Source organism: Rutidosis leptorrhynchoides, chromosome 7, assembly GCF_046630445.1.
Source record: "Rutidosis leptorrhynchoides isolate AG116_Rl617_1_P2 chromosome 7, CSIRO_AGI_Rlap_v1, whole genome shotgun sequence".
In the NCBI taxonomy this organism is placed as follows: domain Eukaryota; kingdom Viridiplantae; phylum Streptophyta; class Magnoliopsida; order Asterales; family Asteraceae; genus Rutidosis; species Rutidosis leptorrhynchoides.
Window position 1 is genome coordinate 223258529 of NC_092339.1, and position 72089 is coordinate 223330617.

A 72089-nucleotide genomic window follows, 5' to 3' on the forward strand; every position below is an offset into this window, starting at 1 on the left:
GGTCGTGCTTAAGGTTGCACCTTGGAAAGGCGTTGTTCGATTTGGTAAACGAGGGAAATTAAATCCAAGGTATATTGGACCATTCAAGATTATTGATCGTGTCGGACCAGTAGCTTACTGACTTGAGTTACCTCAACAACTCGCGGCTATACATAACACTTTCCACGTCTCAAATTTGAAGAAATGTTTTGCTAAAAAAGATCTCACTATTCTATTAGACGAAATCCAAATCAACGAAAAACTTCAATTCATCGAAGAACCCGTCGAAATAATGGATCGTGAGGTTAAAAGACTTAAACAAAACAAGATACCAATTGTTAAGGTTCGATGGAATGCTCGTAGAGGACCCGAGTTCACCTTGGAACGAGAAGATCAGATGAAGAAGAAATACCCGCACTTATTTCCAGAAGATACGTCAATACCTCCAACTGCTTAAAATTTCGGGATGAAATTTATTTAACGGGTAGGTACTGTAGTGACCCGAACTTTTCCATGTTTATATATATTAAATGAAATTGATATTTACATGATTAAGTGTTTCCAACATGTTAAGCAATCAGACTTTTTAAGACTTGATTAATTGAAGTAGGTTTCATATAGACAATTGACCACCCATGTTGACCGGTGATTCACGAACGTTAAAACTTGTAAAAACTATATGATGATATATATATGATTATATATATAGTTAATATGATATTATGATAAGTAAGTATCTCATTAGGTATTTTAACAATGAGTTATATACATAAAATTGTGTTTATTGAATTAAGAAACTCGAAACGATATATATAACGATTATCGTTATAACATCTTCCTAAATACATATGAATCATATTAAGATATTGATACACTATGTATAATCATGATAAATGATAAGTAAACATGTCATTATGTATATTAACAATGAACTACATATGTAAAAACAAGACTACTAACTTAAGGTTTTCGAAACGAGACATATATGTAACGATTATCGTTGTAACGACATTTAAATGTATATATATCATATTAAGATATAGTAATATATCATAATATCATGATAATATAATAATTTAACATCTCATTAGATATAATAAACATTGGGTTAACAACATTTAACAAGATCGTTAACTTAAAGGTTTCAAATCAACATTTACATGTAACAACTAACGATGACTTAACGACTCAGTTAAAATGTATATACATGTAGTGTTTTAATATGTGTTCATACACTTTTAAAAGACTTCAAGACACTTATCAAAATACTTCTACTTAACAAAAATTCTTACAGTTACATCCTCGTTCAGTTTCATCAACAATTCTACTCGTATGCACCCGTATTCATACTCGTACAATACACAGCTTTTAGATATATGTACTATTGGTATATGCACTCCAATGATCAGCTCTTAGCAGCCCATGTGAGTCACCTAACACATATGGGAACCATCATTTGGCAACTAGCATGAAATATCTCATAAAATTACAAAAATATGAGTAATCATTCATGACTTATTTACATGAAAACAAAATTACATATCCTTTATATCTAATCCATATACCAACGACCAAAAACACCTACAAACACTTTCATTCTTCAATTTTATTCATATAAGTGATCTCTCTCAAGTTCTATCTTCAAGTTCTAAGTGTTCTTCATAAATTCTATAAGTTCTAGTTTCATAAAATCAAGAATACTTCCAAGTTTGCTAGCTTACTTCCAATCTTGTAAAGTGATCATCCAACTTCAAGAAATATTTCTTGTTTACCAATAAGATATCTTTCTAATACAAGGTAATACTCATATTCAAACTTTGATTCAATTTCTATAACTATAACAATCTTATTTCGAGGGAAAATCTTATTTGAACTTGTTTTCGTGTCATGATTCTGCTTCAAGAACTTTCAAGCCATCCAAGGATCCTTTGAAGCTAGATCTATTTCTCTTATTTCCAGTAGTTTTATCCACAAAACCTGAGGTAGTAATGATGTTCATAACATCATTCAATTCATATATATAAAACTACCTTATTCGAAGGTTTAAACTTGAAATCACTAGAACATTGAAATGTCCCGTTCTTATTGATTAAAAACGTTCCATATTAATTGATTTTGTTGCGAGGTTTTGACCTCTATATGAGACGTTTTTCAAAGACTGCATTCATTTTTAAAACAAACCATAACCTTTATTTCATAAATAAAGGTTTAAAAAGCTTTACCTAGATTATCAAATAATGATAATCTAAAATATCCTGTTTACACACGACCATTACATAATGGTTTACCATACAAATATGTTACATCGAAATCAGTTTCTTGAATGCAGTTTTTACACAATATCATACAAACATGGACTCCAAATCTTGTCCTTATTTTAGTATGCAACATCGGAAGCTCTTAGTATTCACCTGAGAATAAACATGCTTTAAACGTCAACAAAAATGTTGGTGAGTTATAGGTTTAACCTATATGTATCAAATCGTAACAATAGACCACAAGATTTCATATTTCAATACACATCCCATACATAGAGATAAAAATCATTCATATGGTGAACACCTGGTAACCGACATTAACAAGATGCATATATATAAGAATATCCCCATCATTCCGGGACACCCTTCGGATATGATATAAATTTCGAAGTACTATAGCATCCGGTACTTTGGATGGGGTTTGTTAGGCCCAATATATCTATCTTTAGGATTCGCGTCAATTAGGGTGTCTGTTCCCTAATTCTTAGATTACCAGACTTAATAAAAAGGGGCATATTCGATTTCGATAATTCAACCATAGAATGTAGTTTCATGTACTTGTGTCTATTTTGTAAATCATTTATAAAACCTGCATGTATTCTCATCCCAAAAATATTAGATTTTAAAAGTGGGACTATAACTCACTTTCACAGATTTTTACTTCGTCGGGAAGTAAGACTTGGCCACTGGTTGATTCACGAACCTATAACAATATATACATATTTATCAAAGTATGTTTAAAATATATTTACAACACTTTTAATATATTTTGATGTTTTAAGTTTATTAAGTCAGCTGTCCTTGTTAGTAACCTACAACTAGTTGTCCACAGTTAGATGTACAGAAATAAATATATAAATATTATCTTGAATCAATCCACGACCCAGTGTATACGTATCTCAGTATTGATCACAACTCAAACTATATATATTTTGGAATCAACCTCAACCCTGTATAGCTAACTCCAACATTCACATATAGAGTGTCTATGGTTGTTCCGAAATATATATAGATGTGTCGACATGATAGGTCAAAACATTGTATACGTGTCTATGGTATCTCAAGATTACATAATATACAATACAAGTTGATTAAGTTATGGTTGGAATAGATTTGTTACCAATTTTCACGTAGCTAAAATGAGAAAAATTATCCAATCTTGTTTTACCCATAACTTCTTCATTTTAAATCCGTTTTGAGTGAATCAAATTGCTATGGTTTCACATTGAACGCTATTTTATGAATCTAAACAGAAAAGTATAGGTTTATAGTCGGAAAAATAAGTTACAAGTCATTTTTGTAAAGGTAGTCATTTCAGTCGAAAGAACGACGTCTAGATGACCATTTTAGAAAACATACTTCCACTTTGAGTTTAACCATAATTTTTGGATATAGTTTCATGTTCATAATAAAAATCATTTTCTCAGAATAAAAACTTTTAAATCAAAGTTTATCATAGTTTTTAATTAACTAACCCAAAACAGCCCGCGGTGTTACTACAACGGCGTAAATCCGGTTTTACGATGTTTTTCGTGTTTCCAGGTTTTAAATCATTAAGTTAGCATATCATATAGATATAGAACATGTGTGTAGTTAATTTTAAAAGTCAAGTTAGAAGGATTAACTTTTGTTTGCGAACAAGTTTAGAATTAACTAAACTATGTTCTAGTGATTACGAGTTTAAACCTTTGAATAAGATAGTTATATATATATGAATCGAATGATGTTATGAACATCATTACTACCTCAAGTTTAGTAGGTAAACCTACTTGAAGTGAAAAGAAATGATCTAGCTTCAAAGGATATTGGATGGCTTGAAAGTTCTTGAAGTAGGATCATGACACAAAAACAAGTTCAAGTAAGATTTTTACACGAATTAAGATAGTTTATAGTTATAGAAATTGAATCAAAGTTTGAATATGAATATTACCTTGAATAATAAAGATAACCTACTGTATATAACAAAGGTTTCTTGATCTTAGATAATTACTTGGAATGGATTAGAAAGCTTGGAAGTAAATTAGTAAACTTGAAGGGATTTTTGAAGTGTTCTTCCTATGATGATTATAGCTTGATTCTTAAAGTGATTTTTGATGAAGATGATGATTAAATACTGGAAAAATACATTCATAATAGTGTGTGTGTGTTGAGAGAGAATTAGAAAGAGAATTGGAAGTGAAATGGAGTGAATGATGAGTGGTAATTGGTGAGTGGTGAGTGGGGTTAAAAGGAGTTCTAGTTAGTTGACTAGCTCATGGTAGAAGTTAAAATTGATTAGTCATACATGACATAATCAAGAGTGGAATCCCATGCTAGTTCCTATTGGTATATACTCATAGTAAGTACGTTTTGAAGCTGTGTATAATACGGGTAAGAATACGACTAGAATTCTTGATGAAAGAAAAGAATGGAAAGTAACTGTAACCATTTTCGTTAAGTATGAGTGTTTTGATATATGTCTTGAAGTCTTCCAAAAGTATTTTAATACATCTAAATACACTACATGTATATACATTTTAACTGAGTCGTTAAGTCATCGTTAGTCGTTACATGTAAGTGTTGTTTTGAAACCTTTAAGTTAACGATCTCAATTAATGTTGTTAACCCATTGTTTATTATATCTAATGAGATGTTAAATTATTATATTATCATGATATTATGATATATTAATATATCTTAATATGATATATATACATTTAAATGTCGTTACAACGATAATCGTTACATATATGTCTTGTTTCGAAATCCTTAAGTTAGTAGTCTTGTTTATATGTATATAACTCATTGTTAATATACTTATGAAGATACTTACTTATCATAATCTCATGTTAACCATATGTATGTCCATATATATATATCGTCATGTCGTTTTTACAAGTTTTAACGTTCGTGAATCGCCGGTCAACTTGGGTGGTCCATTGTCTATATGAAACATATTTCAATTAATCAAGTCTTAACAAGTTTGATTGCTTAACATGTTGGAAATATTTAATCATGTAAATATCAATCTCAATTAATATATATAAACTTGGAAAAGTTCGGGTCACTACAGTACCTACCCGTTAAATAAATTTCGTCCCGAAATTTTAAGCTGTTGAAGGTGTTGACGAATCTTCTGGAAATAGATGCGGGTATTTCTTCTTCATCTGATCTTCACGCTCCCAGGTGAACTCGGGTCCTCTACGAGCATTCCATCGAACCTTAACAATTGGTATCTTGTTTTGCTTAAGTCTTTTAACCTCACGATCCATTATTTCGACGGGTTCTTCGATGAATTGGAGTTTTTCGTTGATTTGGATTTCATCTAACGGAATAGTGAGATCTTCTTTAGCAAAACATTTCTTCAAATTCGAGACGTGTAAAGTGTTATGTACAGCTGCGAGTTGTTGAGGTAACTCAAGTCTGTAAGCTACTGGTCCGACACGATCAATAATCTTGAATGGTCCAATATACCTTGGATTTAATTTCCCTCGTTTACCAAATCGAACAATGCCTTTCCAAGGTGCAACTTTAAGCATGACCATCTCTCCAATTTCAAATTCTATATCTTTTCTTTTAATGTCAGTGTAGCTCTTTTGTCGACTTTGGGCGGTTTTCAACCGTTGTTGAATTTGGATGATCTTCTCGGTAGTTTCTTGTATAATCTCCGGACCCGTAATCTGTCTATCCCCCACTTCACTCCAACAAATCGGAGACCTGCACTTTCTACCATAAAGTGCTTCAAACGGTGCCATCTCAATGCTTGAATGGTAGCTGTTGTTGTAGGAAAATTCGGCTAACGGTAGATGTCGATCCCAACTATTTCCGAAATCAATAACACATGCTCGTAGCATGTCTTCAAGCGTTTGTATCGTCCTTTCGCTCTGCCTATCAGTTTGTGGATGATAGGCAGTACTCATGTCTAGACGAGTTCCTAATGTTTGCTGTAATGTCTGCCAGAATCTTGAAATAAATCTGCCATCCCTATCAGAGATAATAGAGATTGGTATTCCATGTCTGGAGACGACTTCCTTCAAATACAGTCGTGCTAAATTCTCCATCTTGTCATCTTCTCTTATTGGCAGGAAGTGTGCTGCTTTGGTGAGACGATCAACTATTACCCAAATAGTATCAAAACCACTTGCAGTCCTTGGCAATTTAGTGATGAAATCCATGGTAATGTTTTCCCATTTCCATTCCGGGATTTCGGGTTATTGAAGTAGACCTGATGGTTTCTGATGCTCAGCTTTGACCTTAGAACACGTCAAACATTCTCCTACGTATTTAGCAACATCGGCTTTCATACCCGGCCACCAAAAATATTTCCTGAGATCCTTGTACATCTTCCCCGTTCCAGGATGTATTGAGTATCTGGTTTTATGAGCTTCTCTAAGTACCATTTCTCTCATATCTCCAAATTTTGGTACCCAAATCCTTTCAACCCTATACCGGGTTCCGTCTTCCCGAATATTAAGATGCTGCTCCGATCCTTTGGGTATTTCATCCTTTAAATTTCCTTCTTTTAAAACTCCTTGTTGCGCCTCCTTTATTGGAGTAGTAAGGTTATTATGAATCATTATATTCATAGATTTTACTCGAATGGGTTCTCTGTCCTTCCTGCTCAAGGCATCGGCTACCACATTTGCCTTCCCCGGGTGGTAACGAATCTCAAAGTCGTAATCATTCAACAATTCAATCCACCTACTCTGCCTCATATTCAGTTGTTTCTGTTTAAATATGTGTTGAAGACTTTTGTGGTCGGTATATATAATACTTTTGACCCCATATAAGTAGTGCCTCCAAGTCTTTAATGCAAAAACAACCGCGCCTAATTCCAAATCATGCGTCGTATAATTTTGCTCGTGAATCTTCAATTGTCTAGACGCATAAGCAATCACCTTCGTTCGTTGCATTAATACACAACCGAGACCTTGCTTTGATGCGTCACAATAAATCACAAAATCATCATTCCCTTCAGGCAATGACAATATAGGTGCCGTAGTTAGCTTTTTCTTCAATAACTGAAACGCTTTCTCTTGTTCAACCTTCCATTCAAATTTCTACCCTTTATGCGTTAATGCAGTCAAGGGTTTTGCTATTCTGGAAAAGTCTTGGATGAACCTTCTGTAGTAACCAGCTAGTCCTAAAAACTGGCGTATGTGTTTCGGAGTTTTCGGGGTTTCCCACTTTTCAACAGTTTCTATCTTTGCCGGATCCACCTTAATACCTTCTTTGTTCACTATGTGACCGAGGAATTGAACTTCTTTCAACCAAAATGCACACTTTGAAAACTCAGCGTACAATTCTTCCTTCCTCAATACTTCTAACACCTTTCTTAAATGTTCACCGTGTTCTTGGTCATTCTTTGAGTAAATAAGTATGTCATCAATGAAAACAATGACAAACTTGTCAAGGTATGGTCTACACACTCGGTTCATAAGGTCCATGAACACAGCTGGTGCATTAGTTAAACCAAACGACATGACCATAAACTCGTAATGACCGTAACGTGTTCTGAAAGCAGTCTTTGGAATATCATCTTCTTTCACCCGCATTTGATGATACCCGGAACGTAAGTCAATCTTTGAATAAACAGACGAGCCTTGTAGTTGATCAAATAAGTCGTCGATTCTCGGTAGTAGGTAGCGGTTCTTGATGGTAAGTTTGTTCAACTCTCGGTAGTCGATACACAACCTGAATGTACCATCTTTCTTCTTGACAAACAAAACAGGAGCTCCCCACGGTGATGTGCTTGGTCGAATGAAACCACGCTCTAAAAGTTCTTGTAATTGGCTTTGCAGTTCATTCATCTCGCTGGGTGCGAGTCTGTAAGGAGCACGAGCTATTGGTGCAGCTCCTGGTACAAGATCTATTTGAAATTCAACGGATCGCTGTGCGGGTAATCCCGGTAATTCTTTCGGAAATACATCGGGAAATTCTTTTGCAATGGGAACATCATTGATGCTCTTTTCTTCAGTTTGTACTTTCTCGACGTGTGCTAGAACAGCATAGCAACCTTTTCTTATTAGTTTTTGTGCCTTCAAATTACTAATAATATGTAGCTTCGTGTTGCCCTTTTCTCCGTACACCATTAAGGGTTTTCCTTTTTCTCGTATAATGCGAATTGCATTTTTGTAACAAACGATCTCTGCTTTCAGTTCTTTCAACCAGTCCATACCGATTATCACATCAAAACTCCCTAACTCTACTGGTATCAAATCAATCTTAAATGTTTCGCTAACCAGTTTAATTTCTCGATTCCGACTTATATTATCTGCTGAAATTAATTTACCGTTTGCTAATTCGAGTAAAAATTTACTATCCAAAGGCGTCAATGGACAACTTAATTTAGCACAAAAATCTCTACTCATATAGCTTCTATCCGCACCCGAATCAAATAAAACGTAAGCAGATTTATTGTCAATAAGAAACGTACCCGTAACAAGCTCCGGGTCTTCCTGTGCCTCTGCCGCATTAATATTGAAAACTCTTCCGCGGCCTTGTCCATTCCTGTTCTCCTGGTTCGGGCAATTTCTAATAATGTGGCCCGGTTTTCCACATTTATAACACACTACATTGGCATAACTTGCTCCGACACTACTTGCTCCGCCATTACTCGTTCCGACACCATTTGTTCCTTTCGTTCTATTAACCCCTGGTCCGTAGACCTCACACTTCACCGCGCTATGACCATTTCTTTTACACTTGTTGCAAAATTTGGTGCAGAACCCCGACTGATACTTTTCACACCTTTGGCATAGCTACTTCTGATTGTTGTTGTTGTTGAGGTTATTATTGTTGTTGGGATGATTGTTGTAGTTGCTGCTGTTGTTGTTGTTGTTGTTGTTGTTGGGCCGTTTGTTGTAGATGCGATTGATGTTGCGATTGTTGGGATAATTGTTGCGATTATTGTTGTGATTGCTGTTGTTGTTGTATTAGTGATTCTTATCACCGTTTTCCTCCCACTTTCTTTTGACTTGCTTCACATTGGCCTCTTCAGCAGTCTGTTCTTTAATTCTTTCTTCAATCTGGTTCACTAGTTTGTGAGCCATTCTACATGCCTGTTGTATGGAGGCGGGCTCGTGTGAACTTATATCTTCTTGGATTCTTTCTGGTAATCCTTTCACAAAAGCGTCGATCTTCTCTTCCTCATCTTCGAATGCTCCCGGACACAATAGGCACAATTCTGTGAATCGTCTTTCGTACGTGGTAATATCAAATCCTTGGGTTCGTAACCCTCTAAGTTCTGTCTTGAGCTTATTGACCTCGGGTCTGGGATGGTACTTCTCATTCATCAAGTGCTTGAATGCTGACCACGGTAGTACGTACGCATCATCTTGTCCCACTTGCTCTAGATAGGTATTCCACCATGTTAACGCAGAACCTGTGAAGGTATGCGTAGCGTACTTCACTTTGTCCTCTTCAGTACACTTACTTATGGTAAACACCGATTCGACCTTCTCGGTCCACCGTTTCAATCCGATCGGTCCTTCGGTTCCATCAAATTCCAAAGGTTTGCAGGCAGTGAATTCTTTGTAGGTGCATCCTACACGATTTCCTGTACTGCCAGATTCAAGGTTATTGTTGGTATGTAGCGCAGCCTGTACTGCGGCTATGTTTGAAGCTAGAAAAGTACGGAATTCCTCTTCATTCATATTCACAGTGTGTCGAGTAGTCGGTGCCATTTCCTTCAAAATAGTCAAATGGAACAAGTTAATCATACAGAATATTAAGAGTAGTTAATAGTATTTCGTAGTATAATATGAACTCATTTATAAAAGTTTTTTCTTCATATTAGCGTTTTATAAGTTTAAATTCGGGTAGTACCTACCCGTTAAGTTCATACTTAGTAGCTAATATACAATTCAACTACTACAATTCTATATGAAAAACTGATTGTAATAATATTTCGCTTTCAAACTTTTATACAATATTTTACAAACTTACAATACCGCTTATTTTACATAAAGCATGAAATATAGCACATAATAACTTTGATACAAGATAGTTGTGAAGATAATTCTAGCTAGTACACAAGTCGTTCAGCAAAGGCAATAAAGACACGTAATTCATACGTCCAGAAACAAGTCATGCATTCTGGTTTTACTAGGACTACTTCCCATCCTTGGTCTTGTGGAACATAACCGTTATGGCCGTTGATAAGACAGCGTGTTGTAACGTCGTCAAAGGGACGAGGGTTACGTAATGACCAACAGTCTCGTAATAACCTAAGAACCTCATTTCTTACCCCAATTACCGACTCCGTCACTTGTGGGAACGTTTTGTTTAATAGTTGTAGCCCGATGTTCTTGTTTTCACCTTGGTGAGAAGCGAACATTACTAACCCGTAAGCATAACATGCTTCTTTATGTTGCATGTTAGCCGCTTTTTCTAAATCACGAAGTCCTATATTCGGATATACTGAGTCAAAATAATTTCTTAACCCGTTGCGTAAAATAGCATTTGGGTTCCCCGCAATATATGCGTCAAAGTAAACACATCGTAACTTATGGATTTCCCAATGTGATATCCCCCATCTTTCGAACGAAAGCCTTTTATAAACCAAGGCATTCTTGGAATGTTCTTCGAATGTCTTACAAACTGATCTCGCCTTAAATAGTTGTGCCGAGGAATTCTGACCGACTCTAGACAAGATTTCATCAATCATGTCTACGGGTAGGTCTCTTAATATATTGGGTTGTCTATCCATTTTGTGTTTTTATACTGTAAAATAGACAAGAGTTAGATTCATAAAAAAATACTTATTAATACAAGCAATTTTTACATATATCATAAAGCATAAGCACACTATATTACATATATTACACCACACGAATACAACTATCTTATTCCGACTCGCTCGTTTCTTCTTGTTCGGTTTTGGTTCGTTTTGCCAAGTTTCTAGGGATATATGATGTTCCCCTAATACGAGCCGTCGTTGTCCACATTGGTTTAGAAAAACCTGGTGGTTTAGAGGTTCCTGGGTCATTGTTACAACTTAAGGACTTCGGGGGTTGACGATACATATAAAGTTCATCGGGGTTGGAATTAGATTTCTCTATTTTTATGCCCTTTCCCTTATTATTTTCTTTTGCCTTTTTAAATTCAGTTGGGGTAATTTCTATAACATCATCGGAATTCTCGTCGGAATCCGATTCATCGGAGAATTGGTAATCCTCCCAATATTTTGCTTCCTTGGCGGAAACACCATTGACCATAATTAACCTTGGTCGGTTGGTTGAGGATTCTCTTTTACTTAACCATTTTATTATTTCCCCCACCGGTTCTATTTCTTCTTCCGGTTCCGATTCTTCTTCCGGTTCCGATTCTTCTTCTGGTTCCTACTCTTCTTCCGGTTCCTCTTCGGGAACTTGTGAATCAGTCTACGAATCATTCCAATTTACATTTGACTCTTCATTATTATTAGGTGAGTCAATGGGACTTGTTCTAGAGGTAGACATCTATCACATAATATCAAACACGTTAAGAGATTAATATATCACATAATATTCATATGTTAAAAATATATAGTTTCCAACAAAAATGTTAAGCAATCATTTTTAAAGAAAACACGGTCGAAGTCCAGACTCACTAATGCATCCTAACAAACTCGATAAGACACACTAATGCAAATTTTATGGTTTTCTAAGACCAACGCTCTGATACCAACTGAAATGTCCCGTTCTTATTGATTAAAAACGTTCCATATTAATTGATTTCGTTGCGAGGTTTTGACCTCTATATGAGACGTTTTTCAAAGACTGCATTCATTTTTAAAACAAACCATAACCTTTATTTCACAAATAAAGGTTTAAAAAGCTTTACCTAGATTATCAAATAATGATAATCTAAAATATCCTGTTTACACACGACCATTACATAATGGTTTACCATACAAATATGTTACATCGAAATCAGTTTCTTGAATGCAGTTTTTACACAATATCATACAAACATGGACTCCAAATCTTGTCCTTATTTTAGTATGCAACAGCGGAAGCTCTTAGTATTCACCTGAGAATAAACATGCTTTAAACGTCAACAAAAATGTTGGTGAGTTATAGGTTTAACCTATATGTATCAAATCGTAACAATAGACCACAAGATTTCATATTTCAATACACATCCCATACATAGAGATAAAAATCATTCATATGGTGAACACCTGATAACCAACATTAACAAGATGCATATATATAAGAATATCCCCATCATTCCGGGACACCCTTCGGATATGATATAAATTTCGAAGTACTAAAGCATCCGGTACTTTGGATGGTGTTTGTTAGGCCCAATAGATCTATCTTTAGGATTCGCGTCAATTAGGGTGTCTGTTCCCTAATTCTTAGATTAACAGACTTAATAAAAAGGGGCATATTCGATTTCGATAATTCAACCATAGAATGTAGTTTCATGTACTTGTGTCTATTTTGTAAATCATTTATAAAACCTGCATGTATTCTCATTTACAACACTTTTAATATATTTTGATGTTTTAAGTTTATTAAGTCAGCTGTCCTCGTTAGTAACCTACAACTAGTTGTCCACAGTTAGATGTACAGAAATAAATCAATAAATATTATCTTGAATCAATCCACGACCCAGTGTATACGTATCTCAGTATTGATCACAACTTAAACTATATATATTTTGGAATCAACCTCAACCCTGTATAGCTAACTCCAACATTCACATATAGAGTGTCTATGGTTGTTCTGAAATATATATAGATGTGTCGACATGATAGGTCGAAACATTGTATACGTGTCTATGGTATCTCAAGATTACATAATATACAATACAAGTTGATTAAGTTATGGTTGGAATAGATTTGTTACCAATTTTCACGTAGCTAAAATGAGAAAAATTATCCAATCTTGTTTTACCCATAACTTCTTCATTTTAAATCCGTTTTGAGTGAATCAAATTGCTATGGTTTCATATTGAACTCTATTTTATGAATCTAAACAGAAAAGTATAGGTTTATAGTCGGAAAAATAAGTTACAAGTCATTTTTGTAAAGGTAGTCATTTCAGACGAAAGAACGACGTCTAGATGACCATTTTAGAAAACATACTTCCACTTTGAGTTTAACCATAATTTTTGGATATAGTTTCATGTTCATAATAAAAATCATTTTCTCAGAATAACGACTTTTAAATCAAAGTTTATCATAGTTTTTAATTAACTAACTCAAAACAGCCCGCGGTGTTACTACGACGGTGTAAATCCGGTTTTACGGTGTTTTTCGTGTTTCCAGGTTTTAAATCATTAAGTTAGCATATCATATAGATATAGAACATGTGTGTAGTTAATTTTAAAAGTCAAGTTATAAGAATTAACTTTTGTTTGCGAACAAGTTTAGAATTAACTAAACTATGTTCTAGTGATTACGAGTTTAAACCTTCGAATAAGATAGTTTTATATATATGAATCGAATGATGTTATGAACATCATTACTACCTCAAGTTTAGTAGGTAAACCTACTGGAAGTGAAAAGAAATGATCTAGCTTCAAAGGATCTTGGATGGCTTGAAAGTTCTTGAAGTAGGATCATGACATAAAAACAAGTTCAAGTAAGATTTTTACTCGAATTAAGATAGTTTATAGTTATAGAAATTGAATCAAAGTTTGAATATGAATATTACCTTGAATAAGAAAGATAACCTACTGTATATAACAAAGGTTTCTTGATATTAGATGATTACTTGGAATGGATTAGAAAGCTTGGAAGTAAATTAGTAAACTTGAAGGGATTTTTGAAGTGTTCTTGAAGTGTTCTTCCTATGATGATTATAGCTTGATTCTTGAAGTGATTTTTGATGAAGATGATGATTAACTACTGGAAAAATACATTCATAAAGTGTGTGTGTGTTGAGAGAGAATTAGAAAGAGAATTGGAAGTGAAATGAAGTGAATGATGAGTGGTAATTGGTGAGTGGTGAGTGGGGTTAAAAGGAGTTCTAGTTAGTTGACTAGCTCATGGTAGAAGTTAAAATTGATTAGTCATACATGACATAATCAAGAGTGAAATCCCATGCTAGTTCCTATTGGTATATACTCATAGTAAGTACGTTTTGAAGCTGTGTATAATACGAGTAAGAATACGACTAGAATTCTTGATGAAAGAAAAGAATGGAAAAGTAACTGTAACCATTTTCGTTAAGTATGAGTGTTTTGATATATGTCTTGAAGTCTTCCAAAAGTATTTTAATACATCTAAATACACTACATGTATATACATTTTAACTGAGTCGTTAAGTCATCGTTAGTCGTTACATGTAAGTGTTGTTTTGAAACCTTTAAGTTAACGATCTCAATTAATGTTGTTAACCCATTGTTTATTATATCTAATGAGATGTTAAATTATTATATTATCATGATATTATGATATATTAATATATCTTAATATGATACATTTAAATGTCGTTACAATGATAATCGTTACATATATGTCTCGTTTCGAAATCCTTAAGTTAGTAGTCTTGTTTATATGTATATAACTCATTGTTAATATACTTATGGAGATACTTACTTATCATAATCTCATGTTAACCATATGTATGTCCGTATATATATATCATCATGTCGTTTTTACAAGTTTTAATGTTCGTGAATCACCGGTCAACTTGGGTGGTCAATTGTCTATATGAAACATATTTCAATTAATCAAGTCTTAACAAGTTTGATTGCTTAACATGTTGGAAACATTTAATCATGTAAATATCAATCTCAATTAATATATATAAACATGGAAAAGTTCGGGTCACTACAAACATAGTTTAGTTAATTCTAAACTTGTTCGCAAACAAAAGTTAATCCTTCTAACTTGACGTTTAAAATCAACTAAACACATGTTCTATATCTATATGATATGCTAACTTAATGATTTGAAACCGGAAAACACGAAAAATACCGTAAAACCGGGTATACACCGTTGTAGTAACACCGCGGGCTGTTTTGGGTTAGTTAATTAAAAACTATGATAAACTTTGATTTAAAACTTATTCTTCTGGGAAAATAATTTTTCTTATGAACATGAAACTATATCCAAAAATCATGGTTAAACTCAAAGTGGAAGTATGTTTTTCAAAATGGTCATCTAGACGTCGTTCTTTCAACTGAAATGACTACCTTTACAAAAACGACCTGTAACCTGTAATTCTGACTATAAACTTATACTTTTTCTGTATAGATTCATAAACTTAAGTTCAATATGAAACCATAGCAATTGGATTCACTAAAAACGGATTTAAAACGAAGAAGTTATGGGTAAAACAAGATTGGTTATTTTTGCTTGTTGTAGCTACGTGAAAATTGATAACAAATCTATATTAATCATATCCTAGCTAACTTATATTTTATTATACATGTATTCTAATATATTATGTAATCTTGGGATACCATAGACACGTATGCAAATGTTTTGACATATCATATCGACCCATGTATATATATTATTTAAAACAACCATAGACACTCTATATGCAGTAATGTTGGAGTTAGCTATACAGGGTTGAGGTTGATTCCAAAAATATATATAGTTTGAGTTGTGATCTAGCCTGAGACGTGTATACACTGGGTCGTGGATTGATTCAAGATAATATATATCTATTTATTTCTGTACATCTAATTATGGACAACTAGTTGTAGGTTACTAACAAGGACAGCTGACTTAATAAACTTAAAACAGTAAAACGTATTAAAAATGTTGTAAATATATTTTGAACATAATTTGATATATATGTACATATTTGTTATAGGTTCGTGAATCGACCAGTGCCAAGTCTTACTTTCCGACGAAGTAAAAATCTATGAAAGTGAGTTATAGTCCCACTTTTAAAATCTAATATTTTGGGATGAGAATACATGCAGTTTTATAAATGTTTTACGAAATAGACACAAGTAAATGAAACTACATTATATGGGTGAATGATCGAAGCCCAATATGCCCCTTTTGCTTGGTAGCCTAAGAATTAGTAAACCGATCTACTAATTGACGCGAATCCTAAAGATAGATCTATTGGGCCTAACGAACCCCATCCAAAGTACCGGATGCTTTAGTACTTTGAATTCGTTTTTATCATGTCCGAAGGATTTCCCAGAATGATAGGGGATATTCTTATATGCATCTTGTTAATGTCGGTTACCAGGTGTTCACCATATGAATGATTTTTATCTCTATGTATGGGATGTATATTGAAATATGAAATCTTGTGGTCTATTATTATGATTTGATAATATATAGGTTAAACCTATAACTCACCAACATTTTTTTTGACGTTTTAAGCATGTTTATTCTCAGTTGATTATTAAGAGCTTCCGCTGTTGCATACTAAAATAAGGACAAGATTTGGAGTCCATGCTTGTATGATATTATGTAAAAACTGCATTCAAGAAACTTATTTTTGATGTAATATATTCTTATTGTAAACCATTATGTAATGGTCGTGTGTAAACGGTATATTTTAGATTATCATTATTTGATAATCTACGTAATGCTTTTTAAACCTTTATAGATAAAATAAAGGTTATGGTTGTTTTAAAAATGAATGCAGTCTTTGAAAAACGTCTCATATAGAGGTCAAAACCTCGCGATGAAATCAATTAATATGAAACGTTTATAATCAATATGAACGGGACATTTCATGATGATGTAGGGTGATCGACACAAGGGTGTGTGTTATTGAATGGGTCTCGGTTACAAGAGGTAAACGAAACATAAATAAATGGATTAAGATTGTTTGTGTTGGTGTTCGAGTTACAATGATAGATGAGTAGTGATATAAGTGTTCTTGAGTTGAATATGGGTGTCGAATATGAAGGTGTTTTGGTGACCTCCTTCGAAACAGCAAGAAGAAAGAAAGTGGTCATGGTTGCATTGGCCATCGAATGGTGAAACAGAAAATCGAATAGATGATAGTTTTTGTAGTAGGTATCCAGGATATATAATACATATATCTATCATCCATAATATTAATATTAATTAATAATAATAAATATTAAAATAATGAATCTCAATTCATTGAATCATGCGCAGAGTTATTATTCATTGTAGCAGCCTTAACTTTTAAATAATTCTATCGACAGTTTATTCCGATTGGTTATATCGTGTCCATTACTAAACAGCTAACGTATAAAAGTGTTCCTAAAAATCCTATATTTTTAGATTAAATGTATTTATTTATTTTGATCATTATGGTATAAAATTCAATCATTAATTTAATAAATAAAAATTACATCAACTGTCCCTCTCATTTATGGGTGAAATATAAAAAGTGTTAAAATTAATTAACTAGATGACAAAATTACGTTCGTCGTCCCTGAACTTGTATCCAACCTTCTCATCTCATCCTTAAACTTTTTTTTTGCTGACGTCGTCCCTGAACTTGTACTTTGTAACTTCGGTCGTCCCTCCATCTACATTCCGTCCAATCTTTCTGTTAAATTGAGTCATGTGCAACTCATGTGAGGCTATTTTTGTCTTTCTATCCTTATTTTCCCCTATCTTGATTTTTATTTTCAATATTGAAACAAACTAGTTTATTTCACAAAATCATAAATCCTAGAAACCCATTTCTCCACAAAATCCAGAAACCCATTTCCAAATTTCTGCAATAATCTATCATTTCCAATTGTAAATTACCATATTCATCTAATTTACTCACCTTCAACAGATTCAGAATATGTTTCATTCAACTCTCATTCAATATTAACTTCACCATCATCTTCATGATTGTATTTAGTTAGGAGTATCAACGAGATGAAATTTAATTAATTCTAGATTTGGAAATACGATGTTTGAACGACCAAGTTGGTTTCGAAACCCTCGATTCCGAATCCATGCTTCGATTTTTAATCGACGGTGATTTGGAGTTTTTCGGTGAATTAACCGGCGGTGGTTACGAATCAACAATAAATTTTATTTCAATCGTGTTCTTGATTTAGGTTTATTGATTAATTTTGAAGGAAGAAAGGGTTTTGGTCTCCAGATTCATTAGGATTTTGCTTGTGATTTATACCTTGAATCTTTATTCAAATTCAAATACCAATTAAAATAAAATCACAATTCATTCCCAATTTCAACCATAACCACCACCAAACTGTGTTGGATCTAAGTTTGTAACTGCACTGGAAGAAAGTCAAAACTCTCAATTCTCAGATCCTGTAAATCTGATTTTGTGTCATCCCAGATCTGATTACGAATGTGGGTTGATTGTGTTTGTGTTTGTTTTTTAGAGTATAATGCTTGATTCTTGTTGAGTTCATACCAATTTCGAACCAGTGAAAACAATAAACATGGATAGGTGGGTTTCGAACCATGGTGTGCTTTTTTTAAGTGGGTTGTGATGCAACATCTCGTTAACAGGTGAAGAAGAAGAAGAAGAGGTGGTGCACAATGATAAGTGTTCTTGTTAACAAGTTCGTATTTTAAATCGGGTCGAGTTTTGGTGGGTGGTTCGTATTTGAATGTAGGTTCTGATGCAACATCAAACATAAATAATCTTGTTAACAGGAAGAAGAAGAAGAAGAGATGGTGGACAAAGATAAATAAACGTTTGGATTTTAAGTTTTAGTTTGGATTTGGGTTTGAATACTAAGATTTATGATATTGTAATGAACTAATAAGAACTTATATGGAAAAGAAATTAGGGTTTGTGAAATATTGGGATGAAGATGAAGAAAAAGAAAGAAAGGATAAAAAGACAAAATTACCCTCACATGATTCGCACATGAGTAGGATTAACGGAAGAATTCAACGGAATGTAGACGGAGGGACGACCGGAGTTACAAAGTACAAGTTCAAGGACGACGTCAGAAGAAAAAAAAACTTTAAGGATAACCTGAGAAGACTGGATACAAGTTCATGGACGACGAGCGTAATTTCGTCTAACTAGATCCTAAATACATTTTTAGTAAGCCTAAAATTTATAGAACTCATTTTCGGATCACCGTTTATTTTAAAATTATATAAGTTTGAATTTAACTTGCTTAATATCAATCGAAACATCAAACGAGTATTACAATCATTTAATATTTATTTTTAATATACTTTATTTATATAGAGATATATTTTAAATAATAATTATTATAATATCCTATTTTTATTTTACTAATTTTTAATAACAACAACATATAATACTTCAAATTATAATTCGAATTATATATATATATATATACATACACACTTATCTATTTATAATTAATTATTCGTGAATCGTCGAGAGCAGTCGAAGGTCAACTGAATATATGAACATCGTTTCAAAATTTTCTAGACTCAATATTACATACTTTGAGTCAGAAATTCCCGGGTCGTCACATTTCTAGCGGAAGGTGACAGGCTTTCCCATAGATCATGTGGTAGGGTCTAGTTCCTAGAGGATTCTTGTAAGCAGACTGGAATGCCCACAAAGCATCATCTAGTTTCTCGGCCCATTTATTCCCATGATGGGCGATGATGCATTCTAGAATTCTTTTGAGTGCTCTGTTAGTGACTTCTTCCTGTCCGTTAGTCTGTGGATGATAGGCAGTGGACATCAAGTGGGTAATTCCGTATTGTTGCATCACCTTCATGATTTGGGTATTACAGAAGTGTGTGCCTCTATCACTTATTATAGCTTGGAGAGTGCCGAATCGGCAGAAGAGTCTCTTCAGGAAATTGGTGTGAAGGTATTTCGTATGCCCGACAGACATATTAAATTAATGTGGCTAATATGTTTTGATCCAAGTCGGGTCATACCCAATAACAAGCTTACCGACACCTTATTCGTATTTGATCTTATCGGTTGGTTCGTTGATCAAATTCCTGTCACTTGATATGTATATAAATTATGAAATAATTTATATAACTCGGATTTAATTATTTATTGGCTAAATAATTAATTAAGTTATGTTACATTTTATAAAATGGGTTTTATAAATAAAGTGTACATAACAAATAATATAGAAGTTTATAAAATATGTTTTATTTACAAAAACTATTTTATAAAGTGGGAATGACATTGGGAGTGCAAGGAAGCATGTCCTAGACACATTTAATTGGTCATTAAATGTGGTTGCTTCCCACCCTCCATATGCATAAGTACCTAGGCACTTTGGGTACTACTAAGGGCATGCAAATACACATATCAAGGATTGCAAACACTCTCTTTTCTCTCTTGCATATTGCTGGCCAAAATTTTGAGTGCAAAGAAAGGGGTTTCTTTTGTTTTGCAAGGTAATTTTCAAGTGTAGAAAATCCTAACCAAATATTACAAGGTGTTGGTGTCAAGTTTGGGGTATTACAACTTGAGGCTTCATCTTTTGTAGCTTGCATTCATCATCATCTTCCCTTTTACCTCCTAAATTGGAGAAGGTATAATCTCTTAACCCAGTTGTAGTTTGTAAGCATATTTCACAACTTGATCTGATTTGCGATTTGACTTTAATCGGTTAAAGTATAACATGTTTGTAATCGGTTTTACACGCTTCCGCAAACTTTATTTCATAAATGAGTTTTAATTCTTTTGAAACATGTTAAATCCCAACAATGGTATCTAGAGCCGAGGTTGTTGGAATATGCTTCGAAATGATTATTAAACCTACTTTATTTGCATTCTATGAACATGCATGAAAGTAGAATGCAAAGTTTTTCGGGTTTTGGGTGGTGTTGGATTTGGCCAAAAATTGGCAACTCAAAAATGGGTTTTGGGTTTTTTCATTTTGGTCATACTTGGTTGTATGATGATGTTCACAATCTAAGCCTTGACCTTGTGGTTGGTTGAATGTTTGGTTGATTTGTTATTATTCAATTGGTATGTAATAATAATTATTCATTTTGGTCATGTAATTTATTTTATATTTGGTATGTAAAATAGATTAGATTGTATTTTCATTTTCTAGAGAAAAATGTATTAGGATATAATTTTGTAATAAAATGAAGATACAAGATGGAGACAAGGAAGAACACAAAGAGGAAGCATTTGGATGCAAGATTTAGTGGGAGATTTTGGACTCTCCAAATTTGTTTTTGTCCCCATTGACCGGTGACATTTGTTTTCGGCTAAACAAATGTCTACCAAATTGGCTTGATTGTGAACATATTCTTTGCATGCGTGGTTGTTTATTGGTTGATTGTGGATTGTATGTTTGTATTCTACAAGTTTATCTTACACATTAACAACTCGCAAAGAATATATACTAAAATTTAATTGGTTAAATTTGAAATGACTAAAAGGATTAGTAGTAATAAAATTGGTTTTATTACATGACATGAAAATAAGTTTTTTCACATGTACCACACACTAAATGCATGTTAGTGTATGGTATAACAGTTTTCTTGAACTAGAATAAAGAAACCTTAAAAACCCTTTTACATGCAAAGGAAACAAGTTTAACGCCATCCTTTTGTGTGACACTTAGGCATATTAGGGAACTCATGATGGGATAAAGGTCACCTAACCGTTGTGATCAAACTAATGTGATTAAGGTGAATTTTGCATGCTTGTGGGATAAAGGTCACCTAACCACTTGTATGTTAAATTTACACGTCTACACAAGTAGGACGACCTGATTTGGGAATCATGAACTTAGGGTCACCGAAGCATGAGGAACAAATAGGCGTTAATGGGATAAATATGCCATGCAAAAGGGTTGCATGATCCCATACCTTAGAAGTTGCAAAGGGATTGCAATTGTCATATAAATGACTACCTAGCTAAATCAAATAATGGGATAAAGGTCACCTAACCAAAATTTGGTTTACCGTTGGATTCTAAAATTTAATAAATCAATTGAATATAAAAGGGTATTGATTATTAAATTAAAATTGATACTTAAACAACTTTGCTAAATTTTGTAAATGGCCGCCAATAACAACAACATTCCTAATGCACCAATCAACTTCAATAACCTGTCATTGAGGTCCTTACTCAAAAAGGAAAAACTCAACCATACAAATTTCATGGATTGGTATCGCAATCTAAGAATTGTCCTCAAGCTTGAGGACAGGAAGTATGTGTTGGAAGACCCCATTCCCGATCAACCCGAAGAGGATGATATCGAAGGTATGGCATAGTGGGAGAAATATTGTGCCAATTCGGTTCAAGTTTCTTGCCTTATGCTTGGGACCATGATCCCCGAACTCCAAAAGGATTTCGAGCATCATGGGGCATACGAGATGATCACTCAGTTGAAGGAGATGTTCCTTCAACAAGCTCATATTGAGCGCTTCGAAACAGTTCGAGAGCTTCATGATTGTCGAATGGACGACTCCCAATCTGTCTCATCCTATGTTCTTAAAATGAAAATCCTAATTGATCGATTGCACCGTCTAAACTGTAACATGTTTAATGAATTAGCCATGGACCTTATCCTCAACTCTTTGTCAAAAAGGTTTGACACATTCGTGTTGAATTACAACATGAATGGTTAGGATAAAAGCATTGGCAAATTGCATGCCATTCTTAGGATGGCCGAATTAGACATGGGTAAAAGGGCTTCACCCGTGCTTATGATCAATGAAGGTGGGTCCAAGGACGATTCCACTTCTAAGTCAAAGGTGGCTAAGAGGAAAGGACCCACCTACCAAGGCAAGGGCAAGGGAAAGGGGAAGATGGTTACCCCAACCAACAAAACCAAGAAGCAAAAGGTTGCTTTAAAAGGAAACCCCAAGGAAGATCCGTGCTTTGGTTGTATAAAATAGGTCACTGAAAAAGCAACTGCCTGATCTACCTGAAGGAGTTGAAAGAAAAGAGGGATGCAGGGCAAACCTCAGGTAATGCATACATGGTATACGTTGAGCTTAGTATTACTTCTTCTAATACATGGGTATAAGACACGGGATGTGGAACTTATATCTGCTATTCTTTGCAGGGGTTAAAAAGAAGTAAACTAGATGCGGGAACAACAAGTCTCTTTATGGGAAATGGTGCAAATGTGAACGTAGAAGCTCAAGGAGACTTTGTTTTGAAGCTACAAACTGGTTTGGAGCTTATTTTGAATGATGTTTTGTATGCTCCTGATTTGACTCGAAACATTATGTCAATATCCCGTTTAAGACAATGTGGTTTTGATCTTAATTTTATTAATGATGATATCCATGTTTCTTTAAATAATGTGTTCTATTTCAAGGCTTCGACTTTGAATGGTTGTATGAATTGGTTCATGATGAAACATCATATAATAGCTTGATGTTCCATGCAAACACCAAGAAACTCAAAAGAGATTTGAGTGATTCCTACTTATGGCATTGTCGCCTTGGTCACATAAACAAGAACCGAATTCGTACACTTCAAAAGAATGGTCTTTTGAAATCAAGTGAGTTAGACTCGTTTGATGTATGTGAGTCTTGTTTACAAGGCAAAATGACTAAAGCACCTTTCAAAGGGACTTATGAAAGGGCTAAGGACTTATTGGGATTAATACATTCGGATATATGTGGACCCTTTAAGCCCATGACTAGGAATGTGAAAAATACTTCGTTACTTTCATTGATGACTTCAGTCATTTCGGATATGTTTACTTGTTAAGACACAAGGATGAAACTTTTGAAGCATTCAAAGAATATCAAAACAAAGTACAAAATCAACTCAACAAGACAAGACAATCAAGGTACTTTATACCGATAGAGCTGGTGAATACCTAAGAGATGCTTTCCAAGATCATCTTAAAAGTTGTGGGATTATCTCGCAACTTACTCCTCCTGGAACACCCCAACTGAATGGAGTATCCGAAAGGAGAAACCGAACCCTAATGGATATGGTTCAATCTATGATGGCAAAAAGCTCGTTATCTCTATCATTTTGGGGTTATTGTCTATGCTCTGCGGCTCGTATTTTAAATATGGCCCCAACCAAGAAAGTGGAACGAACTCCTCATGAGATGTGGTTTGGAAAACCTCCTTCTCTATCATACTTGAAAGTATGGGGATGTGAAGCTTATCCTAAGCGGTTCATCGCTAATAAGCTGAATGCTCGATCTACGAAGTGTATCTTCATAGGATATGCCAAGGATGATATGGGATACTATTTCTATGATCCAATAGAGCAAAATGTATTTGTTGCTCGAAAGGCGGAATTCCTTGAAACTAAGTTCCTTATGGAAGGTAACAGTGAAAGGAAGATAGATCTTGAAGAGGTTCATGATCAAGAAAATGATACGCAATTAGTTGACACTAGCACTCAACATCAAAATGTTGGGACTAATCACATGGGTGATCAAAGTATACAAGACATTCATAGATCTGGCAGGATTAGTAATCCTCCAGAGAGATATGGGTTTCTCATGGATGATTGCTATGTGGTTGATTTGGATGAACCAACAAACTACCAAGATGCTTTATCAAGGATTGATAAAGATAAATAGTAGGAAGCCATGAACGCTGAGATGAAATCTATGTATGATAACCAAGTTTGGGAACTGGTTATACAACCGACTGGCTCTAAATCAGTTGATTGTAAATGGCTTTTCAAGAAGAAAACCGATATGCATGGAAACTTGAACTCTAATATGGCTGAAGTAGTAAAAAAGGAAGTTTTAAAACAATTAGACGCATGAACGATTTATCCTATCTCCGATAGCCAATGGGTTAGCCCAGTTCAGTGGGTCCCTAAAAAGGAAGGAACAACTGTTGTCCTAAACGAGAATAATGAATTAATTCTAACTCGAACAGTTACCGATTGGTGAGTTTGTATAGATTATCATAAATTAAAGGAAGCTACCTGAAAAGATCACTTTCCACTTTCATTTATTGATCAAATGATTGAAAAATTAGCCGGAAAAGAATATTATTGTTTTTTGGATGGTTTCTCTGGATACTTTCAAATTCCAATCGACCCTCGGGATCAAGAGAAAACCACTTTAACTAGTCCTTTTGGTACTTTTGCTTATCGCAGAATGCCATTTGGGTTATGCAATGCCCCTGGAACTTTCCAAAGATGTATAACATCTATCATTCACGACATGGTGGAAGATTTTATGGAAGTCTATATGGATAGTCTTTGGAACATCTTTTGACGTCTGTCTTTCTAATCTTGATAAAATGCTTGCTCGTTGTGAAAAAATGAATCTTGTTCTTAATTGAGAAAAATGCCATTTTATGGTAAAAGAAGGCATTGTCCTTGGCCATAAAATTTCTAATAAAGGAATTGAGGTTGATAAAGAAAAAATCAATGTTATTGTTAACCTTCTCGAACATACTAGTGTTAAATCAATTAGAAGTTTCCTATGACATGTTGGATTCTATAGATGCTTCATTCAAGAATTTTCCAAAATTACTCGACCGTTAACTAAACTCTTAGAAAAAGATGCACCCTTTGAATTTAACAGAGATTGTAAAAAAAACTTTTTCCATTTTGAAAGAAAAACTCACTAATGCACCCATTATTATATCACCCGATTGGTCTAAACCTTTCGAACTCATGTGTGACGCAAGTGATTATGTAATAGGAGTTGTCTTAGGGCAACTGTGATGACCCGCCAAAAATCGCTATTGACGCAGTACGTTATTCACCGGTTTCATTGCGAGGTATTGACCTCTATATGATACGTTTTGTAAACATTGCATTCTTTTGAAAAGGCACACCATAAATGAATATCTAAATCCAAGGTTTTTGACATCTGATGATTTCTACATATAGACAATCACCGTAAATAATAGTTTACAATAATACATCTGTTGACAATGCAGTGAAAATAAGATACATGGTGATGATTTTGTGAATGCAAAGTTTTCTCGAATAAAGCATGTACGACTCCATGCACATAGCTTGTATAATGTATAAGCAAACAGCGGAAGACTTCTAGGGACCTGAGAATAGACATGCTAAAAGTATCAACACAAAGTTTGGTAAGTTCATAATTTTAAAATTGCGCATAATCTATATATAAAGGTGGACCACAAGATTTCAGTTGTTTCATCCAAAACGTTTATCAAAATATTCTACGAAATTGAGCACCCTGGTAACTAAACTTAACGTATATATAATAAGTACCCCTATTTTAACATACATGCAACCAACATATACAATACACGTAAACCAACATGTACTAAACTCAAATAGCATACGTCCGCTTTATAGTTCAGGCTAGGGTCTCTATACCTGGAACGGACGGGGATGTCAAGCCCCATGGATCCATATACAACTACTCTTGCCCACCAGTTCTTATAACCGGCAGTTACTAGTTACCAAAGTTAAGGGATTTTCGGTTCAAGCTCAGTTTATAATTAAGTATGTACTTGTGTCCATTGCGTATAAAATAAAATGCATGTATTCTCAGCCCAAAAATATAGTTTGCAAAAGAAATTAAAAAGGGATCTATAAACTCACGTATCAATATTGTGGTTCAATATTGTAGGCAAATTGCTTAGACATAATGATAGTGGATGATTGTATGGTTGGTCTTGGATTCACGAACAATACTCCCGAACAATACCCAATATTTTCTTAGTTATAATCGGTTTGAAATCCGAATAAAATACTCATGTATAACTTGTTTAGTGTATTACCACAAACCTTTTGAAAAATAAAAATAAAAGTGATGCGGAGTAAATATAGATAATAAAAATATGATGCGGAGTGATATATGAATTGAGTCTCGCAGAATGATCGATTATATATATATAGATATAATAATAATAATTTAAATAATATAATAATTTAATATTGATGTGTGCGAGGTGTACTAGGAAATAGCATTATTTTTACAACGAAATACTATTAAATACGATACAATTTTACACAAGTTATTTATTTATTTATAGAGTGGATATACCTAAACCTTGCTACAACACTTATAGGCAGTGTACCTAATCGTACAGTAGTGTAGTTTTTAGTAAGTCCGGTTCGTCAACAGGGAACTAGCCAAGTTTAACGCTATATTTTTTTTTAAAAACTATATTTGTATATATATATATTTGTATATATATATATATATATATATATATATATATATATATATATATATATATATATATATATATATATATATATATACATATATATAAGTAGTATTATTATTATTATAAAAGGGGGTTTTTACCGTTTAATGACCGGTTTGTCGATTTTAAAACTTTAGTCACAGTTAAAACCTAATGTAAAATATTAAATAAATAAAAAGACTTAATTTAAAGCGTAAAGTAAATAACGATAATGAAATTGCGATAAATAAAAGTGAGATAAAATAAAATTGCGATAATTAAAAAGTACGAAAATTAAAAGTGTAATTAAATACAATAACAATAAATAAAAGTGCGATAATTAAAAGTTCAATTAAATATCAAAAAAAGGAAATTAAATATGAAATAAAGGAATTATGCTTATTTAAACTTCCGTAATCATGATGTTTGACGTGTTGATTTTTTAGTTTATTCCCATGGGTTAATTGTTCTTTGTCCTGGATTATTTAATATATCCATACGGATTTGTCCATAATAGTCCATCAGTCATAAATATAAAGTGCGAAAGCCTTCGTCAAATTATTCTTATTCCCGAAGTCAAATATTCCAACTAATTGGGGATTCGAATTGTTACAAGGTCTTAATACTTTGTTTAATGAATACACCAGGTTATCGACTGCGTGTAAACCAAGGTTTTACTACTTTGTTAACAATTACACCAATTACCCTTGAATGTAATCCACCCCTGTTTCAACAAGTCTATTAACTATTAATCCAATTCCGTGTCCGGTAAAATGAACAATTATTGGTATTTATAGATATCCCGCCCACCGTACCCAGTCAAGCGTATGTGGTTATATATAAATACGTCAAATTATAAGTCTATATATTAAATTAACGAGGTATCATTTAGTTAATATAAAGCCCATTAATAGCCCATAGTCTAATTTCCACAAGTGTCGTTCTTTTGTCCAAACCCCAATGATGGTACAAAGCCCAATTACCCAATTTTAATATTTAGCCCAACATCATGATTACTTCGGCATTAAATAAGCATAATAATAACTTAGCTACGAGACATTAAATTAAAAATAACATTAACCATAACGTACAGTGATTAAAAATAGCGTAGCGTTACACGGACAGAAATTCGACTTACACCCTTACAACATTCGCTAACATACCCTTATTATTAGAAATTAAAATTAAAATTAAAATTATAATATAAATATAAATATATATACGAGTGAGAGATTGAAAGGAAAAAGATGTAAAATTCGTGCAGAATTTGATGGATTTTATAGGCCCACGTTGCACTGTAGAGTTCCGCGAGTGCTGAGGTTTCCTTCACAAAAGTACCGCGAGTGCGGAGGTCTGAAAACAGCTCACATATTAGATCCAAAACGTGGGCTACGTAAAATTATATTATATAATAATATATATAATTAATTATATATATTATTTTATTCTTATGCATAGTTGACTTGAAATTTTTGGTCCGTCGCGTCGAGCGTTGAGAGTTGACTTTGGTCCCGGTTTCGAATTTTCGAACGTCCTTGCGTACAATTTAATATCTTGTATTTTGCGTTTCGCGTCTTGTACTCTTGTAATTTCGAGACGTTTCTCATCAATAATTGGAACCACTTTGATTGTATTTTGTACTTTTGAGCTTTTTGGTTATTTGCATCTTTAATTCGTCGAATCTGTCTTTTGTCTTCACCTTTTATTATTTAAACGAATATCACTTGTAAATAGGACAATTGCAACTAAAAGCTTATCTTTCTTGAGAGATAATGCTATGAAATATATGTTCGTTTTTAGCATTATCAAATATTCCCACACTTGAGCGTTGCTTGTCCTCAAGCAATATAGTCTTGAAATAAAAATACTAGAATCACTTCTTTATTCTTCATACTTTGTACATTAGTGATTTCTATACGGCGGTATAAACAATGGTAGTAACGTTGTGGTTTACAGTCCCACATGACTATGAAAATTTAGATCCATTAAGAAAAATTGAATCTTTATGAAAACATTTGATCTTTTGAAAATTAAATCTAGCTTTTACCCTAGATAAGTTTTTCGGAATAACCCTTCACCGGTGTTTGCAAAATATTTTTGTGGGTTTGGTGGGTTTCAGATTTGAAAATTTTAGCTCAAAACTTACGGTTTTGTGTCACCCACTTGCTAACCTTGTATTGGGAAAGCAACACGTCCAGTATACTTATTCCGTATATTACCTTTCGATAAACTACCGTCCGGTTGTAAAGGAAAGCGTTGAACAAGCAACTGTTAAGGCAATGTCCCCTGAAATGATTTTAATTATGGTCTATAACGTGTCGGATGCAATTACTATCCTTGGTATGAGCAATAGTAAAGCTCACCCTTATAATTTTTCGGTCTGGCACAAGGTCTTGTCTTCGACCATGCTATGCAACCACCGTTCTTACGGTTGACACCCGATTTGGTTCAGGTGACCTAATGAATTCCAGGTGAATTCTTAGGATTTTATGTTCAATGGTAATGAATGCATTGAAAATGGTTTTTCAGAAAACAAATCGGTTTGTAATTTTGATCAAAATATTTTCTCGTTCAAGCTCGAGTTTAGATATCATTGAATTTTATGAGTTTGTAATTCTCAATCTTTAAGATCAATCTCTAGGATTGAGTAATGTCAGTCTTAAAAGCTGATTTTTAATCTTTAAGGAGATTATCCTTTCTAGGGATCTGATTCATTAGTCTTATCAAGCTAATTTGCACGGCGTCCTCCCCATTTTACAAGACAAATCCTCTCATGGTTAGGATAAGTCTGACCACTTGGCGACCCTGTTTGATGCTGAGGTCCATGGATTTCCTTCTGATTTTAGTGATGACTTTTCTAGATTTTTCGTCAACCTACAGCTGGTCTAGACGACAATTTCATGACCTAAATCAAGAAGCGCGTGTCTTTTTCGGAAGACTTTACTTCCTTTTAATGATGGAATTGATTCATCGTGTAGATCCATCTTTCTTACAGTAAATCGGGTAAAACTTTTTAGTTTAGTCCAAAGCAAAAGCATCTTTAGTTATTTGTAAAAAAATATGTGATATATGTTTTAAATAACTTGGTAAATTTTTCCCACACTTGGCTTTTATTTTCTTTTATTTGCCTTTTTATTGTCCTCTATTCCATTTTAAATGAATTCTAACATTTTGGTTTGTTTCTCAATTTATATCCTTTCTGAGGTAACAATAATTTCGGTGTTAACACCTAGTTTTATCGTTTATAAATATGTATAAACATGATTTTGAGTTCATTTAATTGAAAATTTTGAAAAATTTTACTAGAATTGGGTAGTCAGTATATAAGACTAGGGCTGTTCTTTATTATCAGAGAGCACTAGATTCTAATACAACTACTGCGTTACTAGTATTTTTAATGGTAACCAAGTGTTTAAGTTAAAAATTTTAAAAATCCGAAAGAATTTAACCCCTTCCCACACTTAAGATCTTGCAATGCCCTCATTTGCAAGAAATCAGTAACAATTTAAATTATCGAGGGTGATTAGCGTAGAAAAATGATTAAATTTTACCAAAGTTTCCAAACATATTGACATTTGTTTGCTGAATGATAACTGGTGCATATCATTTGTTCATTCCGTCTTGTTGTTACATCACATTTGTTTTTCGTTTTGTCATCAAAAGTACTAGCTTTTGCTGAACTTAATGCCAGTCTTTGAAAATACGCTGTTTTACCCTGTTTTGTCCATGAGAAAAACTACAAACATATATATATACATATTTTTGAAGTTGGGTATATCACCTCACATTCAAAAATTATTAAAAATCTAAAAAGTTAGAAAATAAAAACTATTAAAATATCAAAAGAAATATTAAAAGTATAAAATTAAAAGTTATCAAATAAAAAAAAATAAAAAAATCAGGGTTGATAAGGCTGGTGCCAGTATGGATCCCATTCATAGCCGTATGTACTATAGAATGCTTGAGCTGGGTCATATGTAGGGTACGGTGGTCGGGTCAGTATAGTCCAAGGAGGAAATACGGGCATTGGAGTCGCAATGCAAGTTGCATTTACGTGTGCACGATGACTCATGATTTGGTTTTGATGATACTGCCAATCTTGAAATGCTCGTTGTCTAGCCATTTCATACTCATGATGAGCCATAAAAAGTTGCATTTCTGTCATCTCATTCCCTCCTCCCGCGTTACCTTGCTGCTGATCTCTTTCGACCTGTGGGTGCGAGCCCTCATATGGTGCTGCAGCGTTATGTTTTTTCTTTAAAACCTTAGCACCATGATATACTTTTAAACCAATTGTATCACGGGGTTCTGGTGCTGCAATTATTAATCCCCCCGATTTCTATCGACACCGAGATACTCAGCAATTAGGGTAACAAAGATACCACCTTCTATTATCCCATTAGGCCGTATACTCTTAACTATAGCTGATAAATAATAACCCACACAATAAGGTATACTCACACCGCTTTATGGGTCTCGAATACACATGAGATAAAATAAATCATTCTCATTTACTTTCTCTTTGTTCTTACCTCGCTGTGTAATCGAATTTGCTAAGAACCTATGGATTACTCTTAGCTCAGCTCTATCAATATCAGTGTAAGAGTTATTCCCCCCACGAAATCGGGTATGCCTAGTCATTCTACTCCATACACCATTCATATCAAAATTCTCATCAATTCTCCTACCATTAAGTATCAACCCTTGACAATAAGTAGATGCCAACTCCTCAGGCGTATATATACACAAAGCCTGAGCCATGTCTAGTAGAGACATATGGCGCATCACTCCTCCTAATAAAAATCTAATAAAACTACGATCGGTTAAGGTAGATACCCGATCACTTATTTCAATACTACACAATAACTTCACACACCATTCTCTATATACATGCCTACGTATATTAAACAAACATTCCCAATCAGTGAAAGTAGAATTACCATACCTTTGTGCAAGTAATTCTCTGATTGGACCGGCTAATCCAACTGTTTCTAATGGTTCCCAATCTATGACTCTAGGTACTTCAACAACATTAGACTGAAGGGTGTGCAAGTTCCTCTGGTATTTTGGATAATCTATCCAATGTCGATCAAACCTTAAATTAGGATGTAAATCTGCCAATTCTATATTTGAATATGGAATGTATTGATGTGGTAGTTCTTGTCTATATAGGTCATTAATCTCCTGTTCTGCTGCATTCTCAGGAGGAGCATTGTGAGCCTGAGATGCGGATGAAGATTCACCCCCTTCAGTCTGCAAAACATATCAAACACAATTTTTGTGCATCCAAATATGCATTAGTGTTAGCAAAATCATAAATCAAAACAATTACAATGACATGTTTAATCTATATTAAACTTTATACACATTTTCATAATATTAACAATTCTACACTTTTACAAATGAACATATATGAGAATGTATACAATGATCTTTAGCTTTTATCTCAAATAACATGTCAAAATAATCATTACTAGCAATTAAACAAGTTCCAATTGGCATTCATATCAATTAAATTGAGTTCATGCATTTTTGACTCAAAAAGTCCACTTTAATTCTTGAAAATCATGTTCAGGATCAAAGTTTTGATTATTTAGCAACCTAAACATGTTACACTACTCAATTTAGTATAAACTAACAACAAAATTTGGCCATAACCCGTTTATATCAAAAAGCCCCAATTTTGCTCAAGAACACAAACCTTAGATTACTCAAAATTTGAAGTTTAAGTCTTCTAATCATGTTAAATAGCATCAATCTAGGTTATACAAGCATAATATACAATCAATTTAAACACAATTACACTAGAAATCATCAAAATCAAATTAGGTATATTCTTGTTCAAGAACACTAATAATCCAAATTAAAGGGAGTTTAGATGTAGAAATTACCGATTTTCTTGAGTAACTTCTTGGTAGCATCCTTCTCAACATGATTTTAGCAAAAAAATTGATGTTTATCGGTGAAAAATCGCGATTTTGGGAGTGGTTTTGTGGGTTTTTTCACAAAAAAAAATAAAAAATGAGATGGGGTGTGTGAAAACTGGTATGTTCGACCAGTTTATCTGGGTTGGGTTTCCAGGCCTCCGCGAGTGCGGTGGTGGGTACCCACAAAGTACCGCGACTGCTGTTTTTTTTTTTTTAATAAAAAACCTTTATTAATAAAACAATTACTTGATTAATTTATAATTTTATTTTCCTTTTTAGGACGAGGTTGTTTCGGTACGTTGACCTAGTCCTTCCCTCAACAAAATTTTAAAATTTCGTCATTTTAAAGCGTTGTTTTAAAAGCAAAGATTTTTGGGTTTTCTAATGTTTTTGGCATACTTTAATTCAATAAGATTAAAAATAATGATAATAAAAGTTCTCGTCCCTCCCTTGAGTAAAGCAATTTCGGTTCAACGACCTAGTCTTCAACTCACGACGAATTTTAAAAATCATATTTTTAACTTAGCTAAATAAAGTAAATTTTTGTTTTTAAATTCACACCAAACTTAAATTTAAAATACATAAAATTAAAAATTCATATTAAAAATTCACACCAAACTTAAATTTATATTTTTGTTTTTATACATACAAACTTATATTAAAAATATTAATTTTTCAAATATTTACAATTTTAAATATATTGATTTAAAAAGTTTACAATATTATTTTAATATTAATTTTAAAAACAAAGTAAAAATAAAATTAAAAATCTTTTTGGTCTTTTATCGCACTTTAATCAATCAAATATTATCAAAAATATACGCCCCTATTTTTGGTAAAGTAATTTCGGTTTCATAACCTAGTTTAACTCATGACGAATTTTTGAAATATTTTGGGTTGATTGATTAAAGATATTTATACCTTAAGAATAAACGGTAAATTTCGCAGTGATGTAATAAATTTTTGTATGATATCAATAATTTCGGTTGCAAGACCTAATTTTATTGAATACCAATTTAATACTTTATAGCGAACAATTTAGCGTTTATTATCAAAAGGTTAAAAATAAAAATAAAAATTAAAACTGTACATACTTACCTGTGAGATAGATTTCTTAGTGATATGCTCTAGCACACTCATAAGATAGTCGGACTAATTGGTTTTCCATAGCTACATAGGCGTAACCTCGAACATTCAATGTTTTTTCTTCTAAACATATGAACGGTCCATCTCTGCATAAAGTAACAAACTCGGTATTGGAATATGTCTGATTCGTCGAGCATTTTCGTTCGTGTGACCATTTTCCGCATTTGTGACATCTTTCAAGGTGTCGTGCTCTTCTTTTCGCTGCGAATTTTGATTTTCCTTTACCAAACTGTAACTTATTATTTTCGTTCCTGGATTCTTTTCTTACTCCGTCCAATTTACCTCTGATTAATGATACTATTTCACTTGGAAGGGTGTCATTATTACGTTTAGTAATTAAATCGTGTAGCATTAGACCATGGTTTATTTCACAGGAAGTCTTCATCTCGTAAAACCTAAAAAATAAAAAATAAAAATTCAGAATGGGGGGAGAAGACTAGTTCTTTAGGGTCTGCTAGGGAAAGACCATTCGGATTCCATTCTCGAGAACTACACCAAACAGAACATCTAACTCTAACAGAAATACATATTACCCTAAAAAGATTCGAACCTCCCCACACTTAGTTAGATGTGGTGTTGAAATTGTGATTAACGTTATTTTCAATTGGATTATCAACAATTTGTATATCTCTGAATTTTTCTTCAATCCATTTGTTGATTTCCTTCGTAGCTTTCACAAATTCAACTAACATCGCCTTTTCTTTTGGCGATAAATTGGATATTAATCGATTACATAACTTAAAGTTTCCCTTAATCTTAGCATCGTGAATTCGTTTATAAAGTTTCTTCGTTGAACTGTTAAAAACGGGTTCATCTAATTTCTTATCATCAACGGGGTTCTTTATGATCGGATCATCATTAAGTGTTTCTTCATCTTCCCCACACTTATGCGTTTTTATTGGTCTAACAGTTTTGGTTGGTGGAGATCTAAACTTTTGGTTCACAAAGGTGATCAATTTATCATCATCCCTAAGTGTCATTCTACCTTCTCTTACATCAATGAATGCCTCGGTGGTTGCTAAAAATGGGCGACCTAAAATTAGAGGAATATCAAGGTTTTCTTCCATATTAATCACTATGAAGTTTGCAACAAAGGTCAAACTTCCCACGTTAACAAGTAAATTATTTGCTATTCCAACCGGGTGTTTAATGGTTAGGTCAAATGATTGAACACCTATTTTGGTTGGTTTTAATTTACCCATACCTAATCTTTTGTATAAGGAAAGAGGCATAATATTTACACTTGCTCCTAAATCTGCGAGTCCATTATATACAGCACCATCATTAAGCAAGCAAGAAATGATAAATTCACTCGGGTCTCCTGCTTTAGTAAGTCGAGTTGGTTTGTAAACCTTTTTCGGGTGTTCTTTTCTTGGTTCTTTCACTTCTATTTGAACTTCTTGTTCACATTTTTCTTTATTTCTTGGAATGGGAGGTTTGTATAAGAATTCTTCTTCATCACTCCAATTTGAATCCTCCCTATTTTCCAATTTTGATTTTTCCTATGTTGTTGATAACATATTTATGTTTTCATTTTTAGGGTTTTCTTGGGTGGTGAAATTATGATTGACTTCATTATCAACTTCCATTAGACCATGTATGTAATGTTTAACTCTGTGACCATTAACTTTAAATTCAATCCCATTTGAATTTATTAACTCTACTGTTCCATATGGGAAAACTCTTTTGACTATGAATGGTCCAGACCATCTTTATTTCAATTTTTCAGGAAATAGCTTGAATCGTGAATTGAAAAGAAGAACTCTGTCTCCTTCTTTAAATATTTTTGAACTTCTGATTCTTTTATCATGCCATTTCTTCGTTCTTTCCTTATAGATTAAGGAATTTTCATATGCTTCATGTCTTAATTCTTCTAATTCATTTAATTGACTTAACCGTAGACGTCCGGCTTCATGTAATCAAGATTACATGTCTTCAAAGCCCAAAATGCTTTGTGTTCAATTTCTACTGGAAGATGACATGCTTTTTCGTAAACGAGTTTAAAAGGTGTGGTTCCAATTGGAGTTTTGTAGGCTGTTCTAAAAGCCCAAAGTGCATCCTCCAATTTCATGGACCATTCCTTCAGATTTGATCCTACGGTTTTCTCTAGAATACGTTTTAACGCTCAGTTGGTATTTTCAACTTGTCCACTTGTTTGTGGATGATATGCGGTGGAGATTTTATGAGTTACTCCATATCTTTTGAGAACTTTCTCAAGTTGATTATTACAGAAATGAGTACCCCGATCACTTATTAAAGCTTTCGGTGTTCCAAACCTTGCAAAAAGATGTTTTAAAAAGTTGACTATAACTCGTGCATCATTAGTCGGGAGAGCTTATGCTTCCGCCCATTTAGATACATAATCAATGGCAACGAGAATGTATAGATTATTATGAGATTTTGGAAATGGACCCATAAAGTCAATACCCCAAATGTCAAATACTTCACATACTTGAATGACATTTTGTGGCATTTCATCACGTTGACTTATTTTTCCGGCCCTTCGACAAGCATCACAGGATTTGCAAAGAAGGTGTGCGTCTTTGAAAATTGTAGGCCAATAGAATCCAGCATCATAAACTTTTCTTGCTGTGAGTTGAGGCCAATAATGCCCTCCTGTTGGTCCTGTGTGACAATGGTTTAAAATTTGACTAGCTTCATTTCCGAATACACATCGGCGTATTATTCCATCGGGACAAATTTTAAACAAATGGGGATCTTCCCAGAAATAGTGTTTTATATCACTAAAGAATCTCTTTCGTTTTTGGTACGATAATCCTTTTTCAAGGAATCCACATACTAAGTAGTTTGCATAGTCTGCAAACCATGGAATTTCATTATAATCTATCTTCAATATATATTCACCAGGAAAGTTGTCTTGTATGGCCGATTCATTTAGAACTTCTAATTCGGGATTTTCAAGACGAGAAAGATGATCAGCGGCGAGATTTTCTGCTCCCTTTTTTATCTCGAATTTCAATATCGAACTCTTGTAAGAGTAAGATCTAACGGATTAATCTTGGTTTAGCATCTTGTTTCGAAAATAGGTATCTAAGAGCATAATGGTCGGTATAGACCACCGTTTTAGCTAGAACGAGATATGAACGAAATTTGTCAAAAGCAAAGACAATAGCAAGGAGTTCTTTTTCAGTAGTTGTGTAATTTGTTTGTGCTCCTTGTAACGTCTTACTAGCATAATATATAGGTTGAAATCGTTTTTCAATCCTTTGTCCTAAAACGGCTCCCATTGCAAAATCACTTGCATCGCACATAAGTTCAAACGGTAGATTCCAATTTGAAGTTATCATGATCGGCGCATTAGTGAGTTTTTCTTTAAGTATATTAAAAGATTTGATGCATTCATCTGAAAAGATGAATGGAGCATCATTTTCTAGGAGTTTATTCATAGGAGTGGCAATTTTAGAAAAATCTTTTATGAAACGTCGGTAAAAACCGACATGCCCTAGAAAACTCCTAACTCCTCTAACATTGGTGGGATGTGGAAATTTAGCAATTACATCTACTTTAGCTCTATCCACTTCAATTCCTTCCTTTGAGATTTTATGTCCAAGAACGATGCCTTCTTTGACCATGAAATGGCATTTCTCCTAATTAAGAACTAGATTTGATTGTTCGCATCTAATAAGCATTTGTTCAAGATTAACTAGACGTGTTTCAAAACTATCACCGAAGACTGAAAAGTCATCCATGAAAACTTCCATGCATTCTTCTATCATGTCGTGAAAGATCACCATCATGCACCTTTGAAAGGTTGCAGGGGCGTTGCAAATTCCAAATGGCATGCGTTTGTAAGCAAAAGTACCATAAGGGCACGTGAACGTGGTTTTCTCTTGATCCTTGGGTGCTATTGGAATTTGAAAATATCCGGAAAAACCATCAAGAAAACAATAGTAACTATTTCCGGCTAATCTTTCCAACATTTGATCAATAAAAGGTAAAGGAAAGTGATCTTTTCTGGTGGCGTCATTTAATTTTCTATAATCAATACAAACACGTCATCCTGTTACAGTCCTAGTAGGAATAAGCTCATTTTTCTCATTTGTGATGACAGTCATGCCACCCTTCTTAGGTACGCATTGAACTGTGCTTACCCATGGACTATCAAAAATTGGATAAATTAAACCTGCATCCAGTAGTTTAATAATTTATTTCTTAACAACATCTTGCATATTAGGATTTAGTCTTCGTTGGTGTTGCACATACGTTTTATGACCTTCTTCCATAAGGATTTTATGTGTGCAATACGAAGGACTTATTCCTTTAATGTCATGAATCTTCCATGCAATGGCTGGTTTATGAGCTTTTAGCACAGAAATGAGTTTAGATTTTTCATTTTCAGTAAGAGAAGACGATATTATTACAGGTAATTCAGATTCACCATGTAAATAAGCATATTCCAAATGGTTTGGAAGTGGCTTTAACTCTAATGTCGGTGGTTCTTCTATCGATGATTTATATCGATATCTGTCTTCTTCTTTTAGCATTTGAATTTCTTCTGTTGTTGGATCATATCCATTAGCCAAAAGTGTAGCTAACATTTCAGTTTCATCAATTGATTCAGTTCCTTCTCCTAAAGAACATTCTCCTGTTCCTTGTAATTCTGGAATTTCTTCTAACAATTCTGCATGTGATTCTATAGTTTGAATATAATAACATGTATCATCTGCAGATTGCGGTTGTTGCATGGCTCTATCAACTGAAAAGGTAACACTTTCATCCTCTATACTTAGGGTCAGTTTCTTACCAAACACGTCTATTATTGCTTTGGCCTTGTTTAAGAATGGTCTTCCTAATATGAGAGGAACTCGAGAATCTTCTTCCATGTCCAGAATAACAAAATCTACTGGAAATACTAAAGTACCAACTTTAACTAGTATGTTCTCCATTATCCCTCTAGGATATTTTACTGATCGATCGGCTAGTTGTATGGTTATTCGTGTTGGTTTCAATTCTCCAAGGTCTAGTTTAACGTATAGTGAATACGGCATTAAATTTATACTAGCACCTAAGTCTGCCAATGCTTCTATTGAACTAAGACTACCCAGAGAACATGGAATTGTGAAACTTCCTAGATCTGATAATTTTTCTGGTATCTTATTCAACAGCACTGCAGAACAATTAGCATTCATAGAAACAGCCGAGAGTTCTTCCATTTTCTTTCTATTTGTGATTAGATCTTTCAGAAATTTAGCATATCTAGGCATTCCTGAAATTACATCAACGAAAGGAAGATTTACATTTATCTGTTTAAACATATCCAAGAATTTGGATTGCTCGACTTCAAGTCTCTCTTTTCTCATTTTACTCGGGTAAGGAAGTGGTGGTTGATATGGTTTAACATAAGGTTTAACCTTAACTGTGTTATCTTCATTAACTTTTTCAACTACCGGTTCTTTTTCCTTATCTTGATCAGATTGTGGTTCTTGTGGAGTAGGAATAGCTTCATCAGAAATTATAGGTATTTCACTTGGTTTAAGTGTAATACCACTTCTTGTGGTAATGGCTTTAGCTGTTTCATTTCGAGGGTTAGCATTTGTATCACTAGGTAGACTTCCCGGTTTTCTTTCACCTATCAACCTTGCTAGGTTGCTTACTTCTTGTTCCAGATTTTGAATAGAAGCTTGTTGATTTCTAAATGCTTGAGCATTTTGTTCATTCGTTTGTTTCTGAGATGTGAAAAACTGAGTTTGAGAATCAACTAGCTTCGACATGATGTCTTCTAAATTTGGCTTTTTATCATCGGTTTGTGATGGTTTATTTTGAAAATTAGGTCTTTGCTGATTGTAAGTATTGTTAGATACTTGTTGATTGATAGGAACTTGTTGGTTATTGTATGGAACATTTCGGTTATAATTCTGATTTTGATTGTAGATCGATCTTGGCGGTTGATAATTATTCTGATAATTATTTCCAGGCCTTTGGTTTATGTATGAAACATTCACTTTTTGTTCCATTGTTAGTTCAATACTGAGACTATCTTTTGTCAAATGTGGTCCTCCACACTGCTCACAACTAATTCGTATTGAGTGGATATCTTTAGTCATCTTTTCCATTCGTCTCTCGACAGCATCTATCTTTGCGAAAATGGAATCTAAGTCATGGCTAGAAACAGCTCTAGTTGCTTTAGATGATCTAACGATATCTTTTTCTTGGTGCCACTCATGTGAGTGTGAAGCAGTGTTATCAATAATTTTGTAAGCATCAGTTGCTGTTTTCTTCATAATGGAACCACCAGCTGCTATATCGATATCTTTTCTTGTTGTGATGTCGCATCCTTGGTAGAATATTTGTACTATTTGACAAGTGTCTAAACCATGTTGCGAACATCCTCTCAATAACTTTCCAAATCTTGTCCACGCCTCATATAGAGTTTCGTTTGGCTTTTGTGTGAACGTAACAATTTCTCCTTGAAGTCTCACGGCTTTAGATGTCGGAAAGAATTGTTTAAGAAATTTTTCAACTAAAACGTCCCATGTATCAATCGCCCCTTCAGGTAACGATTCCAACCAATCTTTGGCTTCTCCCTTTAAAGTCCGGGGAAATAACATGAGATATATCTGTTCATCCTCCACTTCTCTGATTTTAAATAGAGTGTGGATCCTATTAAAGGTACGAAGATGTTCATTTGGATCTTCCTTCGGCGCACCACTAAATTGGCATTGATTAGTTACCATGTGTAGAATTTGTCCTTTGATTTCATAATCTGGCGCATTAATGTCAGGTTGAGTAATTGTGTGACCTTGGCCAGTGCGTTTAGCTCTCATTCGGTCTTCCATACTTAGATTCCAGATTCTCCATAATTAAATTTGTTGAATCTGAATCACTAGAGGATTCTGATTTAATGGTTCGTTCCTCGACAATCTCCGTTTGAATGATTGGTGGTTCCGGAGGAAAGATTAATGGTTCAGGATCTCGGAATCGTCCCTGAATATTCTCCGGATTCTCAATTGTGAGGTCGGGTTCAAAAAATGGATTATCGGAAATTTGAATTGGAGTACTTGGTCGACTAGATGACGATTCTAAAGAAAAATCAACGGCGACAATATTTGCTAGATGTCTTGATCGAGTTACAGGTGTGAACGTACAAAAGGTGGTGAACGTTTTGCTCGGTGCATTCACTGAATATCCTATTAGTTTTTAAAAAGGAAGAAAAATTATATAAGTTATCAAATTAATAGACTTTTCTGATTTTGCCCACGTTTCGAATAGCCAAAAGATGCAGCAGAGGGGCAGGATTCGTTTGGTCTCAATATAATTGAGTACTGTTTGGCTCCAATAACCCGGTCCACGTACAAATCCAACTATTACTACGAACCAGAAAATTTTGATGTCTATCAATTTAACCACTTTAAAATAATTTTTCGTTTTGAAATTTAAAGAAATTTTAGATAAGAAATAGAAAAAATCTAAGTCCTAAAAACTAGATCAGCGAGAAATAAGAAAGAAAAAGTGCGCGTCGAAAAACATCGAAAAATAAAAAGTGTCAAAAAATAAAAATAAGAAAGTAGCACGTCGAAACTTAAAAAGGAACTAAAAACTAAGAATTAAAAGTTGCGTCTAAAAATATTAAAGCTTAAAAGAAAACTAAATCCAAAATGGCAATAACTTAAAAAGGTACTAAAACTTAAAAAGGCGTCGCAAAATTCTAAAGCACCTAAATCTTAGTCTAAAGAAAAAGCACTTAAGGGATTTTACGGCAAAGCCTAAAAATCTAGAAATAAAAATAACCATGGCAAAAACTATGACTTAAAACTAAATACGAGCGAAAATTACAAATATTACAAATAAACAATTAAAAAGATACGAAATTTTAAAAATAAAACTTATAGTTGTAAAAAGTACAATTTTTATTAAAATATTATTTCTATATTAATATTTTATAAAAGTATTAGTTTATATATTTAATAAAACTAATTATAACTTAATAATACAAATAAATTAAAAACTTAAACTAAATATTAATTTAATTAAAACCCTAATTAATATTAATAATAATAAAATTAACCCTAATTTCGTAATTAATGCTGGCTGTGTTGACCTGTCAGAAACTTCCGCGAGTGCGGATCCTAGCTGGAAAAAAGTATCGCGAGTGCTGGTATTCCAGATTCAGATGAGATTAAGGTCGATTTTTATGCAGGCTCAGTTTATATATATATATATATATATATATATATATATATATATATATATATATATATATATATATATATATATATATATATATATATATATATATATATATATATTTTTACTTTTTATGTTTTGTTTTTTTAATTTTCTGTTTTTATTTTATAGAAAATGTTTTATAATATAACTAAAACTTATAAAATAACTTATTAGTATTTTATAACTAAAAATACCTTTTTTTTTTGACTTAAAGATATATATTTTTTTATGTTTTTATATTTTTGATATTTAAAACTTATGTAAATATATTTTTACAAAAATAACGTAAAAACTAATTTTTTTATATATATAGCGTCTCGCTTCGGCGTTAAGTGTTATTCCCCGGCAGCGGCGCCAAAAATACTTGATGTGTGCGAGGTGTACTAGGAAATAGCATTATTTTTACAACGAAATACTATTAAATACGATACAATTTTACACAAGTTATTTATTTATTTATAGAGTGGATATACCTAAACCTTGCTACAACACTTATAGGCAGTGTACCTAATCGTACAGTAGTGTAGTTTTTAGTAAGTCCGGTTCGTCCACAGGGAACTAGCCAAGTTTAACGCTATATTTTTTTTAAAAACTATATTTGTATAAATATATATATATATATATATATATATATATATATATATATATATATATATATATATATATATATATATATATATATATATATATATATATATATAATATATATATATATATATATAAGTAGTATTATTATTATTATAAAAGGAGGTTTTTACCGTTTAATGACCGGTTTCTCGATTTTAAAACTTTAGTCGCAGTTAAAACCTAATGTAAAATATTAAATAAATAAAAAGACTTAATTTAAAGTGTAAAGTAAATAACGGTAATGAAATTGCGATAAATAAAAGTGCGATAAAATAAAATTGCGATAATTAAAAAGTACGAAAATTAAAAGTGCAATTAAATACAATAACAATAAATAAAAGTGCGATAATTAAAAGTTCAATTAAATATGAAATAAAGGAAATTAAATATGAAATAAAGGAATTATGCTTATTTAAACTTCCGTAATCATGATGTTTGACGTGTTGATTTTTAGTGTATTCCCATGGGTTAATTGTTCTTTGTCCTGGATTATTTAATATATCCATACGGATTTGTCCATAATAGTCCATCAGTCATAAATATAAAGTGCGAAAGCCTTCGTCAAATTATTCTTATTCCCGAAGTCAAATATTCCAACTAATTGGGGATTCGAATTGTAACAAGGTCTTAATACTTTGTTTAATGAATACACCAGGTTATCGACTGCGTGTAAACCAAGGTTTTACTACTTTGTTAACAATTACACCAATTACCCTTGAATGTAATCCACCCCTGTTTCAACAAGTCTATTAACTATTAATCCAATTCCGTGTCCAGTAAAATGAACAATTATTGGTATTTATAGATATCCCGCCCACCGTACCCAATCAAGCGTATGTGGTTATATATAAATACGTCAAATTATAAGTCTATATATTAAATTAACGAGGTATCATTTAGTTAATATATAAGCCCATTAATAGCCCATAGTCTAATTTCCACAAGTGTCGTTCTTTTGTCCAAACCCCAATTATGGTACAAAGCCCAATTACCCATTTTAATATTTAGCTCAACATCATGATTACTTCAGCATTAAATAAGCATAATAATAACTTAGCTACGTGACATTAAATTAAAAATAACATTAACCATAACTTACAGTGATTAAAAATAGCGTAGCGTTACACGGACAGAAATTCGACTTACACCCTTACAACATTTGCTAACATACCCTTATTATTAGAAATTAAAATTAAAATTAAAATTATAATATAAATATAAATATATATACGAGTGAGAGATTGAAAGGAAAAAGATGTAAAATTCGTGCAGAATTCGATGGCTTTTATAGGCCCACGTTGCACTGTAGAGTTCCGCGAGTGCTGAGGTTTCCTTCACAAAATTACCGCTAGTGCGGAGGTCTGAAAACAGCTCACATATTAGATCCAAAACGTGGGCTGCGTAAAATTATATTATATAATAATATATATAATTAATTATATATATTATTTTATTCTTATGCATAGTTGACTTGAAATTTTTGGTCCGTCGCGTCGAGCGTTGAGAGTTGACTTTAGTCCCAGTTCCGGATTTTCGAACGTCCTTGCTTACAATTTAATATCTTGTATTTTGCGTTTCGCGTCTTGTACTCTTGTAATTTCGAGACGTTTCTCATCAATAATTGGAACCACTTTGATTGTATTTTGTACTTTTGAGCTTTTTGGTCGTTTGCATCTTTAATTCGTCGAATCTGTCTTTTGTCTTCACCTTTTATTATTTAAACGAATATCACTTCTAAATAGGACAATTGCAACTAAAAGTTTGTCTTTCTTGAGAGATAATGCTATGAAATATATGTTCGTTTTTAGCATTATCAAATATAATATTATAATAAATAATAAACTGCATAAATAAGAAAAGCCGCCACCTTGTTTTCTAATCCGTGAGTTTCTTTTGTTTTTACTTTATCACGAGCCGGTATTTCGTGTCTTCCTCTATTTATTGCATGAGTACCGTAAATCAGGGAATTAATTCAATCGAATGAATTTTTAAAATTTTAAAAAGTTGTATTTCTTAAATACTTTAGGGATGTGTTATGTAATTTATAATTAATAATTTCTATCATGTCGCTTTCATGTAAATAGTAAATTAATTAATTTCATTTCATTTACTATTCATATGAATAGTAAATGAATTAATTTCGATTCAACTATTTAAGTTACATTGTTGTACATTGTGCCTTACAGCTTGTACATCTTTGATTTATTTGCGTTTCTTCTTATCATAAAACGTTTTCATAAAGTAAAATCATATCATAACAGGTTTCAAGTTTATAAATTACAATTCGTTCGTGAATCGTGAGGTAATGTCCAATGGATAATTAAATGTATGAAATCATTTTAATGCAACACATCAATTTGCTTATCTTGCCGACATCCACTATCTAATTTATTTACTCTCAATGTTTTCACTTTTACATTATTTATTATGAAAGCTAAATAGTTAACGCATCAAGAGATATGAGGAAATTAATATAAAGCATGAATCTCCACTATCTTTTGTCTAACGCTCGTTATTTGACACTTGTTCTCATTTGTAGATTATATTATTATGTATTCCAAAAACCATTAAAAGGAAAAGATTTCTTATATCAAAGTGGACCTCACAACAGAGTCCCGTAACAAAATCACAATATTTATGGAATTGGTAAATGCTAAAACTATCCTCTTATTTAATCGTTTGGTATTATCTTTTAATTCTGTAAATAAATATATTAAATATTTATTGAAACAAATAAGTTTAATGTAAAGCATTATTCATTTAATACTTTATTAACGTTTTCAAGTTATAATATATATATATATATATATATATATATATATATATATATATATATATATATATATATATATATATATATATATATATATATATACATATACATATATATACACATATCTATTTACATAACATTTGGTCGTGAATCATTGGAATTGGTCGAGGTTAAATGAACGTATGGAAACATTTCAAGAATAACAGACTTTGCTTATCATGTCGGAAACATTAAATCATTTAACGATTAAGTTTAATTTTGGTCGAAAATTTCCAGGTTGTCACAGTACCTACCCGTTAAAGAAATTTTGGCCCGAAATTTGAGTGGGGTCGTCATGGTCGACAGTTAGAATATTTTCCATGACGAATACGAGTCAAAAATTTGAGTTTTATCACCATTGAGTAATATGGATAATGCAATTTGATTACGCGAAGAGTATCAGTGAAGCTATCGCAAAAGAGTGAAATAAGGAAATAGGAATTCATCTTAACTTTTGACGTAGTCATGGTGGATTTTCGGAATTCAAGGAATTTAAAGAAAATCTTCGTAATATATATATAAGATTAGATTCTTCAGTAATTAAGGAAATCAGAATTTTCTTTGATTAAATGCGTAATCTACCTCGATTGCTATGTCTGATATTTTGCTATAAATTAACCTCTTCTGTTTCATTATTTTCATCATTCCTATAATTTCTTCCTCAATTCATACCTCCAAAAGATTTTGAAAATGCTAAATCCAGTTCTGATCCTTGATATTTTCCTGCTATCGTATCTTTCATTCTTTTTTTTTCATCTACCACCAGAGGAATTTATTTCTTCTACTATTACCGTGGGGTTATAATGTTTTTAATTCTCTCGTGTCTTTACATTGCAATACGTAATGATATACACGATTTGTAATTTCTATGTTGTCATCGTGCTTATATTTTCCCTTATATTCCAGGGCTCCATGCTTTTGTGTTTCTTTCCAACTTTAAGTGAAGCGATCAAGTTATCTCGGATTTGTAGACTAAATCTTTGAATTTCAAATGAACATGGCTAATGTTCTAAGAAGAAAATAGTAGTAGCACGATCTGATTTGTTAAATTATCAGAAAATCACAAAAAAGATAGAAATATCAAGAAAATATCTTCTTAATATGTTTAGAGCTTAAGTAGAATGAAAGAGTCATGTGACATGGCACATGATGAAGGTATGGTCTGTGAACTATCATCACGTTCCATTAGAAATTCCAGCATGACTTACTGTAATATAATCACGTTGGCCAGGCGTCATTATATTATAATAACTCATGCTTCCCATTCCCGACACTTCTTCAGAAGCATTCATAATTTAAACTCGAAGTTTGTAGGAATTTAGAAACTAAAACAGTTTCCTTTATGATGTAACACAGATAGCACGAAGAGATAGATAATTTCGGACAAGAATAGTTATGAAGATATCTTCAGAAATATTGAGGATATTTATACTGAAAGGTACGATGATATATTAAAATTTTAACATATCTAGAATCAAAGGATGATACAGAAACTTTTTCCGTAAGGATTTGGAATAAATAAAGAGCAAGATATTCGTTAAAGATTTCAGCAGATACTATCTTGATTCTTTGAAGGCAGGTTTAGTCTTTGTGATTTGTCCACAGCCTCTTTCATGGTTTGTTCAATCAGTTTTTCAGTACCAAATTTTCTCATTTTCTGAGCTTTTTCAACATACTATCTTTATCATCAAACTTTTGACTGTTAATGTCGTTTACAGTTTTTGCTGCTTCATCAGCATTTTCCAAAAATTTAGAGAACTAATTCGCAGTTTGGGGTGCTTTTCAGAATTCCAGAATTGAAGTGTGTAAGTCCAGGATATAGACATTATATGTATATATATAACTGCTGACATAGAAACGTTGCGAAAATCGAAAATGATGATTGAAGCTTCTCGGTATTTGGTATGGCAACTACCGTTACAAGATGCAGATGAGTACATGATATGGTTTCAATGAATAAATATAGTAATTTTTCAGAGAGTCTTAAGTCAAAGAGTAATGAAGTTGTTGGTACGTTTACTGTTAATATGGTAGAATGTAAAAGGTTCCCCGGTAACAATGACATATAAGGCAACGTATATATCAAGGTTATAATAAGGCTAATCCGAACAAAAAGTTGAACTTGACTTGTTGAAAGTGTGATAAAATAGATACTTTGAAAAGGGATTGCAAGGTTATTTCCGGTAATAACAATGCCAAAGGATCTAACATAGATACGGTTTAAACTTTTACTTAGGTTCCGAGAGTTTTCCAAGTGTATGACTATATGCATAAGTCTTTCTTTTCGTAGATAACGCGTGGTTGGAACATCCTCTCGATTGTTTCTTAATTGAGGTGTTTTCAAAAATCATGAAGGGTTTGAACGCAGATTGTAATCATTAATATACATATGATGTTCTAGAATTTTGAATGATACGAATATTTTTCTGGGTTTTATGAAGAAAAGTGATCTTCTAGTAGAGTTTTGAAGTCAAAATATAGTTTTGAAAGATGTAGGAATCTAAGAGTGATGTTATCTATTATATCTTGACTTGGTTTCTGATATGTTAAAATCAGAATATGTAATTGAATTTGAACGAGAAAGGTTGTTCTGATTTCTATGAAAGAATGCATATCGTTGTGAAAGTAGTGAGTATAGTTTAATGATTATTGAATAATTGAAGAATGTACAGTGTAACATATTAATGTGAAATTTAAATATTCTCTCGGGTATTACCTACCCTTTAAAAATTTCACAAATAATATTTTGTACAAAAGAATTTTTATTACAGTCTTTATGAAAATATATGTATGTATATTTTCTTCAGATGTAATGCAGATTTAATGAGTTAATGTTAAATTAAACTCATTTGATTTATTGTTGGACTATAAATGACTAATCCCTAAAACTTTAGAAATTACATAATCTTCGCGGATTATTTCTTTAACGTTAATGAAATTATGAATCAATACTTCATTATTCATTTTTATTGACATTTCTCGGTGAAGGATGTTGGTGCTCGTGGAATTCTTGTGAACTTCGCAAGGCATGAATGATGTTTTTGGAAAGTTCCGAGTACATCGAAAATGAAAGTGTAAAATCAAACATGTAATTGAGTAATACACTTGGTTTATTATGAGATGGAATTCATTGAGTTGAAACAGAGATTGTAGTTAACGATAGTTAAATTGTTAACGAAGGATGTCTATCATAGCCTATTAGTAATATGAATTAATCGAGTAGTATTTACCCTTAAAAATTCACACGTAATAGCTTAGTACGAAAAGATATATTATGGTTCCAAAATTCATATATATATATATATATATATATATATATATATATATATATATATATATATATATATATATATATATATATATATATATATATATATATATATATATATATATATATATATATATATATATAATACATAAATTCTTTGGAAATAATGAGTTAATACTCCATAACTCGTTATTACAATATATCCATTAGTGATTGTGGTGTCAATATCGTCGGTGGTTATGGAGCTTGCGGGGTTCGTGGTATCGTAGATGTTGCTAGTGATGTTGAGTGTACTGCTGGAGATGCTTGAATACAAGTCTAGCTTATAAATCACGCACCATTCCTATCAGGGTTTCCTTTCATCATTTTTAACCGCCCACTCATCGGATTTACGGTTAGAACTAGAATAAATAATCTCCAAAACTTTTAGAAACTACATATTCTCTACGGAATATTTCTTCAGTGAAGTGATGAATCAATACTTCATCGTTTATTGTTGTTGGTACTCCTTGGTATCTATGGTGCGTATGATGTTGATGCTCGAGGTACAGATTGTTATGTGGAGGCTTGTGATGCGGATGTTGTTGGTGGTGTTAATGGTGCTGTTAGTACTGATGCTGGTGGTGCTGGTGGTGCTTGTAAATTCTGCACCATATTCTCTAAAGCCACAACTCGAGCACGAAGCTCGTTGACTTCTTCCAATACTCCGAGATGATTAGCGGTTGGAACAAGGGGATGCATAAAATTTAGAATTCTCGATATTATATAATTGTTGCGAGATATTATGGATACGAGGGTGAAAATGGTGTTTCGGACTGGTTCGCCGGTAAGTGCTTCAGGTTCTTCGCCAAGAAGTGAGTTTGGTTGGTTGAAAGGATCGCCTTCTTCTCGTCTCTATTGGTTAAGTCGACTACGAATCCATCCCTAATTCATCCAGAATAAATGATGGCTAATTGGTTGATCCATTCCGATCACACTGCTTTCGAAGCTCAGGTAGAAATCCATATTGGAAGAGCTATTAGATTCTGAGGGACTCGAACTAGATGCAGGATCCATCTTGTACAACCAGAGAAATGATTTTTGATGTGATATAGATTATAGGACTTAGATTGATATTCTTCAATACATAATTTACATATGTATATATAATACCAAAATCTCATAAATTACGGAGGAATCTTCGGAAGATGTCAGGAAAAGTTTAGAGTAATAGATATGCTAAGATATGAATTTGTCTGTACACTATCTATGCAATAAATGTAGAAAACGTGTTTAAACTTAAGAATGATAAGCAGGTAATTTCTGACAAGAAATGATAAGCAAAACTTTTTGACATGCACCTAAGGTCGAATTCCAGACTCACTAATGTATCCTAACAACTATCAGTTAGACACACTAATGCAAGACATGGTTCGCTAGGACCAACGCTCTGATACCAACTGTAACGACCCGCCAAAATCGCTATTGACGCAGTACGTTATTCACCGGTTTCATTGCGAGGTATTGACCTCTATATGATACGTTTTGAAAACATTGCATTCTTTTGAAAAACGCACACCATAAATGAATATCTAAATCCAAGGTTTTTGACATCTGATGATTTCTACATATAGACAATCACCGTAAATAATAGTTTACAATAATACATCCGTTGATAATGTAGTCAAAATAAGATACATGGTGATGATTTTGTGAATGCAAAGTTTTCTCGAATAAAGCATGTATGACTCCATGCACATAGCTTGTATACCGTATAAGCAAACAGCGGAAGACTTCTAGGGACCTGAGAATAAACATGCTAAAAGTGTCAACACAAAGGTTAGTGAGTTCATAGTTTTAATATTGCGCATAATTTGTATATAAAGGTGGACCACAAGATTTCAGTTGTTTCATCCAAAACGTTTATCAAAATATTCTACGAAATTGAGCACCCTGGTAACTAAACTTAACGTATATATAATAAGTACCCCTGTTTTAACATACATGCAACCAACATGTATAATACACGTAAACCAACATGTGCTAAACTCAAATAGCAAACTTCTGCTTTATAGTTCAGGCTAGGGTCTCTATACCTGGAACGGATGGGGATGTCTCTATACCTGGAACTACTCGTGCCCACCAGTTCTTATAACCGGCAGTTACTAGTTACCAAAGTTAAGGGATTTTTGGTTCAAACTCAGTGTATAATTAAGTATGTACTTGTGTCCATTGCGTATAAAATAAAGTACATGTATTCTCAGCCCAAAAATATAGATTGCAAAAGCAATTGAAAAGGGATCTATGTGGTACCCGATGCCTTTGATCCCTGGGCCCACGGTGGGGGAAGCTTCCACCCAATAGAGGCGCAAGTTCGATTCTCAGTCTGGGCGCCCCGCATGGAATTATTTCTCCCTCCGGGGGGGAGTTTGTGAAGTGCTTTCGGGGGTCTAGCTAGCTGGGGTGAAGATCGCCTTGCCGCCACTGTGGGTAACTGGGAGGAGGTAATTTTCCGGCACAGGTCCCTTTTGGGGTGGGATTGGTGGGTGCTACGGCGCACAGGGTTAGCGTGTCCCTGCCAACTTACACGTTTTCCACCCAAAACTCACGTATCAATATTGTGGTTTAATATTGTAGGCAAATTGCATAGACGTAATGATAGTGGATGATTGTATGGTTGGTCTTGGATTCACGAACAATACTCCCGAACAATAACCAATATTTTCTTAGTTATAATCGGTTTGAAATCCGAATAAAATACTCATGTATAACTTGTTTAGTGTATTACCACAAACCTTTTGAAAAATAAAAATAAAAGTGATGCGGAGTAAATATAGATAATAAAAATATGATGGGGAGTGATATATGAATTGAGTCTCGCAGAATGATCGATTATATATATATAGATATAATAATAATAATTTAAATAATTTAATAATATAAAATAATATTATAATAAATAATAAACGTGCATAAATAAGAAAAGCAGCCACCTTGTTTTCTAATCCGTGAGTTTCTTTTGTTTTTACTTTATCACGAGCCGGTATTCCGTGCCTTCCTCTATTTATTGCATGAGTACCGTAAATCAGGGAATTAATTCAATCGAATGAATTTTTAAAATTTTAAAAAGTCGTATTTCTTAAATATTTTAAAGATGTGTTATGTAATTTATAATTAATAATTTCTATCATTTCGCTTTCATGTGAATAGTAAATTAATTAATTTAATTTCATTTACTATTCATATGAATAGTAAATGAATTAATTTCAATTCAACTATTTAAGTTACATTGTTGTACGTTGTGCTTTACAGCTTGTACATCTTTGATTTATTTGCGTTTCTTCTTATCATAAAATGATTTCATAAAGTAAAATCATATCATAACAGCTTTCAAGTTTATAAATTACAGTTCGTTCATGAATCGTGAGGTAATGTCTAATGGATAATTAAATGTATGAAATCATTTTAATGCAACACATCAATTTGCTTATCTTGCCGACATCCACTATCTAATTTATTTACTCTCTATGTTTTCACTTTTACATTATTTGTTATGAAAGCTAAATAGTTAACGCATCAAGAGATATGAGGAAATTAATATAAAGCATGAATCTCCACTATCTTTTGTCTAACTCTCGTTATTTGACACTTATTCACATTTGTAGATTATATTATTATATATTCCAAATACCGTTAAAAGGAAAAGATTTCTTAAATCAAAGTGGACCTCACAACAGAGTCCCGTAAAAAAATCACAATATTTATAGAATTGGCAAAGGCTAAAAATATCCTCTTCTTCAATCGTTTGGTATTATCTTTTAATTCTGCAAATAAATATATTAAATATTTATTGAAACAAATAAGTTTAATGTAAAGCATTATTCATTTAATACTTTGTTAATGTTTTCAAGTTATAATATATATATATATATATATATATATATATATATATATATATATATATATATACACACACACACACACATACATATATAGTAGGGTCAAGAGGGAAGTAACCATTCGGGGGGAAGCGGTGGGAAGCAAAAGCTTTTTTTTTTCGTTTTTTGAAAAAACTTTGTTCACGAACATTATAGATGAAATGAAAATATGAACATTTAGTAGAGACACTTTGTGTTAAATGTTTTTATTTTGGGGGGAAAACGCTCGAAGAAGTAATATATAACAATTATCGTGTTTTTCGAGCATATTTTGAGGTTTTAGCTATTGGAGTTTAGATATTAGGGTTTAGATATTAGGGTTTATAGGGTTTAGATATTAGGGTTTAGAAATTTTGGGTTTAGGGTTTAGATTTAGGATTTAGATTTAGGATTTAGATTGAGTTTTTAACACGAACGGTTTAGAGTTTAGGGTTTAGGGTTTAGGGTTTGGTGTTTTGGGTTTATGGAATAAACCCAAAACACCAAACCCTAAACCCTAAACCCTAAACTCTAAATCGGGCTAAATTTTACTTCACAAAACATGAAAAAAAAAACGTTCATATTCTTCACGAACAATATTATCTTAGATGTTATTTTTGTCGATCGTTTTCCAGCATAAATAATAACATTCATCACGAAGTGTCTCTTCTAAATGTTCATATTTTTGTGTGATCTTGATGCTGGGAAAAAAAATTTGAAAAAAACGAAAAAAAAAAAATTTGCTTCCCCCCGCTTGGTTACTTCCCCATTGATCCTGCCCCTATATATATATATATATATATATATATATATATATATATATATATATATATATATATATATATATATATATACATATCTATTTACATATCTATTTACATAACATTTGTTCGTGAATCGTTGGAATTGGTCGAGGTTAAATGAACGTATGGAAGCATTTCAAGAATAATAGACTTTGCTTATCGTGTCGGAAACATTAAATCATTTAAAGATTAAGTTTAAATTTGGTCGGAAATTTCCAGGTCGTCACGGCAACGAAAAGAAAAATATTTCCATCCAATCTACTATGCTAGTAAAACACTAGCAGGTGCACAATTAAATTATACAACGACCGAAAAAGAATTACTAGCTATTGTCTTCGCTCTCAATAAATTTCGACCATATTTAATCATGAACAAAGTAACAGTTTACACTGATCACTCTGCTCTTAAATATTTACTTAATAAACCCGACTCTAAAGCTCGACTCTTACGATGGGTTCTACTCCTGCAAGAATTTGATATGCAAATTATTGATAAAAAAGGAGCTGAAAATCTCGCAGCAGATCATCTTTCACGTTTAAAAAATCCTAATCTAGACAACTTAGATGAAATTCAAGACACATTTCCTTATGAATGTCTTATGATGATCTCAGATGCGTCATACCCATGGTTTGCTGAACTTTACAAATTATTTACCCACTAAAGAACTAAGAAAAGATTTAACTTATCAACAAAGAAAAAAATTGTTCACCAATTTAAAACATTATTTTTGGGAAAATCCTTACTTGTTTAAAGTAGGTCCAGATCAAATTACTCGCCGTTGCGTTCATGGTAAATAAGCAAATGAAATCCTATTGCAATGCCATAGTAGTGCGCCAGGTTGACACTTTGGTCCTAATTACACTGCTTGCAAAGTTTTAGATACATGATTTTATTGGCACACTGTGTCAAAGGGGAAGAAACCTCTCTAAACGTGATGAAATGCCCCGTCAAAATATTCAAATATGTGAATATTTGATGTGTGGGGTATTGATTTTATGCGACCATTTCCCTTTTTCGAAAGAAATCAATATATTCTTGTAACTGTTGACTACGTTTCTAAATGGGCTGAAGCGGGCTGAAGCAAAAGCTCTTCCTACCAATTACTCACGAGTAGTGGTTGACTTTCTAAAGAAATTATTCTGTCGATTTAGTCTTCCTAAATCTTTAATTAGTGACCGTGGAACCCATTTTACTAACCAATTACTCAAAAACGTTCTTAAAAGATATGGTGTCAACCACCATTTTTCTACAGCTTACCACCCTTAAACAAATGGCCAAGATGAAAATACCAATCGAGGATTAAAAAGGATTCTCGAACGCCCAATTGAAAATAACCCAAAATTTTGGTCTCGAAATTTAGATGATGCATTATGGGCTTTCTGAACTACATATTAAACACCTATAGGAACTACTCCTTTTAGGTTAGTTTATGGGAAGGCTTGTCATCTACCTGTTGAAATTGAACACCGAGCATTTTGGGCTTTAAAGCAACGTAACTTAGATCCTAAAGAAACAGGAAAACACAGACTTCTCTAATTAAACCAACTTGATGAACTTAGACTTTCTGCTTATGAAAACTCAATGACCTATAAAGAAACAACGAAAAGATGCCACGATGCTTGAATTAAAAACATTAAGAGTTTTTATTCAGGGGATAAAGTTCTAATTTTTCAATTAGAAATACAAATTCTCTCCTGGAAAATGAAGATCTAGATGGATGGGCCCTTTTATAGTTAAACAATCTTTTCCCACCGAATATGTTGAATTATATAATAAGAAAGGAGAAACTTTTAAAATAAATGGCCATCGCTTAAAACTTTACTTTGAGAAAGACACATTAACAGGATGGGAAGTAATTTCCCTCACCACCATTAAAACTTAAAATACATAACCAAAAATACTGTAGAGTTTGTAAATTTTCTGTATATTCTGTTAAAATTTCAAAAATTTTGAAAATTTGAAAATTCAAAAGGAAGCCGCCGGCCTTGGGATCACAAAGTCGCCGGCCTGGTAAAAGCAGAAAAAGCTGCGCACTGTCATTCATAAATGATTTTTGACACAAAACCGCCGGCTTGGTTAATGAAGCCGCCGGCTTGCACTACAGATGGTTTTTAAACCCTAAACCGCCTCACTTTTTCATTTTTACACACATACCACACCAAAAAAGCCCTCAAAAACCAAAATTTGTTGTTTTCTTCATCCACCTCCAAATCAACCATGGATGAAAGAGTAAGTTTCGATTTTTAATTTAACATTGTCAAAATCCTTTTATTTTCTGCAAAACTGCAATACTTACTCTGTAATGCCATGAAGCCACCGGCATCATCTTGAATTCGCCAGCATTCTTCTTTATTTCCTTTGAATTTATGATGTTTGTTAGTTTGATGTTATAGGAATTGATATGAATTGTTAAAGAATCGTTGTTATAATAATTATTGCTAAAATTGTAATGATGAACCCTTAAAACCTAAATATACTGAAAATGCATATAAAGCCGCCGACATTATAATAATCCATCGGCATCATGTTAATTAAAATTCGAATCGAATATATTGCTGTTTGAACAAGTTTTTAGAAAAAAATTGAAAAATCTTTTGCAGGGTATGAAGCCACCGGACTGGGCTATTGAAGTCGTCGGGCTAGGCTATTGAAGTCTATGGCTTTGTTATGAATTTTTAAAATTTTTATTTCTAATGTTTATCTGAATTATGTTAAACAGAGAGTTAGAAACAGGGAGGAACCTGAGGAAGTCGAAATCAGAATCGATTGGGCCTCTTTGCACGAATGGTTAAGGTTTCCGCAAGACGACCCTAGGTTTCAGACCATGGCACGTAGGCTTAAGAGGATGCTACATCAGGAGATGTTAGCTTCCTACGAGATTGATTGGTCCGCTCTAAACTCTGTTGGTTTATCTCTTACATATAAGGAGACGATGCAGACTAACTATTTGGTACCTCTAGCTAATTGAGGGGGTATGAGTGTGGTGTTGAAGGACTGGTTTAACTTGTTTGCTATCAGTGTGCCGATCTATCCTAGTTTATTTCCTGAGTTGTTGGATACTGCTTCTTGTTCTCGTCACATTCAGAGTGTGACAGATACTTCTTTCTTCAAGTTTTGACTGGGCGGGCGTGAGCAGTTGATGAGCATGCTTAATATTGCTCAAGCTTTAGGGATATTTAGGGATTATGTTCGGGCTATTTGGTTTGAGGATTATCTTGCTAGTACAGCTAGACAGGGCCGGTCATGTTAATCAGGGTTTTAACTATGATGCTGCTTGGAGTGAGTTCGGTGTTCCTCCTATGACTTTTCTTAATAATGATGTGAGGAGGAAGCACATTGTTTTTCCTTAAATGCGCTGCTTCCATGTCTCAATTCCTCACACTATCTCCTTGCGAAAGGAGAATATTGAGAAATTGACTCAGCCTGATTATTGATATTTATCTCAGTTGTTTAATCATCAGCCAGTTAACATTCCTTATTGTGTAGATGATTATTTGAGTAGTTCAGCGAGGGGTAGGACTCAGGGTAGTGCTGTTTGTGGTGGTCATTTTGTGACTCTAATTGCTAGATCTTTGGGGATTTCGATTGTTTGTTTTAGTGTTCTTATGTCTGAAGTTGGTCAGGTTAATGCTAGGATGTGGTTGAGTGCTAAGGTTGTTAAGAGAGGTTGGGCTGAGTTTTGTTCAGTATAATCCACATGTATGTTGGGCAGCTGATGGATGTTGGGCAACATTAGGATGCGTCTCATACTGAGGCCTCAAACAGTCGATTTAGGAGTAGTAGGAGAGGTGATCGTGGTGATGCAGATGATCTGGCGAGGGTTTTTGAGATGATGACTGCCGTGAACACTATTCAGGGTGATATCAGTTATGATGGGAGATCATCACCGAGAGTTGTTGGCTAAACACCAAGAGGACAGAGTTTGATGCATTTAGGAGGGAGACTAGGTATGAGCAGGGATGTATGGACTACTCGATTCAGTGGGGAGTTCATAACGATGAGAGGTTTTATAGTCATTACCCCAGTACCGAGCTTTTTGAGCCCACCTATTACGAGTCACCACCACATTATGCTCTAGATGTTGCATTCCCACCAGTGCATTATGATCGTGCTTATGCCATGGCCCAAATCCAGCCTGCTGTTGACATTGATGAGGATGATGAGGATTAGGGGATGATGAGGTGCCCGTGATGATGTTTATTGGTTATGTTATGTTTCAGACATTATTATTATTATTATTATTATTATTATTATTATTATTATTATTATTATTATTATTATTATTATTATTATTATTATTATTATTATTATTATTATTATTATTATTATTATTATTATTATTATTATTATTATTATTATTATTATTATTATTATTATTATATATGCTTGTTTGGTTGATTACTTTGTTCTAAGTATGTGATGAAGAAAGAAGAAAGGATAAATGACGAAGCAACTGCAGATGTTTCTCGACTACATTAAAAGCTCGGAAAAGGGGAGATTTGTTTTCTTTACTTTTAGTTATATTACGCTTTATATTTTTATGCAATGAGGACATTGCAACTTTCTAAGTGTGGGGTGGTAGATGAATAATAAATTGTTTTTACAAAAATGGGTATAATTTAAAAATTTTCAACATTCTATATGAAACCTTGTGTAAATGATAAAGAAATATATAGGATTTTTAAATTTATGTTAGCCTTTTTATTTTTTATACCATTTATTTAACCAAGTTACTCAGGTCGTTAGCACTGAATATGCATGCTAGATACAATTAGTTACCATTAGAAACCTAAACCTTTTAGATAAAACCCATCAACCAAATTTCCATTCCTAACCCTATATTTTTGGAAATATAAATTCTTAGTCAAACTTATGTCTTTCCATTAATCTAATCTTAAAGCTAATAGAACTACTCTTAATTTCGAGATCGGATTACTTGTTTAAGATAAGAATTAAACGCCAAAAATAGTGAAACAATTGCAAACTTATAACCACTACCATATGGAATACTAAGCATGGACCACTGAGGCAGCAAAAGAGTCCCAATGAGGGCCAATTTAGAAAATTTTGTCAAATGTGAAGCTAATGCTAAGCATAAAAACAAAAGAAATGAAAAGCAAAAAAAACCCAATGAAGGCTAATAAGAGTGATGAATGCGAGATGATCATATACATAGTATTGTATATGCGTATTTTAGGTACTAAAGGCTAAAAACAAATGTTACGCGAAGTATACTTAAAGAATTTGGAAGATACGCTGAAAGTTAAGATTGCGGATCAGATCGTGCGTCAATAAAGATTGCGGATTCTTTCCGCTAAGTCAATGCGGATAATAAGATAATCTGCACACCACGAATATTCTGGGAACTATAAATAGGGAGCTTGGCCTCTCATTTATAGGTTGTTGATTCTCTGTCGTTTGCTCTAGCCTTTGTAATTTTCACTTGTGACTTTGCCCAAGGAATTTTTACATTGTGTTAAGGTGAATTATGCTAATCAATAATCAAGACCGGATCGGGGTGGTTGATCACTTGATTGTTAAAGTGAAAGATGATCATCAGGGCCCAAAAGAATCATCAACATCCCATTCCACCCCTTTAATCTCATTGCACTCAATCCTTAATTAAGTATCTTTAATTTAGGATTGATCAATTAGCGCCATCCGTGGGACACGTTCAAATTTAAACTCGAATTTTTTTGTTTTGTGTTATCAAACAATAAATTGGATTGTTTAATTCTAATCGTGTATCGTTTTGGTGATTTACAGGAAAAAATTGCTATGGTGTATCAGTTGACTTGATCGTTGGCCATGGCAACTAATGCGAAGCAAGAAAACGGCTATGTGAATGCTGATGTGCTGCACGATGATTCACAGAATGTCTTGCCAGTTAACTTTCAGGAAAATGTTAATGCTAACGCGAGCAATTCGGTTCAAGAACCGCTTGCTAAAGCATCTAATGCCAATATAGCTAGTGCTGATCCGCAGCTAAAGGTTGCTGCTGATAAGATGGTTGCACGCAAAAATTTGCAACAGAGCCATGACAAAACTATTGCAGAAGGCAAGCGACTCAGAATTTTGGCTGGGAAAACAAGTTTGAAAGCATATAAGGTTGTCGGTACTGCTATTGAGCAAGCCAAAAAAGATGCCAAGCATGGCCGCGAATCTCGCATACCGCATACTTATCTATGGCCATTGAATGATTCAGGATCACATATTGATCGCTTAGTTGTTGAACATCGTGATAGAAATAGTGATGATGTAGAGGAACGCGTTGTTTTAAACTCTATTTATAATTCCAAGATTGCAAAAAAGGCCAAGGGAAGAAAGTGAATATTCTGATTATTCAGACAACGCAGAAGAAGTTGTGCAAATTCCACATGTTAAGCGCAGGCGACCGCCAAAACCTTTTCCCTGCCATGGGGATGAGGGTGAATCTTCTGATGCTACGCGCAGAGAAAATGCTCAAAACTTCTTAGCGGAAGCTTTTAAAAGCATTGTGCCTAAATCAATGCAGCATAAGTTTGAGCAACTGAATTTCTTGCAAGATATGATAACTAAGTTTTGTGCGGAGAATACTGATACTCGCACAAAAAAGGCAACTAAGATCACTACAGCTGCAGACAAGTTTGTCCAGCATATCCCTGATTATCCAATTGTCACACCGCCCATTGTTCCTGCAACGTTGGGAGTTTACTCTGGTTTAACTGACCCATTGAATTTTTTGTAGCGTTTTGAAGGAGTTGTAAGCACTTATAATTGGGATGAACCGATTGCGTGTCAAGTATTTCCCATGGTTCTGCAAGGGTCAGCAAGGGAGTGGTTTCATAGCTTGCAAGCCCGCAGTATTATCAGGATCTTCGCAATAAATTTCTATTGTAGTTTCAGAATCTTTTATCGCAAAAGAAGACACATATCGAGTGCCATGATATCAAGCAGAGCAATAGAGAAACTTTAAATGTGTTAGTTATGCGATATATCTATGAATGCCAAAAGATACCAAGTTTGAATGAGGATAAAAAAATCTCTGGATTTTTGCATGCCATCAATCCACAAAGACATCCAACGCTTGTGCGGCGTTTGAAAAGAGATGTTCCACCAACTTTTGCTAAGGTGCAATAGGAAACATATGATTACATTAGAGGCGGTGAGGATAGTGCTATAACCCCCACATGTGGATGGGGTAAGGATAAAAGTTGGCGGAATGATATTGATTCTTTCCGTGATGGAAACAATGATAACTTTCGCGGTTCGGCATATCCAAGGAAAAACGGCGGCGGTAATTACCCTCGTAATGACAGACATCAAGGTCAAGGTGATAATCATGGATGTCACCGGCACGATCGTTATTCTTAGCAGAAATGGAATAATGAATCTTTCAACATTATCCAAATGTTGACAAAGACGCCTAAGGAAATTCTTTTGCAAGAAAGAGTGGCGAGGTCTTTTCCTGATCCTTGGCCTTTAGCGGAGAAGAAAAGGCGTGATAAGTCCAAGTTTTGCATTTTTCATGATGATTATGGTCATGATACTAACCGCTATCGAGATTTGGCAGAATTAATTGCTGAAGCATTTGAGCAAGGTAAATTGGACCATTTGTTAGCTCAAGGAGCTGCGAGTACTGCAAACGTGATGATCTTGCCCGTAGAGCCTAATGCTCCGTAAGTGCCAAATGCTGGTGCGATAGTTCACGCTGACCGAAAAACCCCCGCAGTAAAGAATTTAGGGGTTAAAATGGTGAGTAAGAAAGAGAATTTGCGTGAAATACAAGTTATTAATGTAGTGGAAGTTCAAAGCAGAATGTCAGTGTTTCAAGTATCTGAGTAATTCTCGAATTGGCAATGCACCTCTATTACTTTCCCTCCTATAAATTTGAGTTCAGATCTTGACAAGCCAATGGTGGTTTCAGGTCGCATTGCGAACACTGGTATTATAATAATGAAGGTGCATGTTGATATTGGTAGTAGTGTGGATGTCATGTACGAACATTGCTTCAACAAATTGCCTGCACATGTTAGGGCTTCGCTAAAACCTACTACGGTTTCGTTAGCTGGTTTTTCAGGGGAATCAACTTGGCCTATTGGTCAGTTGGAATTGAAAATTGAATTGGTAGATGACCGCGATGAACTGCTAAAGTGGCAAGCCTTGTTAAAACTTTATGTAATGCGTAATCAGTCTAGGTTGAACATGATTCTTGGGCACACTGCTTTGCGCATGTTTGGCGCAATATCATCTACATTGTATGGAATGGTGAAGTTTTCTACTTGCAAGGGTGTTGCTACGCTAACTTCGGTGGTAATTGAAACAATGTGCGCGATCATTACTGCACGACAAAACATTGGTATTGAAGGGCATGCGGTGCTCGCTGAATAGTGTAAATATTTGGAGTAGATAAACATTTTAGTGGTTGATTGCTTAATCATGTTTTAAGTGCTAAAGGCTAAAAACAAATGTTACGCAAAGTATACTTAAAGGATTTGGAAGATCCGCTGAATGTTAAGAATGCGGATCAGATCGCGCGTCAATAAAGATTGCGGATTCTTTTCGCTAAGTCAATGCAGATAATAAGATAATCCGCACACCACAAATATTCTGGAAACTATAAATAAGGAGCTTGGCCTCTCATTTATAGGTTGTTGATTCTCTGCCATTTGCTCTAGCCTTTGTAATTTTCACTTGTGACTTTACCCAAGGAATTTTTACATTGTGTTAAGGTGAATTATGCTAATCAATAATCAAGACCGGGTCGGGGTGGTTGATCACTTGATTGTTAAAGTGAAAGACGATCATCAGGGCCCAAAACAATCATCAACATCTCATTCCACCCCTTTAATCTCATTGCAACAATGTGCGCGATCATTACTGCACGACAAAACATTGGTATTGAAGGGCATGCGGTGCTCGCTGAATAGTGTAAATATTTGGAGTAGATAAACATTTTAGTGGTTGATTGCTTAATCATGTTTTAAGTGCTAAAGGCTAAAAATAAATGTTACGCAAAGTATACTTAAAGGATTTGGAAGATCCGCTGAATGTTAAGAATGCGGATCAGATCGCGCGTCAATAAAGATTGCGGATTCTTTCTGCTAAGTCAATGCAGATAATAAGATAATCCGCACACCACAAATATTCTGGAAACTATAAATAAGGAGCTTGGCCTCTCATTTATAGGTTGTTGATTCTCTGCCATTTGCTCTAGCCTTTGTAATTTTCACTTGTGACTTTACCCAAGGAATTTTTACATTGTGTTAAGGTGAATTATGGTAATCAATAATCAAGACCGGGTCGGGGTGGTTGATCACTTGATTGGTAAAGTGAAAGACGATCGTCAGGGCCCAAAACAATCATCAACATCTCATTCCACCCCTTTAATCTCATTGCACTGAATCCTTAATCAAGTATCTTTAATATAGGATTGATCAAGAGAGAAAAGAGTTCCAATGAGAACCATACACTTAAAAAAATATTAGTTAGAAAATAAAAGAGTTCAGTGATGACCAACTGTTGTATAAATCTGGAAAAAATAAAACATTATGACCACTTGTACTCCTTGGTCTGATTCAGACTAGTTCTTATAATAATAACTAAACTTTAATGATTAGACATCTTTTTGACTTTGCATTTTGCTTCCGCTTTTAAACCAATTTTATCTGTGTCATGACTACTTGTTAAAACCAACTCCATATTATGATACCCAGTTATGATATTTCTTTTGATAAAAATTGTGAAAGATTATAAAAAGTTCTAAATGTTGGAAATATTGAGATAAGTTGAAATTTTTACATGAGGACGAGTAAAAGCTCAATTGTGGGGTATTTGATAACTCCAAAATTATACAGTATTTTGATAACATTTTGAGGAGTTATCTTGGCATTTTAAAATCATTTTAATACTAAAACATACTAAAACGGGGAAATAGATATTTTTAATATTTTGTTGAAATTATGTATCAAACAGGAGCAACAACAGTCAAAAATGAAGAAAATGTGATGAAGCCGCCGGCATGAAGGCACTGAAGCCGCCGGCTTCCCTACAGAATTCCAGAATGTTCCAGATTTGATCGCAGAAATTGATGAACTTGGTGACCAACAAAAATTACAGTCAAGCTGTCGGCTTCACACTGAAGTTTTCGGCCTTAATCACATGGTTTATTCGACTTTCTGACAAAGTTCAAGCTAATTTTGGAAGATATTTACACCTTGATTCGAAAGGAGTCAAGCCGCCGAATTTACACTGAAGCCGCCAACTTGAAATGATACAAAAAGATTCGACATATGCTTCAAGGTCAAGTTTTACGTAGGCCCCAATCCAAGTCAAGGGAAGCTGTCGACTTCCCACTCAAGCCGCCGACTTGGGTTGGCGATTTCTGAAGTTATAAATAGAGGCCTTAGGGTCAGTTTTTCATAGACCAGACTTTGTACGCTTCATTCAGAGACAAATTACGAATTATTTTAGGGTTTTTCTTATCTCAAATGATCCAACTTATTCAATCAAGTTTGTTTTGCAATTTCTCTTATGTCGGTATGATTTTCTCTATTAATTCTTGTCTTTTATTTGTTTTTGATTTAGTCATGGGCTAATAGCGTTACGAACTGTATGAAAGAAATTAGAAACCCATATCTGGGATATGAAGCCGCCGACTTCATAAACCAGAGCTGTCAGCTTCATCAGGTTATTTTACTATTTGATTGTAATTTATACTCAGATAAAATTAAACAGTATTCAACGAAAAAATTCAACAAAATCAATGAAGTCGCTGGCTTCATTTACCAAGCCGCCGGCTTTATCTTGTAAACACAGAAACTATAATCTGACATAATCTCTGGATTTTTGTTATGTCTTATATCTGATTAAAACACCACTGTTGGAATAGTCCGATTTACATTAATCAAATACTATTAAGTTTTACTTAGAACATCACTAGGTTTAAAGCTTGATAACTTAAACATAATAAAATCGGATTGATTTAATAGTGAGGATTATAGCTAGTAACTATAATTAGGGTTTGGTTAATCATACTAAATCTACTATCAGGTCTTAATCAAGCAAGAAATCTAGACATCTATTCTATGATTAACCTGATCAACTAGTCATGGATTAGATATTCTTAGGTCAATAATAAATCTGAGTTTGGTTTTAATTTAAAAGGCAATTGTGAGTAAGGTGTGAAAGGTTTAAGCATGTGTTTTATTTATAATTGTTTATCTTCTTAATTTACTTATTCGCAATTTACCTGTTCTTTTATTTAATTGTTAGGTTAAAACAACCCAATCTTAAAATCAACATTTTATATTATAAATCCACTCGTTCTCTTAGGACGAACCTTAACTTACTAAATACTAAATTACATCAAATCGGGTTCTATTTCTCGTTAGGGTGTTAAAAGTAAATCGTAAATTAAGATATTATAAATTTAAAGGTTAGATTTAAAAGTCACGCACTACTACACACACTTTTGACACATCAATAATATCGGAACGCATTATTACACATAAATTATAACAATGCATGTTTAATTAATAAGACAAGCGTTTCGGATAAAAACCTGAAAAGGCTGAAGAAATCTGCCCAAGATCGCAGAGACTCGCCAGGATATCCTCCGAAAAATAAAAGCTAAGCTAGCTACTACTAAAAACTAAATAAAAAGTTTGAAAATCTAAATTGAAGTACAAATTGAGTGTGTGTAAAAAGGAATGCAAAAATCTCCTTAAAAAGGCAAAAATCTTCTTGGCATATGGCTGGTAGGCCGTATGGCAGGCCGTATACCATGGCCGTATGCCAGGACAAGGCGTTTTTGGTGCCCGTATGATGGAAGGTCATTTCCTATAGTGACAGGCCGGATGGCAAGCCGTATGGCTTGCCCTAGTCTACCGTGTTTCCTGGATCGTAACTTTATTTCCTGGATCGTAACTTTTCTTTCACCGTTTTCGCTCTAGAATCTTCGTTTTAGTTCCGTTTTACTTGATTCTTTTTTCATCTCCTTTGTAATTACTTAATCTACAAAATTAACCGACATAGCCATTATTTTTCTGAAAAATTTTGGAAATTTATTGATTTAGGGCTTAATATCGGGAGTAAAAATGTGACTTTTTGGCCGATATCACTCCCTCAAGGACTTTAGTGAAATAATGGGAGTACCATCAGTGGGTGAAGAATTCTACAGCCGCTATCATGACCTAAGTAACTTTCCATACTTTCTTTCAAATGAAGAGGAATTTCTTGATATGTTGTGTAAGGAAGATTCTCCACGAGAGGAGATTGCCATAAAAGGTGTATTGGGAAGACATCTAAAGTCCAAGTAGGAACTGTGGAGTAGTGTGAACAACTAAAACGTGTATTGTAAAGCTGGAAATCATTCCAACATTCATGCCACTCAGCTTGTCCTATTATGGTGCCTAGAAAAGAATAAACAAGTTAACATGGGACTTATCATAGCTTCAAGAATGAGCAATCTCATCATTTGAAACCACTCGAGGACTTCCTTATGGAATGCACCTTAACATAATGTCAAGCACCTTGAAATCACTCATCATAATTATCATCGACCCACTTATGTTTACATTGAGGGAGGACTCTCAAAAGCTTCATCTTCAAAAAAGAGGAAAAATGATGATGAAGTAGTTCCGAGTGAGTCAAGCAAAAGGGCAATTAAAATCTCAGATAGTGATGAGGAAGCAACCACTAATCCCGTGAGCAACTTGGATGTTGGTGGTAAACTTGATCATATTTACAAAAGTCAAATCAAGTGCACAAGGAAAAAATCCAAGGTGAAGAAGCTACTAAAGGGGATGTTGAGGTCATTTACTTGTGGATCAAGTGGAAATGCTGATGATGAGAGTGATTGAGAAACTTGATTTGTGTTAGAAACATGTTTAATTTAGGTCTGTAATTCGTACTTCTTTTGTTTTGAACATTGTTGTGATTGTATGATATTTTGTGTTTAAAACCTGCCCACGGACCCTACATGGTCGAACCACGGTTGCCGTGATATCGAACGCATTGTCTCTGACATTTCTTTTGGTATTTTCAATAAATGTGGAAAAACTTCCAATTAATGCTATTCCTCTGCAATACAATGGCCAAATACAATTATAATTAATTGTGATTGGAAACTCTTGAATGAATCAATCTCCCAGAATTTTGAAATGTCATTTACTTCTCCACCTCTTTTAGAGAAAGGTCATCAAAGATCTACATGCACCCAAAGCATTGAGTTCCTCTAAACCTTTCTTATTCTCTAACTCTAAACATCACTCAAATCTAAAAGTCTCTAGGGTCATCAATAAAACTTTAAATGACATGAAGAAAACATCTTGTAATGACTCAAGACTCATACAAGAAGAATGTGAAGTATTCTTCTATGATTATTCTACTACTCAAAAGGAATTTATTGAAGTAGGATGGGAGTCATTTCTCATACCTGGGACTCATGTCTTCCCCACTCCCGTCAAAGAATTCTACTCAAACTTTGAATTCTCATCTAATCGCATAGTGAAATTCAAAATGTTTGATCAAGAATATCTTTTGACACTCAAATAATTCAGGAAAATCCTCAAAGTGCCATCTAGAGGAGTTGAATTCTATACCGCCCAAAATCGTATACAACTCCTACCTCATTTCATTCTACGAAGGGCACTCACTTATCTCTTTCTCAATTCAAATCTCAAACTGAGTACACTTTGTCAAGAGGGCCTTCTTGACAGTGATGTTCGGATTAAATATGATACATGAAAGGCAATCATTCGTCACAACATCTTCTTTCAAAAATAGGATGACGAAAAACTATCCGTGACTGAACTACGACTTATGTGGTGCCTAAAGCAGTCAGTACTGGTCAACATTTCCTTCGTAATTGCTTCTCGAATGAATGATTTGAAGCAGGATCTTTCACAACCACTTCCCTATGGGGCACGTCTCACACGTATCTTCTCGTATCTTGATCTACTTGCCAACTACTCTTCTTTGTATGGTACCCCTAGCAACTCACACAAAACGATGTCCGCGACAACCGAAAATCATGCAAATGAAGCACATGGCATGTGCCATAGTCATGATCTCTTGCATGTTGCCTTCAATAAGAGCATTTTCTCTCTATGTTTGTTTTTGTATTTGTTCCCACCATGTTTGTGAAGGTATTTCGTATGCCCGAGAGACATATTAAATTAACGTGGCCACTATGTTATGATCCAAGTCAGGTCATAAACAATAACAAGCTTACCAACACCTTATTAGTATTTGATCTTAGCGATTAGATCGTTGATTAAATACGCGACACTTGAACTTTAAGAAAAATGGTTTTCTGAAATATTACTTGATGTGTATATATATAAATTTTGGAATAATTTATATAATATAGATTTAATTATTTATAGGTTAAATAATTAATTAATTTATGTTACATTTTATATAAATTGGTTTTATATAATGAAATGTACATAAATATTAATAAGGAAGTTTTATAAAATAAATTTTATAAAATCTAACTTTTATAAAATTAATTTTATAATCTAACATGGAAGTGGCATTGGAAGTATTGTAGGCATGCTAGAGATTCCTTCCTTGGTCTAATACATCCCACTTCCATATACATGCAAGTATCTTTGATTCCTTAACACATACTTGCAACAACACATCAAAACAACTTGCAAAAAAAAATTAAAAATTATGCGCTCTATTTGCTGCTGCTGCCTTGGCCATTTTGTGCTAAAAGGGAGTTCATATTTTGGTCTTTGCAAGCTCTAATCAAGTGTTAATAAATCCTAACTAAAGTACAAAGGTTTGGTATTAAAGGCTTGAGGTATTACAACTTGAGGCTTCACATTTTGGAGCTCCATTTTTCATCATCTTCATCATCATCTTGCAACTTTGTAAACAACCCTCAACTTGCTTGAGGAGGTATATATATCTTCTCTACTTGTTATATTTGTAAGCATTTATCCAAGACTTGATATTATCATGGAATTTAACTTAATTGCTTTACATATAAACATGAACTTAACCTTATGCTTCTGCTTTCAAATTGGTTTTGTTATTATCTTAACTATAAGAACATGTTTTATGAACTTGTTAAATTCCATCAATGGTATCTAGAGCCGAGGTCTATGGATTATGCTTTCTATATTTTCTTTAAACCCATTATATTTGCATTCCAAGTACATGCATGAAAATGGAATACAAAAATTTTTGGGTTTGGGAGGGTTGCATTGTTTGGCCGATTTTAGGAGACCCAAAAGTGGGTTTGGGCTCTTCCATTTTGGTCATATTTGTTGTATGTTGAAGTTCACAATCAATCCTTGACCTTTTGTTTGAATGGTTGCATGATTTGGATGATTATTAATAATTCATTTGGTATGTAATATTAATTCATTCATGTGGTTGTAATATTCAATCAATTTGGTTTGTAATAATATTATTTTGGTTATGTAATTTATTTTATATTTGGTATGTAAAATAGATTAGGTTGTATTTTCATTTTTTAGAAAAATGTATTAGGATATATTTTTTTGTAAAAATGAAGATGCAAGATGAAGAATTGAAGAACACAAGAAGAAGCATTTAGATGCAAGATTAAGTGGGAGATTTAAAATCTCCTACTTTGTGTTATAACCCCTTAACCGTTGGCATTTGTTTTCGGCTAAACAAATGTCTACCAAATTGGCTTGATTGTGAACACATTGTTTTGCATGCATGGTTGTTTATTGTATGATTGTGGATTGTATGTTTGTATGCTACAAGTTAATCACACAAGTTAACAACAAGCAAAATGGCAATTTAATTGGTTAAATTAGACATTAATAAATGACATGCAAAACGACAATTTAATTGGTTAAATTAAAAATGGCTAAAAGGACATTAATAAACGGTTATTAAGAACATGATAAGGATCATATATATATATATATATATATATATATATATATATATATATATATATATATATATATATATATATATATATATATATATATATATATATATATATATATATATATCAAGTAATTGGCTAAAATTACAAGACTTGAAAATGGATTTCAAATGAACTATACATTAAATGCATGTTGGTGTATGGCATAAAAGTTTTCTTAAACTAGAAATAATGAAAACTTAAAATCCCTTATTAACAAGGCAAACAAGTTAAACGCCATCCTTTTGTGTGACACTTGAAAATATTAGGGAACTCATAATGGGATAAAGGTCACCTAACCGTTATGAGCAAACTAATACGATTAAGGTGAATTTCGCACACTTGTGGGATAAAGGTCACCTAACCACTTGTATGTTAAATTTACACGTTTACACAAGTAGGACGACTTGATTTAGGAATCATGAACTTAGGGTCACCGAAGCATGAGGAACAAATAGGCGTTGATGGGATAAATATGCCATGCAAAAGGATTGCATGATCCCATAACTTAGAAGTTGCAAAAGGATTACAATTGTCATATAATGACTACCTAGCTAAATCAAATGACGGGATAAAGGTCACCTAGCCGAAATTTGGTTTACCGTTGGATTCTAAAATTTAATAAATATCAATTGAATTTAAAGGGTATTGATTGTTAAATTAAAATTAATACTTAAACAACTTTGTTAAATTTTGTAGATGGCCGCCAATAACAACAACAACATTCCAAACGCACCTATCAACTTTAACAACCTATCGTTGAGGTCAATCCTCGAAAAGGAAAAACTCAACCATACGAACTTCATGGATTGGTTTCGCAATCTAAGAATTGTCCTCAAACTAGAGGATAGGGCGTATGTGTTGGAAGACCCCATTCCCGATCAACCGGACGAGGATGATACGGTAGGCATGGCTTATTGGGAGAAATATTGCACCGATTCGGTGCAAGTTTCTTGCCTCATGCTTGGGACTATGATACCCGAACTCTAAAAGGATTTTGAGCATCATAGTGCATATGAAATGATCACACAGTTGAAGGAGATGTTCCTTCAACAAGCTCGTGTCGAGCGCTTCGAAACGGTTCGAGCGCTTCATGCATGTCGGATGGACGACTCCCAATCCGTTTCATCTTATGTCCTTAAGATGAAAAGCCTAATTGATCGAGCGAACCGTCTAAACTGCAACGTGTCTAATGAATTAGCAACGGACCTTATCCTTAACTCCTTGTCAAAGAGGGTTGACACATTTGTAATGAATTACAATATGAATGGATGAGATAAGAGCATTGGCAAATTACACGCCATGCTTAAGACGACCGAAGCGAGCATGGGTAAAAGGGCTTCACCCATGTTTATGATCAATGAAGGCGGGTCTAAAGGCAATAACACTTCTAAGCCGAAGGCGGCTAAGAGGAAAGGACCCGCCCACCAAGGCAAGGGTAAGGGAAAGGGAAAGGGGAAGTGGTTACCCCAACCAACAATAACAAGAAGCAAAAGGTTGTCGGAAAAGCTAACCCCAAGGAAAATCCGTGCTTTGGTTGCGGTGAAATGGGTCACTGGAAACGCAACTGCCCGGTCTACCTTAAGGAGTTGAAGGAAACGAGGGATGCAGGGCAAACCTCAGGTAATGTATATATGGTATACATTGAGCTTAGTATTACTTCTTCTAATACATGGGTATTAGACACAGGATGTGGAACTTATATTTGCAATTCTTTGCAGGGGTTCAAAAGAAGTGATCAAGATGCGGGAACAACAAGTCTCTTCATGGGAAATGGAGCAAGGGTGCAAGTGAAAGCTCATGGAGACTTTGTTATAAAGCTTCCAAATGGTTTGGAGCTTATTTTGAAAAATGTTCTGTATGCACCGAATTTGTCACGAAACATTATTTTTGTATCCCGTTTGAAATAATATGGTTTTAATCTAAATTTCATTAATGATGACATCCATATTTCTTTAGATAATGTGTTCTATTTTAAGGCTTCGCCTTCGAATGGTATTTATGAATTGGTTCATGGTGACACATCATACAATAGCTCAATATACCATGCAAACACCAAGAAACTCAAAAGGGATTTGAGTGATTCCTACTTATGGCATTGTCGCCTTGGTCACATAAACAAGAATCGAATGCATACACTTCAAAAGAATGGCCTTTTGAAATCAAATGAACTAGACTCGTTTAATGTATGTGAATCTTGTTTACAAGGCAAAATGACTAAAGCACCTTTCAAAGGGACCTATGAAAGGGCTAAAGACTTATTGGGATTAATACATTCGGATGTATGTGGACCCTTTAAGCCCATAACTAGGAATGGTGAAAGATAGTTCGTTACTTTCATTGATGACTTCAGTTGTTTCGGATATGTCTACTTATTAAGACACAAGGACGAAACTTTTGAAGCATTC